The following is a 72089-nucleotide window of genomic DNA, read 5'->3' on the forward strand; positions in this document are numbered from 1 at the left end:
TTCCAGCTCAGTTTTTCTGTCTCCAAAAGACTTTCCCACACTCCCCAACTGGAATGATGTTCTGGTGCCTGAGAACACCTTTTTCATTTCCTTCCTGACTTCCTTCCTGGACTGGCTGAGTGTGAACTAAGTGCTGGGCACTGTCCTAGGCACTGAGGATGCCATGGTCCGCAAGAAAGTCTACAACCCATTTGAGAAGAAAGGCCGTAAACAGATAATCCCATCAGGTCAGGATCGGTATCAATAATCAAAACAAAGGGGCTGGGGCTGTAGCTCAGTGGTAGAGCGCCTGGCCTGCATGCACACGGGAGGCACTGGTTTTGATCCTCAGCACCACATAAAAATAAATAAATAAAGAGATTGTGGCCGACCACAGCTAAAAAAACACATTTAAAAAAAAAAATCCAAGCAAAGTCGTCTAAGAGGGGTAGAGAGGATAAGGGATTGTTGGAGGAGAGCCTTTCTGAAAGGTGGCATCTGAGCTGAGACTTAAGGAGGACTTCAGACCAGTTCAAGAGGAGCACTGTCCCAGGCAGAGGGGAGCCTGTTGGAAAGCCCGGGGACAACAGGAGTGGAATGTGCTCAGGAAGCCCGAGGAAGGGGCTTGGAGTGGGGTAAGAGGTGAGGGCAAAAAGACAGGCAAGACCGCACCAGGGACACCTTGGATGCCAACGCAGGAGTGTTTTAGTTTGAAGTAGAAAGAAGAACATGGAGGCTTCGGAACAGGTGGCACTGTTGAATTCACACTTTAAAATTGCCATGCTGCCTGGCAGGAGGGAATCAGGAAAACCAGCTCAAAGTTATGACCCTGGAATGGAAGAGAATGCAGGGTCCACAGTGGGGCCATGGGAAAGGCCCACGTTGTCAGAGGCTAGATATTCTGGAATTGGGGCTAGAGGGTGGCACTGAATATGGGAAGAAATGGAAAAAACCATCAAGAATAACACTAAGTTTTGACCTGGGCAGCTGGGTGAACAGCAATGCTGTTTGCCAGATGGAGACTACAGGAAGAGAATAATAAGAATTCTGTTTGGACATTAACTTTGGGATTTCTGGGAAACATTTACATAGAGCTATCACATAGGAAGTTGTTTTGTGGCTCTGGAGTTAAGTAGACAATCTCTGATTTACAGTAGCTCAACTTATGGTGTGACTTGTGATTTTTTTTTATTACTTTACAATGGTATGAAAGCCTATGTGCTCCATAGAAATGAAACTTTTAATTTTAAATTTGATCTTTTCTCCAGCTAGCAATATACAATGTGATACTCTTTCATGAGCAACAGGCCAGGACTTCCAATCAGCCACAAGATCACAGGGGTCAACAGCTGACAGTTTCCAGTGTGCTGTCTTGCTGAGCTAGGATGTGCAGCAAGTTAAATGCATTAAATGCATTTGGGGGGCTTATGATATTTTCAACTTACCATAGTTTTTTTTCAGAACAGAACATAACTCCATCAGAATCAAGAAGCATCTGTCCATATAAGTGTGAATGACTTCCATATACAGAAAATGCTGCACAATTATAACCATGCATTTAGGTAGCAGGTGTATATTTTCAATTCATACCCACAAGTATTCAAGAAGTTCACCTTTAAGTTCAACTCGACCTCATCTATACTCTGAGACCTCATTCCAGAGTAATTTAACTGCTAATTCAGCCAAACCTTTTGATTGGTTAAATAAAGTTGACTTAGAGATACAGGTAACTTTGGTTTCCTGTTACCCTGTAATTCTGGAGGTTTGGAGAGCCTGGTGGCATGGCAGGGGGTGGAGGTTGTCTGAGGCAGGAGTTGTGTTCGCCTCCACCTGATCTCCTGCCTTCCCAGGGTGGGCTGACTTTTACTGCCATACCATGCACACCCTTGCCTAAAAATCCCCATTAGGTCTGTGACTGTCTCTACACAGAGGTCACACATGGCTCTTCTTCTACGTCACTATGGGCACAGAAAACTCTGGTGCACACAGTCATCTGAGAGCTATGGTGTCCGGTGAAGTGCAGAATTTCTGCCAGACGTGGTCCTAGGTAAAGAGTAGAGCAAGATCCCTAATATATTCACTCCCCAAACATCTCTGGACTCTTGAGAGACACTACCACCATCTAACTCTTCTGTTCCAGCTCCCACTCTTCTCTTCCATCAACCCAAAGGTGTTTTTTTTAACTCTTCTTGGGCCAGAAGAAATGAGCTCCGCAAATATTCTTCCCAACTTTATTCTCCTCTCATCCATTAAAATGTAGTTTTTGAGATTAAAAACCCAAAATTGACATAACCCATCCTCTGGTTCCCTTCTGATAATTATCCTCTGAAGGTGGGAGGTCCTCCCATCCCTATGGAGAGAGGAAAGGAGGAAGGTCATGAGGTAAAAGGAAATATGGTGGGGGGAAATTTAGGACTTCACCGTGTCATGCAGAACGGGTTGACTCTGAGGATGCTGAACCCACAAACATGGAGGGCTGACTGTTCTTACCATGCTCAGCATTGTCCACCTAGAATCCAACGTGTACAGGTGCTCAGATGTCTACAGAGCATAGGAATGAATGAAGCAGCAGGTGAGCATGTAATGGGGCTGGCAATTCTGTGTTTACTTGTGCACTTGCATGCATGTGCACACACACACACGCACACACACAAACACACACACACACACACACACACACACACACACACACATACACCATGGACAGAGAACCTTCCGCTCTACGGGATCAGAGAGCAAAGTGCCAAATCCTTCTCTGCGAAGCTTCTTGGAAGTCTTACGTTGTAAATATTAAAGTTGATTTTATATTTGACTCCAAGATATGTGTGCATGTGTGCTTCAATATAGAATATCTCCCCACGTCTTCTGTTAAATCACCACCCAGGAAGACACACCTGGCCTGTCTCCTCATGCCTGTAGATCATGTATCCCATCACAATGAGCAAGGTGTTCATTAACAGCTTGCAATTTTTTGTTTAATAAGAATTTGAAAGTTCCATCCTTAAAAGCAAACATCAGGAGTGTTAATGCTTCACTGCCACATTCTCTGAAGAGCCTTGTAAAGCAAACAACAAGCAACTTTACTTGCTCAGAAAACAATTCACAAGCCAACGATTTTGCACATGTACCTCTGCATCTGCCTAGGTGATTTTGTGTGTGTATTCCAGGGTCATCTTTGCATTCATATTTATTTTATAAACCAAAACACTGACTAAGGTTACTGTGACATAATTATTAAATCTAGATATTGACTCTTCCTCATATCATGAAAACGGAACAATTGGTGTGAAATTCAAATTTAAAATGTTCTAATGTGTTTTTTTTCCTTGACTGTTTTCAAAAACATGGGAGGTCCTCCTGTCTACCTAAAATGACACCAGGTACCCTCCGAGCTCCACTGCATATTAACAAGTGAGGCTTCCAAGGCAGCTTCACTGTGACCTAAGTCTGGTTTGTTCTACTGTCTTAGAATGCTCTCAACTCTAGTTCTGAGGATAGGATTTAAGGAAGACTAACAATAACTGCTCACCCTCTTAGCTGGGGACAGATGGAGGTCAAGCTACCCTGTGCACCACTGAGGAAGCCAGGCAACGCTGTGGCCTGGGTGTGAGGACAGAATGGATTGCCATTGCTTCCCTTCCCCCTGCACACCCCCGTCTAGACCTTGAGCGAAGCCATTTGAAGGTCAGTTTAGGGCTAGAGAGAGTCATACCATGATCAGTATTTCTCAGTAGACTGTGGATTCCTTTTCTGTGCAAAAGATTAAAGAGTGGGAAAAGAGGCTGGGATGCTATTCGTAGTTGTCCCTCAACACTGGAAACAGGAGCTCCAGGAAAGACCCATTGTCCTCAGCAGCTGGACTCCAGATGGCACACGGGAATGCTTAGCCTAGGTGGTATGTTTAGGGACCTAGTGTCTGTGGGAGTAACAATAGGTACTCTATTTGCATTTTCTTATTTAAAATTTGTAGTCAGCATAAGAAAGAGATACCTGCACTCCCATGCTTATGCAGTCCTGTTCACAGTAGCCAAGTTATGGAATCAACTGAGGTATCTACTGAAGGATGAATGGATAAAGACAACAACCAGTCACAGTGAACCACTTCTCAGCTGCCAGTCTTTGCTCATATTAAATACAACTTACAAATGTTTAGTTTTTATATCTAATTTCTGATCATTAAAATGTTTATAAATGTATTTTTACCAAAGAGATGCAATTCATTATGATAAAGTACTGCAGAGTAAACTTTTTCTTTTGTAACAAAAAATGTGGTGTATATATATATATATATATATATTTATATAGATAGATAGATAGATACATACATACATACATACATATACACAATGCAATATTCTTGAGCTATAGAAAAGAATGAAATCCTGTCATGTGCTGCAAAATGGTCATTAATAGACATAGAAGACAAATGCCCCATGTTCTCTCTTATATATTGAAGTCGATCTCAGAGCAGAAGAGAGTGAAACAGTGATTACTAGAGAAGGGAGCAGAGAGGGCACAGAGGCCGTTAGATACAGGTACCAACTTAGAGTTAGGAGTAATAAGTTCTACTGCTCTACGGCCCAGGAGAGGGACCATCGTTCACAATAACCTATTATATGTCACATGAAGAGCTAGAGGAGAGTAGCTCCAAAGGCTCCAAACCTAGAGAATTGGTAAAGTGATGGAAATGCTAATTCCCCTGGTTTGATCAGCACAGATTGTAGTGAAAGGTCACATTGTACTTCATAAATATGTATAATATCATGTTAAGTAGGAAGAAAATTTTAAATTAAAAAATGCAGGTTTTTCTGTAACAACTCTATGAGGCTGGGATGTTCTTCATTTGACAGAAGACGAAGCTGAGGGTCAGAGTACAGAAACTTGCCCAGGTTCACATGGATCAGGAGAGCCAGGGTCTGGAGCCTTGTGCCTCATAAGCTCGGTTTTTCTCTGCTTTCAGTAATGGGGCTATAAAGTTATTTTCGTGGCTAATAATGTTATCCCATGAAAGCTTTAACTAAATAATATGTTCACCGTATGTGTCACTTTACTCGATCAGCAGGAGTTGTAACTTAAGGGACTTTGGAAATAGATAAATACAGAATTAATGATTATCAATTAATGCTTTCTTATTTTTATGACTTTTTACAACTTTTCTTACAATTTCACTTTTTCGAGTTTTGTCAAATATCTTAAGTATGCAGTAAAACAGTGAAACTAGTATAATAAAGAAGTTTATATACCTAGATTTAGGGACTATTAATATTTTTTTCATATTTACTTTAGATCCTTTCATTTGTTTTCCTTTTTTAAAATCGATTTGTTCTTTTTAGATGTACATGACAGTAGAGTGTATTTTGACATATTGTACATACACGGAGTACAACCCATTCTAATTAGGATCCCATTTGTGTGGGCATACCTAATGTGGAGTTACACTAGTCATGTGTTCATATATGAACACGGGAAAGATATGTCTGATTTGTTCTACTGTCTTTCCTATTCCCATCCCCCATCCCTTCTCTTCCTTCCTCTTTGTCTAATCCAGTGAACTTCTGTTCTTCCTTCTCCACTCCCTTAATGGTCAGCATCCACATATCAGAGACAATATTTGGCCTTTTTTGGGGGGGGGGATTGGCTTATTTCATTTAGGATGACAGTCTCCAGTTCCATCTATTTACAGGTAAATGCCATAATTTCATTCTTCTTTATGGATGAGTAATATTTCATTGTGCATATGTACCACATTTTCTTTATCTATTCGTTGAAGAGCATTTAGAGAATTGATAAGAGAATCCACCATCTGTTGGTTCCATACCAGTCAGAATGTCAGTTATCAAGAAAACAAGTAATAATGTTGGTGAGGATGTGGGGGAAAAGGTAAACTCATACATTGCTGGTGGAACTGAAAATTGGTGCGACCACTATGGAAAGGAGTATGGAGATTCCTCAGGAAACTTGGAATGGAACCACCATTTGACCCAGTTATTCCCCGGGTTAGTTTAAACCCAAAAGACTTAAAATCAGCATACTATAGTGATGCAGCCCACATTGATGTTTACAGCAGCTCAATTCATCAGAGCTAAGCTATGGAACCAACCCAGATCCTTTCTTTATAAGAAAAGAAATACTTTTGCACCGATGCACGCATCCTGCTTCCCTCCCACCCATCAAAATCTTTTTACTCCTGCCTCAGAGGTAGCTACTAGGTAAGTTTCTACTATGTTCTGAAAGTTTACATAAATGGTCCAAATTTGTGTGTTTGCTTTTTCAGCTTCTATTTTCCCCTCAGGATTATTTCTAAAATTAGCTCGAGGATATGGAGCTGGGACACTTAGCTTTTGTTTTCTTTTTAAACTTATTCAGTTTTATGCATCTCTTTCCACATGAAACTTTTTCCAGCATTAGAAACAGATGCCCCATGTGGGGGTCTTTGAAGTCTCCTGGAAAGATGTCCCTAAGCCCACTTTTCTTCTCTGAGAGGAATTTTTGTAATCAGATCTACAGTATCCTTTTTGTTCATGCCTTTGTGGCTCAAACATTTCAACCTTAATTTCCCCCCAATCTCAATCAGTTCCCCACCCCTAAAGCATCATGTGATATATATCCAGACTTACCTTTGGCTTAAAATTTATTTGTTGAATTATAGCGGCTTGAATTATAATAAGCTGATTAGCACAATAAATCCATTAGAAGACACTTATCAGCCATGCAGTCTAGGACAGGTTGAATTTTTAGGACTGAAATACCAGAGAGATGTCTTTACTTAGATTCCTTTAGTGTTTATTAGCTTGAGTCAGGCGCTAGTGTTTATCTAAACTGGGACATGTCCATTTAGAGTCGTTTAAAAGGAGAGATGCTTAGTGGTAGAACTTCAGTGTCTGCACATGGCACCAAAGCAAACACAGTGAAGTACATGCTTGCGATGCTACTTTTTCTACTTTTACAAAATTGCAGAACCTGGACTGAAAAATGATATCAACTGAGTTCTCACTTCAGGTGGAGCTAATCATGTCCCACTTTTCATTACTTCTTCAATTCATAAAGCAGTGATGATTGAAGCACTGTTATGACTCAACATTTGATGACGAAACTGAGACTCCAAGGGCTTATCCACGCAGCACCCTGTGTGACCACTAGGCTTCCTAGCGCTTTTGCTCCTCTGCCTTTGCTCCTCCTGATGGTTATTGTCATCAGTCTCTGCAACACCAAAGCCCCACGGCCCTGACTCCCTGCTGGAGTGGAGCAGCACTCCTTCACCATCCCATGCCCACCCAGGGCCAGCCCACAGTGAAGCCCTATCTGGGCTAGGATCCTCCATGGCTTCTTTAAATGGTGGCCTCTGCTAGCACAGAAGCCCCCTTGTCAGAGCCACCAATACTTTGACCCCAAAGCCCACTTGTCTTTTAAGAATCCAAGCTGACCTTTCAAGACTCAAGGGCAGGTCTGCACCTTTCCATCTTCTTGACAATTCCATATGAGGGCCAAAGCGAATATATCACTCCAGCCATGAGTCTGGGCATAACATTGGTATGAAGTGTAAATATTTGAATGCTAATTATCGAAAAACAAACAGGACGCCATGTCCAAAGCAGATGAATGCTGTCGCAGGAAGCCAGCAGACCCTGGCTGGTAGGCAGCTTGTGTTGTCTTTGCACAACCAATGATAGACGTCTGGAATCGTTTCCACCTCCCCTTCCCCCTTCGGAATGCCGCCCAGAGTGACTCACATGTGTGAGTCTTTGCCTTTTAAACCGTTTCCCATCTGCCTGCCTCTTGAGCAAAACCCCCATTCCGTGAAAATTGTTTGAACCCAGAAAGACCATGCCATCATCCTATAAGAGCAGCCCACCCTTGTCCAACCTGAGCCTACTACATCCGTGCCTGTGTATATACTCTCAACCCAGGAACATTGCCCAGGTGTTGCACTGGCTTGAAATAACCAATCCCTCTTCCATAGTGATGCATCCATATCCGACTCTAGACTTCCTCTTCATCAAAGCCCTTCTGCACTGCTTATTTCTCCTGCATACATTCAGTAGTCCTGAAACTCAATAACAATGCAGTGAATCGCGTTGCCTTCCTTCCTGGCTGGCACAGTGCAGTGATCATAGGCTTTGAAGCCTGCAGCCTCTCTGGAACTGTGTGTGGATTGGCAACCCATTGTGATCAGGCAAAGGCCACTTGGGGGGTGTCCCAAGACTTAAGGTATCTCCAGTGGATGCCAGAACATGGAGCCTGGAGCTGGAGCCTCACTGGGAAAACCAATCACTTGTTACTTATTCAAATAAGAACAGGGATGTCCAGGGTGGATGTGAGGGGATGAACTGGTCTGGGTGACTTAGGGAACTCGCCTGAAGTTAGACATAGTAGTTCATGGCAGAAAGGAAAATAACTCATTGAAATTGTAAAGTTGAGCCACGCAATGTGGTAATGCCTATAATCCCAGCAATTCAGAGACTAAGGCAGGAAGATCACAATGTATCGGCCAGCCTCAGCAATTTACCAAGGCCCTAGACAACTGAGTGAGACGCTGTCTCAAAATAAAAACTAAAAAAGATGTGGCTCAGTGATCAAGCACTCCTGAGTTAAAGTTAAATCCCCAGTATTTTACACACACACACACACACACACACACACACACACACAAAGTTGATGGTTGCTGTACCTAGCAATGACAATGAGAAAAAAGTAGCTTTGGACAAAATAACCAGGAAAGAAAGAACTTTTGGAGCTTCAGTTTTTCTGTATGCTAGATGGCAACGGTGATGCTTACTAAAGAGCTTATTGTAAACGTGACAATGCTTGTGAGGTGCTTGGTATAAACCTGGCACACACTGGGCATTTGGTAAATGGCAGCCTCTGGTCACTGCGGCTAGTTCACCCCACAGCCCCCTGACAAGTGCTGTGGCTGCTGTTGAGAATACAGACCTAGCCATCCAGCAAGCCTGCCATCCCACTTCCCATGACCTCACTGTACCTAGAGATACCCAAACCCTCCTGCCAGGCTGAGAAGCACAGCAGACTAGACGCAGCCTCCCTCCCAACCCAAACAGGAGCCCACATGCAGGCAATCCCAGGGCCATACACTCCCCAGTTGATTGCATTACTTTCTATCATTTATTTCACTTATTTCAGAAATACTGACTGGAACTTTTCTACAGCCCAACTTGCTTTGGTGGCTCCAGGAGCCTCCAGGAGCCTGCAGGCATCTCCACTGCAGCAAGCTCACGTGTCTGAAGCCCTGGTCCCAGTGTTTTAAACCTACGCCTTTGCCAAGCAAGGTCCTTCGAGTCTGTCAGTCCTAGTAGAACTCTTCCTAGCCCACAGATCATGGAAGCCACATGCATTTGGAGTCACACAGCCCTGGGTGACAAAGAGGAGGCCCCAGTTGCCATGGGACTGCCTTTCCTGGGACAAAGGCCTGACAAATCCTGCTCCCTAGAGAAGGAGTCTGGGGTCCCACCACCACAGTGCCCTGCTGACCCGGTTGACCTGTTCTTTCTCCTCTGCTGGACATTAGCTTAAGAATGGAATGGGACTCAGCAGAATGAATGAGGGAGTGGACTCGACTTAGCGTTCTGCCTTTAGCAGCATGAAAATGTTCTTCTATTATGAAAAATGGGAAAAGGAAAGAGTCCATTGTAAAAGGGGACCTCGAGGTGGTGATGAGACAGAATTCCAGCGGGGGAGGATCTTCCTCTCACACAGACGGAGCGTCTTCTCAGATATGTGACAAGAGCTAATTTTAGAAAAATGATTCTCGAAAGAAAATGACTCCCGAAGGCTATTAAGCTACAAGAATGTCTCACTATAGCTCACACACTAAATCTTTATTATTTCAACATTAAAATAAAAACTTAGCTTTAAGATTAGTGCAGACATCTCTCTCTCTCTCTCTCTCTCTCTCTCTCTCTCTCTCTCTCTCTTACACACACACACACACACACACACACACACATTGGTGTTTCTCAGACCCACAGAAAAACCTGGCAAGCTGGCGTTTATAGCAGACACATCAAAGTGTGTTTTTTTTTTTTTTTTTAAAAAAAGGAATCCATTCAAGAAAACTGGCAATAAAACTTGTCAACCGCAGGGCTTGAGAGGGACATCATTAAAGCAGAAAGGCCTAGAATTAACCTCTCTCTGCCCTTGAACAAAATAAGAAGTTAGCAGCATTAACCTAAGCTGCATTGTAATGTTTGTCTGTGGCAGTGTTTACATTTCATAATTTCATCTGACAACTTGTGATAAATTGTGCCTTTTGGAAAATGTGATTTCTTTCAGAACAATTGGAAGGAGCATTTAAACACTCTTTTGTACTAGTCCTGAGTATCCATGAGGGAATGCGACTCACTCCTTTGTTTGGGAATTAGTATGGAAGATAGGGGCACCCACCAACCTTCCTAGGCAAGCAGAACAGTTAAAATAATTTGCAGCAGTGGGGGCACTTTTTGATTTGGCCTGCAAAAATAGAAGTTTCCTAGAGGGTTGGTGAGAAAGAGAACAGAAGTAGGAGAAAGAGTGGGAATGGGAAAAAGTAGTGCCAACCGGCTGAGAACATCCACTGGGAATCCAAACCTTCCCACTGCCAGGTAATCACGTCGGAATTGCTGTGGGAAGGAAGAGAAAGCCACACCGCGTCTGGTTTGTGTATAATCTTGCCAGAGCTCTTCCCAGGGGAAAACTGGCAACAAGTCCGCAGCCTTAGTCACTTAAACCACCATCGACAAAGCACACGTGAAGGTCTGATTAGGGAGCACTTTTCCATCGGCGTCTGGGGACAGATGATTTGCCTGATGGGCCTCTAACACGTCCCTGATGCCATTTATTTCACACCAGCTAATGATGGCACATAGCAGTGAGTCTAACAGACGACTTTGTTTGAGCTATGTCATTACGATATTTCAGATGCACTGTATTAGGGGGAAAATGTGCTTTCTATTGCTTAGCCAAACCTCCTTTTCTTTCTATTAGGCTGTGTTTTTCTTTCAAGGAAAAGCACGATGCAGAGTTTTCACATTGATGACGTCTCCTACCTCTCTACCCTGGATTTGTTACCAATAATGCTGATGGCGGAGACCCACGATACTTAGAGTGATTTCTGTAGCATTTTGCTAGCAGAGTACTTGAGATTTAATCATTTTGGAGAATGTTCTCTTAATTAGCAACAGAAGGTTTGAAGCTACAGAAGTGCAGCAAAGGCTTTTAGATTATTAAAAGTTGAAGTCTAATCACGAATGAGAGCAGCAAACCCACTCCTTTCTATAATTACATGTGTCTTACCTGGGGAAGCAGCAGCCTTTTGCATTGGGATCCTCACGCTGTTGTGGAGCTCCAAGGGCTGCTTGGATCCCACCTCTTCCCACTTCCAAGCAGAGAGAACAAACTGTCATGGAGTCCTGTCCTTCCCTTTTTGTATGTCCCAGATCCTCCTGTTCTCCCTCACCATCATGTCTGCTATCATCCCCCTTGACAAGCAAGGCTTCCCATGTCTGCAGCTCGGAGCTAGGTGTTTTCACATAATGAACTCAGTATCTGATCATCTGAAACTTTTTGTGGAATTTAGCAGGTTCACCGCAGCTTCCTGACACCCCTAAAGGCGACATTAATTCATCTTTGGGGGAGGGAGGCCCTGGCCCTCCAGCCAGAAGTGTCCCTTTCCCAATAGCTGAAGGCTTCCTTTTCCTTCCTGCACACCCCTCCACTCAGCACACACCTCACCTTTCTCTGTGTATTTTTAAAATATTCTCTCAAGCTAATGCTGAAATAAGGAACTTCTGTTTCCCACTCTGAAATTGCCCACTGAGCACTGTTCCTCGGTGCAGGGAAATTAGGAAATGATAATTCCCAACCAGAAGCAGAAGGACAGCCATTTAAAGGAAGGACTGAAGAATTGGTGACAAAGAATTTGGCTTTTTCCCTGGGCTCCTGTCCTGGAGCTTCTGAAACTTGGATCTTCGTAAGCAATAGGAGGTAATTCACACAGCATCCCTATGGGGACGGATCACCCGAAACGTCATTACAAAGCTGGGAATCTGGGAATCTCAAGAAGAAGAGGGGTGCCGGAGATTGAGTTCAGTCACATGGCCAACAGTTCAATCCGTTATGCTCATGTAATAAAACCTCAATTAAAAGCTCTGGAACCAAGGCTTAGTGGAGCTTTCCGGTTGGTGAACATTTCCATGTGCCAGGAAGGAAACACGCAGATTCCACAGGAGAGGGTGTGGAAACTTTGAATTCCCTCCAGATATCACCCTATATGTATCAGTATGATAAAACTATAACCATAAGTACAGCACCTGCCTGACTTCAGTTAGTCTTTCTAATAGAGTACCAGATTTGATGGGTAACTCCAGATTGGTAGCTGAAACACAAGAAGTGTGGGTAACACAGCTGGCATCCAAAGTGAGGACAGTCTTGTGTATGACTGAACTCTGGGGACTTCAGAATGCTAGTGTCAGTTTATTGCAATGCACACAACTGCAATGTGAGCAGAGCAATTGTTATTAAAGGTAATTTTCCCAATTCTATTAGATATCTTGAAATACTGGAAACAACTTCTAGATCTTCACACTGCGCATTACAGCTTAAATCACTGTCTCCTGAGTTAGGCAAGTAATGTAGAAGTTGCCACTCTAAGAGTGACCCCAGACTGCACATTAGCAAGCTGCTCATTACCAGTTGCCAAAGTGATGTATACAGAACTGGTGAGTAAGCACTTAGAAATTTGGACAGATATTAGACTTTGCCATGACATTCAGGCATGGAAAGAAATATAAATATACCAGACAGTGACAATTTGGGGGAAAAATGATCCTTTACCACAGATAGTTTGAGGAGCCTAATTTAGAAAATATAACTTCAGTTGATATGAGCAGATGGAGTCAGAATTTGGTGTTAAAAGTGTGAACCTTACATCAACCAGATGGGTATGTAATATCTGCTGTGGGCTATCTCTGTGGTTTTGAGAGTTGCTTAGCCTTGCTGAGCCTTAGCTTCGTCATTTAGTACATGGATATAGCAATATTTCCTAACTTACTAGGTACTAAAAAGACCAAATGAGATCATCCAGGACAGATGCTAAGTACAGAGCCCAGCACAAATCAAGCTAACTGCTGGTATTTCTTCAATGCTCACTGCTTGGCATTGGTGATTCTGACTTGCTGTCGAAGTAGGAGGGTGTTATCTGGGGGCACTGTTGAAATCAATATACTCTGGCGTGACATTCATCCCGAGCCACCAGGGTCACTGAGGCATTTCCTTATTTAGTGCCATACATGGTACGTTCCAGGCAGCCTTCTAGGTCCAGGAGACTGTGAGGAATCAAATATAGTTGTCACCCCTTGGAAATGCTCAGCATACCTGCTGTACAATATATGTGCTTGAGCCTTTAGCAGACTGACAGGCAGATAAGAACAGGGAAACGACACTTCACTCTTCTGCATAGCTCCACAAAATTGGGATTCTATCAACTCAGATGCAGGGGCGTTTTGCTGGAGTATCCGACTGTGGTGAGGAGCCAAATGCATCCCTGAGACACCTGGGATGGCCCACGGTTCTGGACTGAGGTGGTGAGGCCAGTCAGGGATAGACAGAACCCCTGGATTTAGTGAAGCTCCCAAATGATTCTGATTTCTGATGCCCCGTCAGTCCCCCTCCCTGTCAACAACAATGCCCAGGTTAGTTTGTCACCAGCCCCACACGGACTAACTGTGGCTCCTGGCTGTGTTTCAGGCTCTTCCCACGTCCCAGTGCTTCTGAACACCGAGGTGCTGACCCCAGAGATCTGCCATGAAACCACACTTGAAGCAATGGCGACAACGAATGCTCTTTGGAATATTTGCGTGGGGGCTACTCTTTTTGGTGATTTTCATCTACTTCACTGACAGCAACCCTGCTGAGCCAGTGCCCAGTACCTTCCCCTTCCTGGAGACCCGAGGGCTGCTGCCCATCCAGGGCAAGCAGCGGGTCATCATGGGCGCCATGCACGAGCCCTCGTCGCCCAGGAGTTTGGATGCAGACAAGGTGCTGCCAGGCGGCCCCCCTGCTGGCCCCTTTCACACAGGTCCAATGGACCCGCAGCAATGGGCTCAGGCCCAAGATGGGTTTGAAAATGAAGAGTTCTTTCCATCGCAGGTGGGGAGGAAATCCCAAAGTGCTTTCTATCCGGAGGACGACGACTACTTTTTTGCTGCGGGTCAGCCAGGGTGGCACAGCCACACTCAGGGGACATGGGGATTCCCCTCCCCCGGGGAGTCGTCGCAGCAGGAGGCAGCTTTGTCGGCTGGAGCGGTCCAGAGGAGACCTCCGAAGAAGAGGCACCGGCGGCAGGGGAAAAGCCCCGCGTGGGAGGAGCGCGAGGACGGCGACAGGCTGTACGCCTCCATGTCCAGGGCCTTCCTGTACCGGCTCTGGAAGGGGACTGTCTCCTCCAAAATGCTGAACCCGCGCCTGCAGAAGGCCATGCGGGATTACCTGAGCGCCAACAAGCACGGCGTGCGCTTCCGCGGGCGGCGGGCGGCGCGGCGGAGCAGGGCCGAGCTGCTGTGCGCGCTGCGCCGCGTGCGCGTGCGGACCCTGGACGGCACCGAGGCGCCCTTCTCGGCCTTGGGCTGGCGGCAGCTGGTGCCCGCGGTGCCTCTGGGCCAGCTGCACCCCCGCGGCCTGCACAGCTGTGCCGTGGTCATGTCGGCGGGCGCCATCCTCAACTCCTCCTTGGGGGAGGAAATAGGTGGGTCTCACCCGGGGGAGGCCCGCCACCCCATCTCGAGCCGGTGGGGAACGGGGGTCTGGTTCTTTCTGGGCGCACCTCCGGGCTCTTACTGGTGGGAAAGGCTGGGGGTGTGCACTGGATGTTTCCAACGTTAGCTGAAGAGCCGACAAAGGGTGTCCCTGGTTGGGACCAAGAGAGACGGGTCCAGCGGAGCTCTTCTAGAGCAGGACCTAGGGATTCTTGGGGGGCTGGAAGGATGTTCCTCCTATAGCTAGTGCCAGTGGGGATGGAAGGCAACCCTCCGGGTGCCCTGTGTCCCTTCTCACTGCTTGAAATTTGAGGTCTACAGGGCATGCCAACTGGTGGGACGCTGAGACAGGGTTTCCGTGTTGTATTCTCGAGGCAGAAGTCATTCCTCAGGAATTCTTTGGTCTCCACTTTTGTTCTTAACGCCTTCAACTGATTATATAAGGCCCATCTACTGTGTGGAGAGTGATCTGCTTTCCTCAAACTATACTGATTTAAAAGTTAATCACATCTGGAAAGTACCTTCATAGTGATATGTACACTGCTGTTTCACCAAACCAGCAGCATGGTCGCCTAGCCAAGCTGACGCATATCAGTCAGCATCCTCCCTCCCTATCAGTCTTCACATAAAATATTGGTGCTTGTATATCTCTTGGTTGCAGAAAGTAGGGTAGGGCTGAAGTACCTCTCCTCCCACAGAGTCTAGGCTCTACACTGCGTAGGCTGGGACTGGATCGCCACAGAATTCTCCATTTGCTCTGGGCTGCATTCATTTCCCCATCTTCCCCAGTCTCTCCCAACCCTTCTTGCCAGAGATCTGTTTTTTGTTTTTTTTTTTTTTTTTTCTGATACTGGTACCCCGTCTCCCTCAGCAATTCTGGATCCCTTTGCTCCCCAGACTTCTCTCTCTGGTCAGGCTAATTCTATTGCCGCACCAGTAAGCAAGCAGCTTGGCCCTTTAGGTGATTTTATTCATTTAATAGACGTATGTTTTGCCCCTCCTGAATGTGTGGCTCTGCACTAGGTACAGGAGGCCAGTGTGGCTCACCCTCAAGTCCAGATGTGAAACGACCACATCTATTGCATTCTCACTGTAGTCGGTCTTGGATCATAACTTGTCTGGAAGTGACATTCAGAGGGCATTGCTCCCTCATTACAAAGAAATAATAGTGGTTTCCTGGCTTCATTTGAAGCAGGTCCCTCAGTCGTTCTGTGTCCTTGAAGAGTGACTGGTATTGCAGAGCTATCTTAGATAAGCGATGCCACTGTAGGAAGGCTTAGAAAGCCAGACCTCAGCTCAGAAGTCCTTGGGAGTGAGGCTCAGTGGGAATTTTTTTTTGTTGTTTTTTAAGTTAAAAAATACACCCAAGACAACAAATATGGGCTTGTGGTCTTGGGTCCCTGGTCTATTCCAGCAGGCTCATAACAATACTGTCCATGTGTCACATAAGCTTGTAGCCAAAGCCAGAGCAGAGCAGCCTGCAATTTATTAAGAAAGAGCACTGGTTTAGAGGCCCCTGGGGTGGAATAACACCACAGTTCTTTCTCATTTCCGAGGACCAATATTAATAATGCAGAGGAGGAATTTAAGTATTATGCTTTGAAGCAGGCAGCAACTTGCTTCTGGTTTTGCTTTATTTTAAACACCTCTGCATCGTAAATACTTAGTATTTGGATTGCTTTCGCATGCCAGAGAGAATTCCCTTGCTCTTTATTTCTGCATAAATATTCCTGACCAGGGCCTCTTAAACTCTATCCAGAATTTGAAAGAGAAGATGAAAGACGTTGGGAAGTCCGTGTTTCTGAAAAACATGAGATGCCGGAGTTACATATTTGTTAGTTTCCAGCATTCAAATTTTAATTTATGTTGTGCGCTCTTAGAGGCAGCTTTATGATTAGAAATTGTAAAATCACAAATGAAGAACATGCCCGGAAATTTTTTTTTAATTGTCTTTCTTGTTTTATCTAGGTTCCTTTGACTCAGATTTTGTACCTATACATTTTAGGACAAGAAATCAGAGTGCCACTCTATTTTGGAAAAACAAAGTCTTTCATCCTTATGAGCTGGCATCTCAGCCAGCGTATGAGCTGTGTCTGCCAGGTGGTGACCTCTCTCCTACCTGCTCACCTGAAGGTCTCACTGAAAAATGCATATACTCATAAATAGCTCTCATGGTGAGCCAAATTCACATAGCACATTCCTTCTGCCACCTGGGAATAATTGGGGCATGCTGTTGCTAAACTCAGGTTGTCCCCTCAGTAATTGTTTGTGAATTGGCTAAGTGGAAATCAAAAGACTCACTAAAGTCTTCTGCATGATCTGATGAAAAATTGAAAGCAGAGCTGGAGAGTGGCCAGAGCAGTCTGTGTTAAGTAGCCCCAGGGCCCCTCCAGGCTGAGGACCCCAGTACTCAACAGCTCCTTCCATCCTTCCAGTTACACCTGGGGTCTGCTGACTGGCTGCCCTTGGGCTCCCCCTGGTGTTCGTTCCATGGCCAGTACAGTCCTGTCCTCCACAGGCTCAGACCCTAGTGACTGTTTTTGCTCAGAGGGAGATGTAGCCATTGTGAACAGGTCCACTTTGAACATCCTAGAGAAAAGAAACATCCGCTGTTTTGGAAACATGGAACATTCTTTCCTAGAGTCCTGAGATGGTCTTTGGTCACTCCTACATATCAGCAGTAATAATAGGCTAGTGACGTCACCACTAGGACTGTTGTGGGACACACCACAGAGGACAGGTCTATTCTGGATGAACAGAAATGGCCTTGGTGTGGCAGACCAGGGTCTGCATATTTGAATGTTGAATGCTAATGGCAGATGGGTGGGAAATGGGAGGGAAGAGATGGGGGTGTGTGGAGGGTAGAGTCTGGAATGTGGTATGTCGTGTTAACTTCAGGAAGACATTTCACGTAGTCATTCAGCAAGCATTAGTCATTGATTGACCACCAAATCTCCACCAGGTCCTCTGCTAGACACAGATGAAAGGCACAGACTCAGCCCTCGAATTCTCTATGGGAGAAGTCTCGACTGTACACAGACAATTCCAACATCCTGGGAATAGAAGGACAGGGAGATGAGTAGATCAGGAGGCTAGAAATGACAGTGGAGTCCTAACCCACCCTGAGGCCGGAGGGCTGGGTGGGCAGAGAGACCATGGTAAGAAGAAATGCCCCAGAGAGGCAGATCTGGGCTGAAGGTTCAATAATAGGTTCCACTTGAGATTGTTCACCAGGAACAAGGACCCATTCTAATGCTTTTTCTCTGTTGACCCTTAGAATCCTTACAGCTCGAAGTAAGAGGTAGATGCAGTTAATCCCGCCTGACTGATAAGGAAATGGGGGTACCTCGATCACGTGGGCAGAGCCTGGAGTCAAACCTCCATGTGGATTACAGGAGCTTCAGCTCTCAGCCTGCACCCCAGGGGCAGAGGCCGTGGGGTCATCCCAACAGGGAAGCAGAGGGTAGATTCTCACTGTATTAGAGCATGTCAGAGTTCTGTCCCTGTGACAAATACCTGGGATCAACACTTAGAAGCAGTAAAGTTTTATTTGGGCTGATGGTTTCAAGGGTTTCAATCCATGGTCAGTTGGCCTGTTGCTTTGGGGTCTTTTATGAAGCAGCATGTCATGGGGGGGGGGAGTGCTGGAGGGTGCTCACCTCAGGGCAGCCAGAGAGCAGAGGGAGATGGGAGAGGCCAGCCGCTCAGTCTCCTCTCCAAGGGCACACTCCCAGTGGCCTACCTCCCTTTTACTAAGCCCAAACTTTCCTGCACCTCCCCAGAGCCTGGTGTTTTGGTCAACGTTTGCGTTGCTGAGACCAAAAGACCTGACAAGAGCAATTAGAAGAGGAAAAGTTTATCTGGGCTCATGGTCTCAGAGGTTCAGTCCTTGGTTGGCCAACCTCGTATCTCTGGGCCAAGGTGCGGCAGAACGTCATGGCAGAAGGAGGTGGCAGAGGAAAGCAGCTCTGGACATGACAGCCGGAAAGGAGAGAGAGCTCTCCTCACCAGGGACAATATTTAGACCCCAATGGCGCAGCCCAGTGACTACCTCCTCCAGCCATCTCTCCTGCCCATAGTACCACCCAGGCAATCCACATTGGTGGATTAATCCACTATTAAGTCACAACTCTCATAATCTAGTCACTTCACCTCTGAATGTTCTTGCGTTGTCTCACATACGATCTTTTGGAAGATACCCCATATCCAGGCCATCACAGCAGGGGACAACGCCTTTAGCAAATGGGCCTTTAGGAGACAGTTATCCCAACCCTAACAAGAAAAATCAACCTACACCCTGGATTTGGTGGCACCAGGAAAGTAAGAGATGAGGGGATCCTGCCAGTGGAGAGACCAGGGCAGTGCGAATCAGGAGATGAATCAGGCCTTAGCCCCAGTCCCTGGCAGGCCATTTCCCAGGGACTGAAGACTTGTTCTCTCTCATTATGTCCAGTTTTTGCTTTCTGGTGGGTGGGTCAGGAGGAAGAGGGGAGGATGCAGAGCACGGGCCAGGGAAAGGGAGTGACTTGGTGCTGGTGGTCTCCTGGCCTGGCAACCAGGAGTGATGCCCTTTCAGCGTGTGCACGTGGCCAGTCCCTGTTCTTAACATCAGCACAGCCCTGCTGGGGCCTGGAAATGCCTTCTCTAGAAATGAGGCTTTCCTCTATTGCCCTTGTGCCTGCCGTCTGGTCCATTTCTTCTTTTTAAAATCTGAATGGACAGCTTAGGTTCTTAGGCGCTTCACCGACATCACCGAGGCAGTGTACGGCCAGGCCGATGTGAGGAGACCCTCCTGGCTCTTCCTCCAGCATGCCCATCTAGTCCTGCTCACTGACAGCTTCCACCAGCTTCAGCACCAGCTCCGTCAGCTCCGCCTCTGCCATGTGAAGCTGTTGGAAGGCTCGGAACACAGCTCCACACAGGACCATCGGTGGACAGTGACATGCTGGGAGGTTTTCAAGGCTGTCGTGACTCATGTGGAATTACTACTCGATTCATTTGAAAAGCTCCCACCCCTTGGGACCCTGGGGTTGCTCATCTGACCTTGAGATGGAGGCTGTGTAGGGAGGCGGGCAGCCTGGATTCCTGGGAGAGCTGTGGTCTGAGTAGGTCACACTCCCTCACTGGCCTGTCCCCACCAGGCTCCTCACTGTCTGGCGTCCCCTCGTATTTTCTACCTTCTCAGGGAAGTACCATAGATCATCACTTCTAACAATTCCATCTTGGAATTCGATTTTAATTGGAAATGTTCAGCTATTTTGGCATCCTTTATGCAAAGCATAGATTCCCTCAGTTATAGATTGATAGACATTTTTTTTAAGACTCACATTGGGCCCCCCGGGGTCCTTTTAATGGTCCAGAAGTTAAAAATATTATATAACTTTGATATTTGCATGGACCAAGCAAAGGTAATGATGGATAAAACTACTGGCTTTTTAGTACAAATTGAGGTAGTAGCACCCAACAATAGTCATCATCAGACTTTTTTTTTTTTAACCACTAAGTATCATTGTCAAGTGCAGGTTTCACTTATGGTTGGCCTCAATGAAGAAATCAAAATAGTTAATTTTGTGAAATCTCAACTTTTGAGTGCCTTCATTTTTCAGATCCTGTGTAACCAAGTGGGAAGCAAAAGAAAACACTTCTGCATATCAGTGACATGCAAAGGCACTGTGGTATCGTGTTGAGCTGAACTAGCCACATGAAATACAGTGTGTAGTTAAAAAAAATCACTGGCAGACATACTTTAATTATTCATACTTGGATATTTGACAGATGTTTTCTCAAAAAGAAATTAAGGGAGACTGTCACCTTTAGGAAAAATAATGGACAATATTTGTTGCAGATGATAGAATTTAAGCTTTCAACTCACGTTTCGACAATACTTGAAAACAAATGAGATCCATAGTGGTTAATCAATGTGATTTTTTGATACTTTATAATAAAATGCATCAATATTTGGAAGATCTGTCTGACTTTTTTAGCAGAGAGTTTTCAGATGATCATTACATGATATAACAAAGTCATGTGTGTATAAAGGACCCCTCAAGAATAAATAGACTGATGGATTATAGTGTGTCAGAATTTATTGGGCTCTTGGATTTGCACCTATTTGAATTCTTTAAAAGTAGATTTTTGGAAGCCTATCTTAAAAACACACTTGTTCTGAGAGGCTTCCTGTGAAGACTGCCGGGTTGGAGGAGGCAGACATAACTAATTCTGGAGTCATGAATTTATTAGGAAAAAAAAACAACTCATTGATGTGTTTCAGTCTCCACACTGTAACCAACCATTAACCAATCAGCACTTGAAAAGTTCTGATGAAGTTTTAAAGAAGAATATCTGAAGTTCTCTGGAAGGATTCTTAAAATAGCCTTCCCTTCTTCAACAATGTATCTAAGTCTTCATATACTGTGGCTAAAACAACATATTGAAAGAGATTGTCTCTTCTAAAAGCCAGACAATGAAGGTTTTAAAACATTCAAAATCTTGTCAGTCTTCTCACTACTTTTGTTCTAAAAATAGAGTTATTTTGTTTACAAAATATTATTTTAATATAAACTAATAGACACTTAAAATTTTCTGCTCTACTTTCTTATGCAGAAAATAGGTTACAAATAATTTTCTTTAAGAGGTACTGATACTAAAATGTGAGTTCGACTGCTGTGAGTCCATTCATTTTTTCTATCATTTGTTTTCTATGCCAATACATCATTTAGTAAAAATAAGAAAGCAATTCAGAACAGAAAAATATCAACAAGTGCTTAAAATTGTAAGGAAAAAATTAAATTTTAATTGGAAGTGTTCTGATTTTTTGACATCATTTATACAAAACACAGATTCCCTCAGTTCCAGAGATGAATAAGCTTTATTTTTTTCCCTAAGGAGTCAGATAGTAAACATTTCAGGCATTGTGGGCCACATGGCCACTTTACAGCTTACTAACAGAATTGTCCTGCAGGTCATACACGTTGACTCTTGCAAATTCTCCCCTAAAAGAATACTGGAGGATTTTTAAAATGGCATAACCAGGTGTGCTTTATGCATTCCCTGTGATAATCTTGGTACTCAAAACTGGAATCCCAATTCTTTTGCATTCAGGACTTGCTAATAAAGGCACCTACTATAGCCTTGTTTTAATGGGAGCATCTCTGGTAGTTTCTGCTCTTCAAGGAAGAGGAACATGTCCAAGAAGAGCAGAGCATAATCCAAGCAAAGGAGGCCAGCTGCCTCCGTTTCTGGGTGGGGTGTCGTCACAGTAAATGCCATGCCCTCATGTCCACAAGGCACTTGAACATACAGAAATACATGACCCCACCTCTCACCCTCACAAACAGGCGATGTCATTGCTGCAAGCTAAACTTGGAAATTGCATGGGAGGGTTGAAGCTACAGCAGCCCTCAGAAATTCCATTATTGCTCACATGCTCTGGTTTGGGGGAATTTTTAGAGATGCATGTGTCCATAGCCTGCCTTAAGTGAGGGGCATTCCCCATTTCCACCCTTAGTTAGATGAGCCCCTCTGTCCTCCCCTCTTCCTCTGTGCCTCCCTCTCAGCCTCCATGATTTGGGAGCCTTATTTTCATCCAGCAACCCTTTGCCCAAGATTCAGAGAACTTAACAGAGAGTCTGGCTGCCAGGTTGAATGAAGGGAGATGGAGACTGATGTTTAAGGACAAGCATGGTGGTCCACAGTGTCCCGTTTCAGAGAATAAGGAGGCTGGCGGTGGTGACATTGGTCTTTCCAGGGCTGCACGGTCAGTCAAGCCATGGCTTTGAGAACACAGAAGACGCAGGTTGCTCTCACATGGGTCTCTTGACTTCAGCAGCCTTCCAGTATGAAGGCTGCATGGAAATCAGAAACCTTTACCAAAAGGTAGCAAGGTGGAATTGGATGCTGTGGCTTTCACCCTGGGAGAGGTGCACTTGATCTTTGTGAAGGCAGTAGCGTTAGATGCAGTTCTTTATCACCATAACCAACTTCAGGGTTCCACAGGTAGTAAGAAGCCCAGACCAGCAGACCCTGAGCAGCCCAAGCCTTCGAAGCTAACATCTTTACCTGCTCCTGTAGATCCACCTTCCAAATGGCTTGGAACCTTTGGGGGAATGGCTGCATAAAATGCATCATTTGTAAAGAATGTGAAAAGAAAATAAGCATTAAATATAACAGGATCACCTGTAATTGAGGTATACACACACACACACACACACATGTCACTTAACGTGTCACATGTTGCTTAACGGGGATACACTCAGAAAAAAAATGCTTCATTAGGCAATTTCAACATTGTGCGAACATCATAGAATATACTTACATATGCAGTTCGTGACGGCATGTATATTTCCATGTTGATCTCCCTAGCCAAGATCACATCATAAATCAGCCGTCAATTATCTGAAAAATATGTGTATGGATATGTTAATTTTACTAGTGGTGTCTGATTAGTTTCAGGTATTGAAAGATTTATTTAAATATTTTCCCTAGATAATGTATTTTTTTAAGATAATGTATTCTATAGAAAGAAAAAGTAAGCTTGTTATTTATGTACCCTTAGATTCTCATGATGCAGTTTTGAGATTTAATTCTGCTCCTACACGTGGTTATGAGAGAGATGTTGGAAATAAAACCACTGTGCGCATCATTAACTCCCAGGTAAGATGGATGGAGTTCTTCACAGGGGCACCTTCTGTAGGTAAATAATTTAACTGGATGAGTGAACAGAAATGATCTGGTTGTCCATAACCATGATACTTGCTTATTTTTGTGGGTCTTGTAATTATAAAAATTAATGATGAAAAATGCAGAGAAACAAGAATTTAGATGTGAATTATGACTAGGAAGAAATAAGTAAGATCAAAGGACAAATCAGAATAGATATAGAAATAGAATTTTTTATAATCATAGACTTACCATGTTCCATTTTGTGAGCTGAGAAAAGGCAACTCAGCTTAAAAGAAACCATGGCAATGAAGGCCAGGGAGAAAAACAAAGGCACAAAATCTGAGGGTCTCTATTATATCTTTGAAACTTGAGTTTGTTATTTGAAAATTTAAAAGCTGAAAATGAGTTGTTTAATGGAAAATGAAAATACCTCTTTTCTTCATGTTCTTAATAAGAATGTCTTCCAAATTTATGGCAAAATTACTCTCAGAACAAACTACAAGAATTTCTAGAGTTTCAAAAAACATGTAGAAAAAATATGAGGTGATAAGTGATTTATGGAAAATTGCTTGCAGAACAAACGGTTAGCTCTTTGTACAGTTCGCTGCACCAGGCAGCCTGCAGCGAGGTAAGAAACAATCACCGTATTTCCTTAATTCAGAGATATCATTGGCTGTAAGATCCACAACTCGTTTAATAACAAGTCCTCAGAGAAGAAGAGATAAATCCGACCGAATTAAAATACATGCTGCCTGTAAGATAATCCTAACCTCAGACACATTAAAATATAAAAAAGTGCATTTTAATAATGGTAAAAAAATATTGCCTCTTAAAATGGAGGGAGAAAAAAAAACAGAATTTTCCCCCAAAATGATAGTTTTTATAAAAAGATGATTGGCAGCTGAAATCGACAAGTTCAACCGGAACCAGATAGGGCCACAGAGGGAGGACTGTGGCTGGCACTCTGGAGGCTGCTTTGTAACTCAGCTCATTCACACCCACACCGTGTCTGAATTACATGTGGAGGCTATTAGAGAGAGGGTCGGGGGACTGAATTAGCCGGGCAGTTCTGTGTTCCAGGGGCTAGAGCTCAGGCCACTAGCTATGGTGCAGAGTTGAAAAAATGTAAACTGATATTTGAAAAAAAAAAACTCTCATTTCCCTAAACATTCTTTAAGTGCCTGAGTGTGCAATGGAAGCCTCTCTCCCTCTCCCAAAGGCAAATAGAAAGCCGTTTTATCCTTGCTCTGGATCCCTCTTTTAAATTTTGAGCTCTTTTTAAAAAATATGCTTTTGAAGTAGTAAACACTGGCTGCATTTGAACTTTTTTTTTCCCTGTGTGCTTGCAGATTCTGACCAACCCCAGTCATAACTTCATTGACAGTTCTTTGTATAAAGACGTCATTTTGGTGGCCTGGGACCCAGCTCCTTATTCCGCAAATCTTAACCTGGTAAGTGTTTCCCTGAGGCCCTGACCCCGTGGTCAGACAGGGCCTCGGACTGATAAATCATGGGGGCGGGTCAAGAATTGCAGTCAACAGAATGAAATTGATCATGGGTCCTAACTGAGCACATAGGTGTGCACACATGTTGATGCCCAGGTATGGTAGTACTCTTGAACATTATCCATCAAATGCTAAATTGCTTTTGTTCTAGAGGAATGGAAGAAAGATGTACATATCTAAAGGCTCAGAAATTCCTAGCGATACTAGAGGTTGGGCTGATTAAACTTACACTGGTTCTCATGTGACCGGAAGACATCCCCCTCAGAGTGGTTGCAAGACCTTTGGAAATAAATTAAAAGTGGTTGGCAAGAAAATCTAAATTTTGTGCATCCACAGCTCATTGTTATTCAAATGGAGCCTGTTCCAGGTTTTCCTTGAGTGTTCCTCTTTGCCTTCTGCTTCTGAACCTGTTAAATTTTATGCAATAGAGCTGAAACAAGTTTATTACTAGTCATCAAAACATAAGCAGGCTGCATTTGGGACCTTCTGGCAAATCATCATCTACCTAAGCAAACAGCCAGCAACTTTTAATGGAGCTTTGAATGAAAAGCCAGTGAGCTTCGTTTTTAGTGAGGGTTGGAAAAGGTGGACAATGTTTAGCCTATCAAGGTATGTTATCAACTATGCAAATGCCTTTAACTTGTTTTTGCCATGACCAGAGAGCCTGCAACTTCCTTAACCCATTGTGTTATCATTTAGATGTGCAACACCTGTAAAAACTTAACTGTAGCATATAATATATAATTATATAATAAATAATGTGATTGAATAATAAAAACACTAATGGGAAGAATATAACTATATTATAGTATAATAATGTTAGTTAATATTAATTAATGTAAGTATCATCTTCTGATTTCCAACCTATTTTAATGTACCCATATAATTTCATTGAAATATTCACAAAATTGAAAACTTGGGACTTAATTCATTAAGATGAATGTGGAGGCCAGGTATTGAGGGCTCTAACAGGTAACAGTCTAAGAAAGCTATACAACACAGAATGGCTCCCTCCTGAAGGAGTGTGGGTCACCATCCATCTGGAGACTGAGGCTGGACATGGATTGCCACCACATCTTAATAATAGGTGCAAATCAGAATCACCTGCACAAAATTTTTCAAAGTCTGTCCATCAGACCCCCAATTTAAAACCACAGAAATGTTTCAGCTTTGGACAATGACTTGGGATCTTCCTATACCCCCATGGTATACCCATGGCATCTACTTGAAAGTGAGCACAGTGCTCTCAGGGCCGTTAGAGCCAAGCCTTTTCCCACACATCTTCTCCAAGCTGCATTTTATGGTGGCACCTGACACACTTCTGAAGATCCTTTTTAATCCAACCTTACTGTTTTTTTTCATACAGTATACCTACAATAAGTGCAAATGCACATTCTCATGAATATTAACAAATGTATGCACTCATGTATCCACCACCATAATCAAGAAAGGGAACAGTTCCATCACCCCAAGAGTTCCCATGTCACTCCATCCCAGTCAGTCTTCGCATCCCTGCTCCTGGGCCCTGGGGGCCGTGATCCACTTTGTCACTATAGATAAAATTGGGAAAATTTATTTTTTGAAACACACTATTCATGACAAAGATCAGCAAACTATGGCTGGCCAAATCTGGCAACCACCTGTCTTAATCAATGCTAAAGTTAGCACTTAGTAATAGCCACAGAGACCACTCACAGAGTTTCAGGTGTTTATCATCTGACCCTTTGCAAAAGCCTGATAATCTCTGATTTATTTTTTTTCCTCTCATTTTGTTAAAAAGCAAAGCATCATCTCTGCCAGAACTAGAACCCTGGTCTTGCTTGATACTTGTTCCTGAGGAAGTATCTATAACCATGATAAGTCACGGTCCTCCATGCTCCCTCTATCTCCAACCTGGACCCTCAGCATCTACATCCACTTGCTTGCATGCTGTTCTGTCTCCTTTTTACACTGTAGTTCCCTGTACTTGATTGCGTGTGTGTGTGTGTTTTTCCTTAGTGGTACAAGAAGCCAGATTACAACCTATTCACGCCATATATTCAACACCGTCAGAGAAATCCAACGCAACCATTTTACATACTTCATCCTAAATTTATATGGCAGCTTTGGGACATTATCCAGGAGAATACCAAGGAGAAGATTCAGCCAAACCCTCCATCTTCTGGTTTCATTGGTATGTGTATATTAAAAATTGTAATAATTGGGCAGGACCTCATATTTAATAAACATAGTCAGGTTATATAGTAGAGCAATTAACAGGTGTATTTAGAGATTAGGCCAAGGAAATGAGAGATAGTCTTTTCCAGTTATCTATTACCATATAAACAAACACCTCCAACATTTCAAGGTATAATGCAATAAATACTTTATTTTCTCCCATGATTTTGTGGATCAGCATGGGCCAGCCTGGATGATTTTCTGTTCCATACAGTGTTGATGGAGTCACCTGGTACTCAGTGCTTCATGGAATGGTTGCACTTGCAGGTCTAGCCCCTTGGCAGGGAGAGCTAAAACCAGACCCCAGCTGGGACTGTTGAGCATGAGCCTGCATTCTCTTTCATGGTGGTCCCAAGGTAATTAGAGTTCTTAAAACGGCAGCCCAAGATCCTAGGGAGAGTGTTCTAAAAGACAGGAAGCAGAGGTTGTCATGTTCTTAAAGGCAATGCCTGGAGACTTGCACCATGTCAAGCGTGCTATTCAGTTGATCAGAGCCATCTCAGAGTTTACCAAGTTCATGGGGAAGCAACATAGACCCTACCCCTTGATGAGAAGCAAGAGACAGATGTCCAGGAATTTATGAGTCTCTTTAATTCACTACTCACCCCCATTCAGTTGCTTATGGGATGCCAGACCGAGGAGCTGAATCTGTGACCCTAAGACAGTACGGTGTATTTTAAGGTAGGTAAGAACTTTGATGAGACTAGTTTTAGTATCACATAGAGTTCTCTTAACTGGAGAGTCCACTAGCTCTAATCCAAGAATGGATTTTATATATATCAAGATAATCACACTTAGCCTATATATTTTCAGCCAGGTGTTAGACCTCAAAATTTGTGGTTTTGCTCCACTTCTTTATGTTTCAGCTTATCACCAATTATTTATTTGATTTTATCCAAGTTGTCAATATTGAGGCATATCTTAGATCCCCAAAATGATAGGAAGACTACAGGAAAACCAAAGGATATTGGTTTTGTTGCTTTCCAAATTTCAATGAATTTACCTCGATGATCCACCCTTGGGCTACGCAAAGGTCCCTATGAATAGAAGAGAGATTTAGGGAGATAATGCTTGTTTGGTTATGAATGCAGGATACACATATATCTGGAAGCAAGGCTTTCAGGCTTGCACATTCTGGATTGGGTTTATACTATTGTAATAATGTGAAATATTTTACGTAGAGCTCCAGAAGAAAAATTTACAATAGGACTGCATATTATTTTCCTTAAGTCTTATTTCTCCCCCTTCTTTAAAGCCATGTTTGAAACTCTTTGTTTCCAAATCACCCATGAAATTCCAAATTCTTTATCTTTTGTGTAGTTTAATAGGATCCTTTTGATTTAGGAGAGAAAGTATTATCTGGTTTGTCAGCAAAGGGTAAACAGGAGAGAGTAATGCTTGGACAGCATAATAGAATGTGGCACAAGTTTTATAAAGACTTCTTTTCATATTGTCACCTTGAATTCATGTGAATAATGTTTGATTAGGACAAAGGGGGGGACTGTCAGATATAATTATTATTGACATGTAGTTTTAAAAATTCAAAAGTTATGTTGTTATTGGCAAGAAAAGTTCTTGCCCACACATTTTGTTGAAGGAAATCATGCCACATAGGACCAGCTTCCTTTGATTGCTATTTACCTAGAGTCTGGAGCTTGCAAAGGCTCATGATTACCTTTAAGGCTTCCTTTGCATGAAAAGGAAATTGCAATTCAATGTCATTGCAAGACTGTAGGTCAGGGATACCTAAGTGTGAGTTTCAATCCTTCTATGCCACTTGCTAGCTTTCGACTTTGGTCAAGTTGCTTCAGTCTTTGTTCTTTGATATCCTCAGGCAAGGAATGGGAATAATAATAATAAAATCGTTAGACAGATAAGGTATCTTGACAATTTACAATCATTATTATTTTCTAGCACTGCCTCATCCAATACAGCAGCTATTAGCCACGTGTGACTATTTAAATCTCAATTAATTCAAATTAGACAAGAGGATAAATTGTTTCTGAGCCCCAGTAGCTCCATTTCCAGTTCTCAACCACGTGTTCTTGGTGGCTTGCAGATCAGACGGTGCGCACAGAGAACTCTGCCATTGTCACAGAAAGTTGTGCAGGGCAGCACTGTTAAGATTTACCAATGAAAGAAAAACAGCAAGTTGATAACTTCCCACTCAGCAGGCTGTGCTGTATGGGCGGGATTGAAGAGACAATAGAAGCCATAGTCTGACTTTGTTAAATTCCCCTTCTCCTCTTGAGCCTCACCATGGTTGTATGAGAGCTCTCACTAAGGATGGGCAGTAGAGGCAGCCTGGATGAGCTTTAACAGCACCCCCTGAGTATGTTCCCTGATGCGGTTGTAGTCTTTGTTCTCCTCTTTGGTCTTGATCAGAAACAGGCTGAGAGCCACAGTCTGTTTTATCATTTATCTGACATTTTCAATAGCAGTTGAATGATGTCACCCACATCTCAATCTGTCTGCCATAACAACTTTTAAAAAGATCAATGAGTTTTGTTTTTTTTTAATCAAAAAGTATTTTCCACATGCCTCTTCACGTTTGAAGGTCATGTTGAAAAGTATTGACCTGTTGTCTCAGTAGTCATCATATCCAAGCACTCTCACCTCTAACATCCGCTTCTAAACAAAAGAACCCATGGTAGAGCTATTAGGAGGGATCAGAATGTTTGCACAGTCCAACATTGTGCCCTTGGTACACAGGTCGCCTGGCCAGGGTGGGTCCTTGCTCACAGAACAGCTTGGCAGCATCCCTCACCTCCTGCTGGACCCACCCCATAGGTCTTTGCTCCAGATGAAGCTGTGAGAATTACTTTCTTCACTGACATGTTCATTCAGGTGTGAAAAATTGTCTCTGATTTGGTGACTTATATTTCCAAACCTATCGCCTGCATTTTCTTATATGCTTTTAGGGATCTATGTATGTGAAATAAAGGAACTCTAAAAGTTGGCTGTTTTGAACATGAAAGACATTTCTTTTTACGGAAATGGATTCAATAGGGAAGTTAGGTTCCCAGAGAGATGCCCCTTAAATGTAGTGTGATTGGTACTGTTCAAGAGACTCAATTCATCGAGAAAGGAGTCATCCACCACGTGGAGACTAATTGAGCACCTCCTGTGTACCAAGCAAAGGTCCTGCCCACTTGGAACATGCAGTGAAGTGGAGGAGGTGGGGACTATGATGCACAGGTATGTGTGCATTAATGAAAGGTAATTACAAACTGTGACAAATTCACTGAAAGGAGCAGGGTGCAAAAAGGGCTGGGCAGTATCTACTCTGGCCATCACTGTGTTTTTATTCTCAGTGTGGCAAATAGTTGAAAAACAAAACAAAGTAAGTACAGTTGGCCCTCCTCATCTGTGGGTTCCACACCTGTGGATTTAACCATCCATGAATGCATGTTCTAGCTCCGTGGTAATCAAAGGTTATCATGCATCACAGTTGCCCATGATGTGTATGCTTTTCACTGCAAAGCAAAACTTAGCTACTAAAAACAACAAGCATGTGTCACCTTTACAGAGTTTCTGTGGGTCAGGAATCCAGGAGCTGAGTGACTGGATGACTCTGGCTTGTAAAGTCTCATGAGGTTACAATTGAGCCCTCTGGACCAGGCTGGATGGTCTGTGCTCCAAAATGGTTTGTTGGAAGGGCTGTTGACTGGAGGCCTCAGTTCCTTACCCCACCAGGCTGCTTGGGCACCCTTATAACATGGTGCTGGCTTCCCAAGAGCAGGGAATCTGAGAGAAAGAGCAAAGAGGAAGGAACAGTGTTTTTATGATGCCATGAACCATCAGATTGGTTATATGCTATTCATTAAATAAGTCAACTACATGGAGGCATGATTAGAGGGCAGAAACCATTCAGAGCCAATTTTGAGGGTGTCTATGACAGCTTTTTAAACCAGATTACTCAGTGATTCCGAGTAGGTGGAGGTGGTGATAATTTTCATTTCCAACAAGTTTTCAACTGGTGATGATGCTAGTCCTAAGTCCACACTTTGGAAACGACGTTTTTAGCTTTTTAAAAATCTCAGAACACTAGAAATCTAGTTGATAGGTAGACATATTGGTATATGTCCCAACAAAGTGATATGCACCGGCCTCAGTGAGAGGACTCAGGATTCCTGCTCATCACTTACTCATACTGATCACGTCTTTGTTAAATGTTGAAACACAAGTGGAATGATTATTTTTATTTGTGTTTAGTTAAAACAATGTTATTAAAAATTATATTATTATCTATTTATTATTATATTATTAACAATGTTATTATTAAGACAGTATTATTAAAAATATAACATTGATCTTTGTCTTTGAAATTGTGTAGCATTAAACCCTACATTCCAGATTTTTAACTACAAATGCAATTTTGCATTTCATTTCTTTTGAAGACATAGCTATAAAATTTACTGCCATTACTAATAAACAGATTTTATGTTCTTAAAAATTATTGTGAAATGGCATACATAATAGCTGCTTGTAAATGTCATTTTTTAAAGTGAACTTCTGTTTGTTTCTATATCTCATTTCATTGGGAATACTGATTAATGGGTTATAAGTTAGGAAACCTACTCCCATTGATTTCAGAAAACCATCCTCTCCATAACATTTGGTGAGATGATTTGGTGCAATGAACTACATGTTTACATCCTCTCTAAATTCATATGGCAAAATCCTCACCTTCTATATGAGTCAGTTTTCATCACTTTCCAAATACCAGACAAGAACAATCAAGAATAAGAAAAGTTTCTTTCAGGCTCACAGTTTGAGGCTCGGTCCATGGTTGGCCCCCTCCATTGCTCTGTGCCTGAGTGAGGCAGAACATAATGGCAGAAGGGGACAATGGAAAAAACACCGCAGCTATGGCAGAGGAAAGAGTGAAGAGCCAGGGACAAAATATTCCCAAGGGCATGCCCCAGTGAGCTCCTTACTCCAGCCATGCCCCACCTGCCTACAGTTACCAAGTTTGTCCATTCCAATTATTAATCCATCAATTGGACTAATCCACTGATATTAGTGGATGAGATCACAGCTTTCACAATCTGATCATTTCACCTCTGAACATTGCTACATTGGATATCATGTTTCCAACACATGAGTTTTCCAGGGAACCCTTCATACTCAAGCCATAACAACCCCCCAAAGTGATGGTGGTACCAGGTTGGGTCTTTGGGAGTGATTAGGTTAGGAAGGTTTAGCCATCATGGTTGGAATCATTGCCCTCAATACAAGAGGCTCCCAAAGGTTCATTAACCTCTGCCACCATGTGCAGATGCACCAAAAAGAGCCATCCTTGAACCAGGAAGCAAAGCCCTCATTAGACACTGAATCTACTAATACTTTGATCTTGGTCTCCTCAGCCTCTGTCACTCAATTTTAGAGTAGCCTGAATTGACTACTAAGACATTTCATCCAATACCTTCTATTCTAGAAGGCTAACATTGTTTTTACACCTTCCTTAGCAAACCCTAGCCCACTACCAACTGTCTCCTTGATGGCTCACAAATCATGTGGTTATGCCTTGTTGGATTAGGGTGTGTGCGTGTGTGTGTGTGCGTGTGTGTGTGTGTGTGTGTGTGTGTGTGTGTGTGTGTGTGTTTCTGCTGGGAAAAGAGGAAGCAATAAATGTTGAAGACAAAAAGAGTTTAGATGGAATTTCTGCTGGGTTTATCAGTCTGCGTGTTTCTTCATTAGTGGGAGTGGAGATGTTTGGGCATCAGAATTGATCTCAGTACCCTAGGGCAGGGTTAAGTCTTTCCTCTGCTGCAGAACATGTATAGTATCATTCCCAATGAGGAATAAAATCAGATTTCCTAGTGAAATCAAATTTGGACAGAAATACTTAGTTTGCAACTAAATAAATTCTTATGTTATCTGAAAATTATTATAAGTTTCCTTTTCTGCTTCAAGAGAAACAACAAAAGTTGTAGGATTTGAAAAACACATTAATCATGTGACGGAAGCAAAATCTAAATACTTTTTCATCAAAATTTATTGTTGGGAAAACATCTCATTTCAGAAGTTTGTAATTCACATACATAGGAATTTATCAAATCTTATATGTAATTTAGTATGCTTTTAAAATAATAACTGAATTAGAGAATGTGTGTGAACCATTAAATTTTTGCATAATACAAACCTATATTTATTTTAAATGAATTCTCCCTTTATACATTCACTTTAATATTAATAAGATACTCATTAAAATTTTAATATCTATAATGTACACTTAAGTTAGTCCTTTCAAATTTCTAAAATGATATTTTAAAATCATGTTTTCTACTTTTTTAAACATTGAGACCCTATTATTGCTAAGAAATCTGCAAAATATTTTGAAAAATCACTATTAAGAAATGAATATTCATTGAACTTAAACATGGAAACCTAACTCAAAATGTTGCACATTGATTACTGATCATTATTTTTCAAGACATTTTTAAATAACTTTTCATATGCATTTTGACCTTCAGTAATAAGGTAAGTGAAATATGACTTGACTTTTTAAGAAATCCCATAATATTAATATGTAAGTTTGGGGAGGTTTACAGATTTTTTTTTAATCCATACAAAGATTTTGGTCCAAGGCCTAACCAAACCCTAGAGAAGAGAATGACTATCTTGGCTCAATAGTTTTTCTTTGGAACTTATTTTTTTATTTTATTTATTTATTTATTTTGGAGGTGCTGGGGATTGAACCCATGGCCTTATGCATGCTAGGCAAGCACTCAACTGACTGAGCTAGATCCCCAGCCCTCTTTGCAACTTTTTTGAAGAATCCCCTAGAACTTTGTAGTCTTTCTAAAAAGCAAGGCAATAAGTTTATTAACTAAATGTTTAAACATTTTTAAATATGAAATAACCCACACACACTTCCTGGAACTGCCATCTTGGTTTTCTTTTATTATGTCTTCCAAGTCTTGACCACATTGACGTGTTAACACTGGTGTGATGACCTCACCCTGTCTCAGCAAGTGACACCACAGAACAAACACACAGTAAACATTTGCTGAGCAAATGAGTGAAGCAGAGAGTGTGAGGTTGAGATCTTTCTCTTGAATTCTTCACTTCCATGCATAGGATGGCTCCCTCCTCAATCTATCACTTGGCATGTGCATTGTGATTAACACCGTGAACTCTGAAGAATAAAATCTTGGCCCAAATAGCAGTTTGAGCTTGAGAAATCTACTTACCATCTCTAAACCCCAGTTAATTGGCTTATAACTCAAACATACTAACAGTCCTTTTAACCTTGGGTTTTTATGTGACTGATCACAATAACTAATATTTACTGTTTACTATGGTTGTGATGTGTCTTATCTAAAACTTTATGCTGGGTCAAATAAGACTGTATTTCCAAGCAGCATATTCATTAAAGGCTTATAATCAAGGTGAATATAGAGTCTGGTTTCCTTTGCTATTACAGAGGATATATATAATTATATCAGATAGGTATATCATAATTTATGCCTCTCTTTAGTTGTTGAATATTTTGGTTGACATATCATCAAACAATTATGTTGATGAGTCATTACTATATTCATCTACTAACACATACTTTGTAAGTTTATTTTATATATATATATGACAACTAAAATTTTCTTTCCTTCAATCTGATTCCTTAAAATAAATTTCTAGAAGTACTAATATTAGAGTAAAGGTTATAGCATTTTGATGATTGTGGCGAAGTGCTGACTAATAATCACTTTCCTAATGACTAACTAGTTGAATTTCTATGTCAGAGTCCGTATCTGTCCTCACAATTCACAGAAAGAAATAACTAGTAGATGGCACTGGAGATGTATTCTACATACTATTCCCTTCTCTAAATGGATTCATACACCTACTGGGCTGCACAAGTATTTTGAAAATTAAAAGGATGTAGCAAGGTAATTTAGATGAGGACTGGTTTCTTTGAAGCATAGTAATTTTTTCAATTTAATTCCTTACCCTCGGACAGTTAGCAGCTACTTGTTCACATATGAGGAGCATTTCTCTATTTCATCCCTAGTTGCCTACTAGAGATTTTTACCATGTTATTTGGTGCAGTGAAGTCATTTTGATTCTGCTTCAGCCTAACTAAGTAAAGAATGATTTACCTGGAATCCCACAGCTTCTCTTTTGCCATCATAATATTAGATAATTTTATAGAAGATGAGTGAGCTCACCTTGGGTCAGAAAGCCTGGCTAACATTTGCTACCTACATACAGAAGGTATCCAGGCAAACCAGGGGGGACCACGAGACAGACAGCCCGGCCTCCCGTGCAACATGCACATAGACATGGAGCTTATTTAGAATGTACAGTTGCCAATTTTTTTATTATAGAAAACATGAACACCCTCACTCTCTTTTGCAAAGGCAGCCTCTACTGATTATATTGTAAGTAATATTTCTGAAATTCACAGAGGCAAACACTATAATTTTGGGCTATTTAATATATACACAAGAATAATATGCTTAACAACAAGTCATAACTTCCTTTCTTTTCAATTTTATATTGCATTTTGGGATCTAATTTTCCAATATATCATCCAAACTCAGAGTGTTAACACAGAATAATAAGCCACTTAATGTCCTTTTTTGTGTGTGATTGTGTAAAATGTGCCACAAATTTGTTTGATTAGGAACAACAATGCATTTTTCTGTAAATAATGAGTCAAATAATACAATATAAACAAGCTAAAAACTGGCCTTCCAGTATTATTCTTGCATTTTTATTTCCTTTAATGAGCTGGATGCTTTTTAAATTTTTATTTTACTACATCAAGTTCAAATTCTCAAACCATCTTTTATTTACAAATATTTTCTAGAAATGTCACTTATAAAGTCACTTATTTTATTGAAAGAATATTAAGTGTGGCTCTCATAGTTTCTAACTTTATGATCAAATCTATGGAGAAATCACAAAACATCTGCTAGATTTCCAATCACCTGGCACATTTAATATACTTAGCCTCTCACCTTTACCACTCACTCAGAAAACTGTTTTGCAATGAGCCATCAGTCTTTCTCAGAAATGCCCAGTTTACTTAACATATGAATTTTGTTCAACTGCTTAGTAGAATTGATTTAAGATGATATTATCTCCTGTTACTTGAAATGTGTTCTTTTTATATACATAGCTCATTTTGCTATTTGATGAAATAATATTTTCATCAAGGAGAAAATTCCATTATTCTTAATGACTTGGGATGTTATTTTAAATATGCAGCAAAGTAAAAATCAACATAATTTTTCTGTAATTACAAGTAAGCTCGATGATTGTACTAGATTCTGGTAAAATACAAAATATGTCTCTATTTGCAAATAGAGATTTGCAGAGAACCTTATTCATTCAGAATTTGTGATAATCTGACCATGGGTTCAAGAGTGCTTTTTAATCCAGGTTTTAGAGCAAAGAAATGAGTGTCCATTTGCTTATTGTGCTGAAATCATACAACATGACATTTTATTAAGAACAGTTGAAAAGCATTTTAATTGGTTTGATAATTATGTTGCATGATACAATATTTAAAAGCACAGTTTGGCAAATGAATGCCTCTTGAGCCATGATTGCCTAGAAAATACAATATTTTTTTCTTCAAATTAATCCCTTGTATGGATTCATCTGTAAAAATTGGCCATATAAAAACTTAATATTAGTTGAATTCTGCTTAAAGATCTTAAATAGGTGGCTGAGTGCCCATTTGACTGGCTTGAAAAAAATATACTAACAAGTATTTAAGTGTTCATTTGCCTTTCAAAAAGTCCAATTCCATGTTGAAAGCAGTAAAACTTTTGTTAGTGATAAAAGCAGTTAATTTTTGGTAGTTGTTAAACAACATTATTTAACATAAAATCTCTTAAGTGATTTTTAAGTTATTTTTTACTGAATTGCATGATATGTGGTGATTTGTATTCTCCTTGCATTTTAGATAATCCTGAGCCAATATTAAAGAGGAAATGAAAAAAGAAGTCAATAACATTTTTAGCCTAACCAGATGTGAATTCCCCATGTCAGTCTAGCATGGGGAAGTGATTATGAAGTAAGGTGATATTTTGAATTTAGGCATATATGGCATCAGTGCAGGAAAAAAAAATTAACCTGGAAGACTTTGCTGCTTATCCTTAGGAAGACCTGCTTATAAGTTTAACCCTTGGCTGGCATCTAGGAACTAGGCATTCAGAAAAGTTCCCTACCCCTCTAACTGGTGAGAGTAGTTCTCCATGCCTGTTACATGCAAGAAAATGGGTTATGCTGGACATTTACTTTCCTTCTAAGAGACTAAAATCTTGTTTATGTGCCAGGCTGAGATTGCTTGTATGACAAGCTCCCAGTAGAAACTCTGTATACCAAATCTCTGACAAGCTTCCCTGGTTGGCCGTATTTCATGTATTGTTGTTGGAGTCATTTGGGGTGCTGTAATAGAAATAATATAGACGGTGTGTCGTAAATGATAGAAATTTCTCTTCTCATGGTTCTGGAGACCAGGAAGTCCAAGATCAAGGTATGAACCAATTTGGCTGCTGGTGTGGGCAACCTTGTTTGGTTAGTTGATGTGGGTAACCTCTTCTTGCTGTGTCCTCATGTGGCATCATAGGAAGAGATCCTCTCTGATGTGTCTTCTCATAAGGACATTAACTCCATTCAGGAGGACCCCACTTTCATGATCTAATCGCCCCCAGAGGCCCTACCTCCTAATTCACATAAAGGATTAGGATTTGCACAGATGAACTCAAGAGGGATGAGGAGTAGACGTCGCAGCTCACTGTTGGAGGAATTGAGTCCATCCTGTGTGATTTCCCTGGGAAGAGGGTTCCGGAAGCTTGCACCTAGTTTCCCCTTGGCTTCCTGCCATGCACCTTTACCTTTGCTGACTTTGTGTTGTATTCTTCGTCCTCATAAAACATAGTCACAAGTATGGCTGTGTGCCGAATGCTGTGGGTCTTCCTGGCAGATCATCAAACTTAGGGGTGTTTGGGGGACTCCCCACACAGTACGTTTTCAGTGGTAATTTAAAGAACATTTGAAAGCCGTGTGCTATTGGTATTTATGTCATTTGTGGATGATGAGGCTCAGCATTCTAGCACTTCCCAAGAGATGCTGATGGTAGTAATCAAACATTTTTCTCAGCATGACAAGTAGAATACTTTCTCCAGATATTCTAAGACTGGTTATAGGCTGGCCCCTGTCTTTAATTTAAAGATGAGTTCTTTAGTTTAATATTTTAAAAGAAAGTTTCTCTAAATTCCCAATGATTTGCACTGTGCCTAGCTTGATAAATGTTGAAGTTAATTGAAGATGATTCCAATAACTCTTGAAGGCTCCACTCTTCCCCAATTCAGTCCTGTCTGCCTGCAGTATCCCCTCCCCACCTGCTCCTTAGCACTCATACTCTGAACCATGTAAGCACCATTACACACTTCCAGACATTTACATCTAGTAAGTTTCTTCAGTAGAAACTTAATAAAGTTTCAAGAAATTTATTCTTCAGGTTTTTATGTATTGCTATGTATAATTAATAGCTCTTAGGAAAACTGATGTATAGATTTAACCACATCTAATAATTATTTTCAGTATTTATTAAATGACAGAATCTGAATCTAAATGAAAATTTATATATTAATAGCATCCTTAAGAAAAATAAAAAGCCAAGTATGCATATACCAAATGAACTAACCATGATGATGGAAAATTTTTAAATGTTAAAGAGTACCTTCCCCTTTGGAACCATAATTCTCTTTGTCCACCTTTCATCTGTATCCAATGAGTTGCAAAATGGTTTTTTAACTTCCTTTTGAAGGTGCTTTCATACCAATTCCAGTATCCAGTATACTACTGTTGACTGCCATTTAAAGACTTTGGGAAGATTCTACGATTAATGAAATTTTAGAATGCTCTCAGCTGAGGTTCAGAATAACACAAAGCCACAAGTTCATATGGAAATACAAAGTGAAATGGGAAAGCAGTGTTGCAAAGTCACCACCAGAGAGGTAAAACTCAGGAAGAATTATGCAGATAACTCAGGACACTTTCTTAACCTCTGTTGACTTTCAGTTTGGACAGATTGTGAACAAACTGAAAAATTCTTCCATTTCTGAAGCTCCTGAAGTTATTTTAAGGTATGAAGTATTTATAAAAGAAAATCACGTGTGTACTTATTATATTGAAAACATAACTTTTATTCTAGTCTTATGGGATATGTGATTTGAAATGTAGCAATTAGCTAGCAACAAGAATAATAATTTTCTCTAGAAAACTTTTTAGAATAAAATTCAAGTATCCAGTAACTTTGAGACCAAGACAAGAACAAGGCCATCTTGAGAAACTACCAAAGATTCTTCTTACTGGGATTTGGGTAGCAGTTCACTTCTAAATTAGCTGTCCACATGCAGGATGTCTGACTACCTGTGATAGCTCAGAGATCCCATTTTTCAAAGATTATGTTTGTTGTACCTGCCTGGTCCTCAAAGCTTGGTTGGAAGACAAGCACGGTCCAGAAATGTGTGTTATTGGACTACAACTAGATTAATGTGGAAATTGAAAGTCTTTAGAAACTTATAGCAACTCAACCTAGTCATGGCATCCAGATAAATGATCATTTTTCTAGGTAATTTGTCAATATTATAATTTACAAATGTATTCATCTGTGATGGATTATCACTACATATAATTTAGGATTTTTTTAAATCAATTCCTATACCCCAACACAAACAATGGAACCCACAGTTTGGGGATGAGGATAAATCCCAGCAACTGCATTTTAACAAGCTGCCCAAGTCATTCTTTTTCATTCTCAAATTTGAACACTACTACTTTAGGAGGAGGGCCAACTGCATGATTAATGTATTTTTCTAAGTATGACATTGTCTTTGGAGCCAGCCCGTTTAAGAACCAGAGATGCAAAGGTCACAACTGACACAGAATTGACCCTAGTCCCCACAGATGCAGTTATGTTAGTGGCTCATAGAAACATCCAGCTAACAGACACCTGTGGTTCCTGGGTATGATTCTATTGCCAGTTTATAAGATGCCTTTGTGCAAAAGATGTCCTTGAAGCCACTTCATGACATTGTGCAGGGAAAATGTAATAAATGCAGTCATCTCTAAGTGTCTGTGGGGAATTGGTTCCAGGATCTCCCTTACACCACAGTTGATGGATGCTTAAATACCTAAACACAATGACACAGCATTTGCATATGATCTAGGCACATGCTCCTGTATTCTTTTAGTCATCTCTAGAATACTTAAAATACCTAATGAAATGTAAGTGCCAAATAAGTAGTTGTTATACTGTATTGTTTAGGGAATAATGGTGAGATAAAAGGCTGGTGCATGTTCAATACAGATGCATGTTTTTCTAGAATATTTTTGGTTGGGTTTGCCAATGTGGAGCTCTGAAACACTGAAGGGCTGCATGTATATCAATCAATGATGCTTGTGATAGGAAGAGCACTCCCTTAGTGGTTCCCTGGATGCAGCCAGCACAGTGTATGCATGCCCAGGTGAAGGAGAACAGCCAGTCTTGTGGTAAAATATAGTCCCAATTAGAAAGCATCAAAGCTATCCAGCTCCATAAACATGGACCTGGGAAAATTCCACTTCCAGAGAATATGTACATCAGACTAGGGATAAAGGGAGAATTCAATTCCCTGGGCAGATGAGCTTCCTCACTCACCTTGTCAGCTCTTCATAGATGATTTTACACAAGGGAGAAAAAAAATCATAGATTATCACTGCCAAGTAGGAGGGAGAGTTTTGTATGTGTTGGTGCCCATATATCAGGTGTCCAGCAAGCACCAATTCCTTGCTCTCAATTGACCCTACCTCAATCATATAGCTTGGGGCTGGCCCAACAGAAAACTTGCAGCTGAAAAATAGGTTTTCTGTGAAATAAGAAAGGAAACTGGGAGTCCTGGGAGGAAACAAAGAGGAAATGATCAGTAACTTGGAAGGTTTTTAAAATTTCTGTTTGTTCTGTGGAACTCAGAGTCTCATGCATGGTACCCAAGTGCTTTACCACTGAGCTACATCCCTAGCCCTTTTTTTAGTTTTTATTTTGATACAGGGTCTCCTAGGCTGACTCCAAACTTGCAATCTTCCTGCCTCGGCTTCCTGAGTATCTGGGATTACAGGTGGGCGCCAACTTCAGGGTTCCATCTTCCTATGCCTCAGCACACCATGGGCTACATGTATTCCATTTAGTGGAAGTTGTAGCATTGCAGGTGTAAAGAGAGCAAGTGCAGAGCAGATGTTTCTCGCCAGTCAGCCACATCCGTCATTACCACTCCCCGCAAAATGGTCTCTTTTACTTAGTTCTTCACCGAGTTCTAATTTTCTTTCCACATCAGGAATCCTCATCATGATGTCCATGTGCAGAGAAGTACACGTGTACGAATATATCCCATCTGTCCGGCAGACGGAGCTTTGCCACTACCATGAGCTGTACTACGACGCAGCCTGCACCCTGGGAGCCTACCACCCACTGCTGTACGAGAAACTCCTGGTGCAGCGCCTGAACATGGGCACCCAGGCGGATTTGCATCGCAAGGGCAAGGTGGTCCTGCCAGGTTTCCAGACTGTGCACTGCCCTGCACCCAAACCCATCAATGCACACTCTTAAAAGTGACTCTTGAGAATCAATGTGCAATAAGGTACTACTGTTGTCCTCGAAGTCACAAAAGAATACTTGAAACTAGATTTTAGACAATGTAGTATTGAGTCTTTAAACTGTAATTTAGTGGTGACCCTGAGAATTCTTCTCTTTCTAAAGCCATTGAGTATTTATTACTGCTTTGAATATAGAGATGGAATTTTAAAAAAATACTCGAGAAAGATGCAAAAAAAAAAGAATATATAAAAGAAAACAGATGTATAACCATGGGTATGATACCTCCAAAAAGGCTGGCCTTTCTTATGCCAGTGGTACCCTTTGTCAGGGTGGGTAATGAAATGGTTTCTATCTAGAAATATCCAAATTGAGGTCTAGTACCTAGCGTGTCACTTATCTATGTATTCATCCTTAAGTTTCCTGGGTTTTATGATGAATGCCTGAAATATGACTCAGATGTTTTATCTTGGCAGCAAAAAATCCCCCGTATATCTGATCAGGTGCACAAGTTTCCACCCTTTGTGTCCCCCATCTCCTCTTTGCACTGTCCACTGAATGCTTTGCACTCTGCATATCAGGACAATTTCTAAAACCATAAATCATCCGTCCTGAGCAGTCCAAGGAAATGCCCAACCCCTGAGAGCACCCAGACAGGCCTTTTGTCTCCCTGCAAGGCTTGGTTTCCCTCAGACAACATCACTGGCAAGTCCACACAGAGTCACGAGGCTGCGGAGGCACGGGGAGGACTCAGCTTCAGCTTCTCAACCTTGTGCCTCCAGGCCTGCAGGTCCACCCCACAGCTCTTGGGTAGCAGGTGACTCATGTGACAATTGGTACAACCTGGCAGGAGAAGCCAGGGGACAGACTTGTTCCTTCCAAACTGGACAGGACTGTGGCGCCACCAGCCCGGGCTGTGGGGGACGCATGCCTATCTCTTATACAGATTTCTTGCAGGTTTATATCAGCTGTTGGAAACTTGACAGTGATGTACTCTAAATTTTCACTGATTCTTTGTACTGACAGACATTTAAAAATCCGATCCTTGTTTTCACCAGTATGTTTGATGTCAACAGCATGACAAAGCCATATTATTAAATAAAATTGTGTGAAAGCATGGCTTTTTAACAGCAAGGAAAGAAAATTTTCAGATGGAAATTCAATTAGGGGAAAATTTTCACCCCAATGTGGTAGCTATATTCAGGTTTTTAAATCTCAACTTGTGTCACTGATACATGATTATTATTATTATTATTATTATTTTGGTATGAAGATAGTGCAAAAGAAACATTTTGGAATACCTTAATTAAACATGCTATTATTTCAATATTAAAACGAAAACTATCTCTGTGGTACAGTTAAAACTCGTTGGCAATGACAGAAGCTTAATTAAATACTTTTCCCTTGCAGAGTCCGTGAATGTCAGGAGAGTTAGTGGAAAAGGGGTTTTTGTTTCAGGATTGGTTTGTTCCAGAATGCTCTCGGGACTGCTTTCTTGAGCAAGAGTGGCTTACAGACACTGACAGCTTCTATTTAGTTATTCTACTCAGCAGAAAGCAAGTTGGATAACAGACATCCCCTGTGGCTTATTACAGTATCCAAGTGGGAGTAATTGAAAACTTTGAGTCCTGACAATATCTCATAAAAGTCCATCTTGAGAGCCCTGTTACTAGTCTATGAGAAGGGATAGATGGTTCTTCTCTGTGCTGACTTACATCTCAGTAGACATGGTCCTGCTGTGTTTCGAATTTCCCAGAAGGTCTCAGCTCATCCCCGTTTACGTGTGTAACAGCTTCTGTAACTCTAGAATGCAAGGAGAAAGTTATAATGTGGGACAAGTGTTTCCTCCTGGAATCCTTGGATTTTCTAAGCCTTCCAAGTTTTTCCATGTTAAATGCCCACATCTATTAAAGTTCTTTTCACTGAGCTCTAATGGATTCACTGATGGGCATCCATGTTATCCAGGACACCCTATCTTGGGTGACATGAGATGATAGCTAGAGAATCATGTATTGGGATCAACATAAATATTCGTGTCCAAAAGCCCCCAGAAAACACTTTAAAGATTTTTAAATGGCATTCTGTTATGGCATGTGTACTTTTAAAAGGGCACTTTCATGAAGGTTACAAGAAAGACTGGAGAGCATAAAGGAAACTTAATTAAAATCTTTGAATTTATTATGGCCCTAAAGACTCATGGGGATCAGAGTCTGTTAAACATTCAGAAAGTGTGATACACATATTAATATAGTGTTGGCTGGGCATTCCTCTATTTAAAAGTTTATATTGTTTAAATTCCCCAAAATATTACACAGCGATAGTTAATGAAGGCTGCTTTTAGTAGTAGCTCAATGGGCCCTAAGTGGCAGTATTTTGCCAGATATTTATTAAATTTACATACCATACTTAGGAACTCCCATAAACAGAGTCGCGGCCTTTCTGTGGAGTAGTTACATTAAACGGCACTCCACCTCTGTCAGAAATCTGTCCTCTTTTAGGAAGGAAAGCTGGTTAAATCTTCATGGTGCAATCTGAAGCCATCAGGGGGTTCTTTGTCTACGCTCAGGACTAAGATGTCACATTTCTTTGCATTTCAAGACAGTGTCCCTCTATCTCTTGTTGTCACTATTGTAAAGAAACAAATGTTGACCAAGAATGACAATTCAAACACATCTAGGTTCCCCATAATTTTTTCCTCCAGTTGATCATGTGAGGCAGGAGGATAGTGTGTAACAAGTGTGTCATTCTCAATCCTGATTGTTCCCATGGTATACCAATGATGGGCCTCGTCCCCGACTTCCCCCTCTACCTTCTTACAGAAGTAAGACCTTCCCCCTCTACCTTCTTCTTCTGTGGAGAACCTTGTGCTCAGGACCAAGAGATGATCAATTAAAAGCTCCATGTCGGCCTCAGGGCTGTGCTTCACCAGGCAATGCAGAGGTTTGACACATCTTTGCATCACTGTGTCTTTCCTGGTCTTCCTGGACACAGAGCTCAAAAAATAGCACTTCCATGTGTCTCATCTGCTTGGTCCCTCAGCCACTTGATCAATCCTGGACTCTCCGGTGGTCTTCTGTCATTATAGCCATAACATGTGGGCAAAAGCAACACTAAGATAATCCTTCACTTTTTCAAAATCGGGAAATCCAAGGAACTGGATAACTCTAAGATGAGTTTATGAGCCAGTTCATTCTGCCGGAACAGGTTATACCTTATGTTCTTGATGGACCCTTCTGGGAGTAAGGAACACTGTGTCTACTGAATTAATTAGGTGCTGTTTGGGTGCATAAGGTGGGATCAATCTCAGATGAGTAACATTTCATATGCACCAATGACACAAGCAAATTTCTCCAAGTTTTCTTATAAGTCAACACACACTGCATATGGTCAGGTTACTTGATCTCCCCTGCTTGGCTGTGGGAAAGACAGAGAAAGGGCATGGAGTGGGGCTTGGGGAATTATCAACAGGTGCATGATTGAAAATATAGGACACTAGTCTCAGATTGTGTTCTGTCATGTTGTCTGTTTGGATTTCTGACTTTTTGATGATTTAGGTCTCTAACCCTGTGGTTACACACCCAATCAAGGCAGCTCCATTTAGAAATCAATTGCTTAGTTAAAATGTGCCTGAGTTTAAACTTGTTTTTTTATACTCTGGATATTTCCATTGTGAAATTATTCTGCATGTTTCTGTCGGGCATTATTTAAACACTTGGTAAATGAATGGTCTTTTTCTGACATAACATGGAAGTTCTGATTCTTGTTTTATTAAATGAATAAAGGATTTTAGTGATAAAAAATAATCTGACATATTCTCTACAAGTTTAGGCTAATGAAATTTGAAGAATTAAAGACATTGATATAGTTCTTAGTATAAAAGTGTGCATGTAGATATAGTTATATAATTGTATATATACATATCTACACACATGGTTGGTTTTATAGTCTTTTTCATTAATCTTTATGATGAAACCTTTACAGTAAATCTTATTTTAATTATGAAAACACCAATTTTTTAAGAGAAGGAAGCAAATGTTTTATGTCCTTCTCTTAAAAAAAAATTACTCCTCTACCTACCCACCCAGACATACACACTCACATTCTGCACATTTTGACAATATTAAAAGAATAACAGAAATATTTCAAAGGCATAATGATGGTAGAAGCACTACCTTAATACAGAATTCTAGTCACAAGCCTGATTTAATTCTGAACTTTGAAGAGTTTACCTGTAATAGCTCATGGCTTTTACAAGATTAGGGAAGAAACATTTATTGGTTCCAAGGAAAATAGTCTTCTATAGCTAAGTTTCAAACAAATAAAATGCATTGGTAATGTTAAAATCTAACATTCATAACACACATCCCATTTTGTTCTAGATAAAATGCTTATAAAATCCTTCCAGTGGAAACCAGTGAACTTTTTTAACAGGTTTGGGAATTTTTTTGTATGATGATTTTTAAAAACTAAATGTGTACTCTTCAAACTAATTAAGGCCTGAGGTTTTCCAGGAGTTGCATTTTAAAAAAAAAGTGTTTGTACACATTTTAACACTTTGATATTTTCTATTTTGGTTTTGTATATTTTTATGTATACACAGTGTACAGACTTTTTCTTGTAAATAAAACACACTTTTCATTTGTCTAGAAGTTTCTCTGTTTTTATTTGTAGAAGTCACACGTGGAAATGACTAAGCAGCAAAATAATGAGCCATTGCTAGAGGAGCAAAAAAAAGTCACCCAAAGCTGAAATCTAATTAGAAGACTGGATGGCCAAAGAAGTAAGAGCACATGCCTTCAAACTAGAAATATTAGCACAGCCTGACCCGGAGCCAGAGGTGGTAGAGGGTTCCTCCAAGGTTTAATTGTCACATGCAGGAAAATGAAGTGACAAAATCAAGTGGAAAAGATAGATTTTCAGCAAACCCATCCTGATGTTACCTTAGTCACCTAGCTTTTTGTTGAACTTATCGCATTTATTAATTTATTACTCTTCCCCAGTGTGTCAGTGATTTAAGTCGAAGAAAACATAAACAAGTTATTAGAGAAATGATTAAAGACAGTTGAGACACCTTCAACCCACCAAGATGTCAAGTTAGCCTGGGTATTTTCATACTTGCCTCAGATAGGGAAAATTGGTTAATTGGATTTCTGGAAGGAGATCCTCAGTCATTTGTACTTTTTTTAGTTAGAATGTGTAGGAATCCTCATCTGGGAAGGCTTCAGGTTCAGATGTGAACAGCTGGGGTTTGGAAGACATTGGTGGTCAGGGATGGTTGTACTGAATCCCCGAGGACTCCCCCCACCCCACAGGATGACAGCTTCCTTCTAGGTAAACGTGGGGCGGGCTGGCCATGCTGGGAAGAGTCAAAGGACGCTGGCCTATGCCCAGTGGGCACGCAGGGTGAGCAGACCTGGGCACACGGAGGGGCACACACGGAAGACTGTCCCTGGAGATCTGAATTCTGAATTCTGGGAGGATTAAGGGTAAAGAAGAGAAATCCTGTTAGATAGGTCGTGCTCACAGCAGTAAAGGAGGAAGCAGAGATTCCCTCCACTTAGACAGTGTATTTTAACTCTGTGTGCTGAAGCTATCCACATTCCCCCAAAAGCAAAATTCAAATTTTGAATTTGGAAGTCTTCCAGGGCTAGCACTCTGCATTCACATCCTCTTTCTCTGGACGATGGGCAATAGCAGTGAGCAGCATCTCCCCGTTAGTACCCCCCACCCCACCCCGATGGGAAACTGCCCTACAGTGCGTTGTGTGCTAAAGTAGGATGTGCGCACGTTAGATGGATTCCGTGCTTCTGCACCTTAGGAAGAGAATTAGTGGGGGTGAAGACCTGGGCAGGGAAAGGAAGTTCACAGAGAGAAGCAATGAAAATAAATGCCATCGGGTGTCTGATGTTATTTACATGTTAAAGTCATTAATTCAGAAATAAAAACACTCCAGCACCCAGTGACCAATGCCTGTAATCCCAGCAGCTCCGGACACTGAAACAGGAGGATCAAGAGTTCAAAGCCAGCAGGCTGGGGTTGTGGCTCAGTGGTAGAGCGCTTACCTAGCATGTGTGAGGCACTGGGTTTGATCCTCAGTGCTACATAAAAATAAATACAGGTTTTGTTGTTGTTGTTGTTGTTTTTAAGAGTTCAAGCCAGAGTCAGCAAAAGTGAGATACTAAGCAGCTCAGTGAGACTCTGTCTCTAAATAAAATACAAAATAGGGATGGGGATGTGGCTCAGTGGTCAAGTGTCCCTGAGTTCAATCCCTGGTACCAAAAAAATAAATAAAATAACTACTCCAGCAACTAAAGTCACACCCAGTTTATCCAGCCAAATGGCGCCAGTGCGATGTCAAGTCAATCCAGGTGCACAGGATGTGATGGGAGTGAGCAGGGATTGGCAAACCCCCGCCCAGGGACTAACTTTGTGAATAAAGTTTTATTGGAACACAGACCTGCTCATTCACCTCCACTGCTGAGACTGCTTCCGTGGTGTAAAGGCAGAGTTGAACCGTCAGGACTGGGATCATGTCATCTCCCAAGCCTAAAATATTGATTAGCTGACCCTTCACACAAAATGTTCGTTGACCCCTGTCATGAATCCAGTGTGTGGAGAACCGTGTGGACTAGCCCGTGGCAGATGGTGTGCATGTGCTTCTCAGAAAATCACTTTAGAAGGTAGACGTTCTATTAGCTCCCAGAAAGTTGGGGTCAGAGAGGTTAAGTCATCAGCCTGTCTTCACACAGGCAGGAAATGGCAGAGTCAGGCTTGCAGCCCTTGTCTGACTTCAAAACCCACGTTCAGAGCCATGGTGTTAGTTTTTTAAAGCAGCCCCTCTCTGAGCTTCTGCCCTAATACTCAAAAATCCCACACCCCAACAAACTCCAAGCACCCAGATTTTGGAGGCTGATTATATAGTTATATACTGCACCGTGACATTTTAATCAACTAGGTGCGCAATAGGCTGTACTACCTAGGTTTGCTCAAGCATACTCTATGATCACACAAAGAAGAAATCCGGCCTGGGCTTGTGGCTCAGCTGTAGAGGGCTCACCCAGCAGGTGCGAAGCACTGGGTTTGAGCCTCAGCACCACATAAAAATAAATAAATAAAATAAAGGTATTGTGTCCAATATGACATAGATATAGATATAGATATAGATGAAGAAATAATACAACAATGCATTTCTCGATCCATATCTTTGTCATTAAGCCACACGTAACTGGTGTTTTGACTATTATGAGAAATCATGCTTTGAAATTTGTTGAACAGCTGACTTTTCCAAAGGCTTTTTCCAGTGCTCAAATCCCCAGAGCACTGAAATATATCTAGCACTCCTTGTGCCAGTCATGTACGGTGTTTATTTTGTTCTAAGAAGCCAGCCTCTCTGACTGTAGGCCCAGTGACCGAGCACCTCTGAGGTGGCCAACAGAAAGCACCCTGAGGGCCGGCATCCCATGGACTCCACTCCAGGCACTGTCCTCACTAACTTGGATCATGCTGGAGAAGCAAGTGGTACTTAACCTGAAGAAAGAGGTACAAGCTGAGAAACTGACCAAAACATTCAAGGTGAAGGAAAAATCGATGCCTTTGGGAAATACTATGTGTTCCTTGGTCACTGCTGACTTGCCTAGCATCCCAAGGGTAGAGGAAAAGAGAGAAATAAAACAGCAACATGCCCTTTGGTTGTTCTAAAAACAGTGCTGATGGGAGGAGATTAGAGAGGTTGATTAGAGAGGAATGGCTTTTATTCCCATCTGCAAAACCTATTTGAAAGGGCCCTGGAAAACCTACAGGAAAACATCCAGCCAATACTGTGATCTAGCAGGTAAAGTGCCAACGTCCATAGTGATTCACAAGCTTCTTCAGGAATATTGTACAAGTCGTGGAATTCTGTGTGAGAAATACAGCAATCATAAGATGCTTTTCTGTTCAACAAATCTCAAGAAAAATGGTGATTATTTTTGTCAGAGATCATTATTTCCTCACACTGTTCCTGTTGATGATCAGTTTGCTTATATGCAGTTCCTGACATAGTATACAGTGGACAGGCCAGAGCAGTGAACTGCCCAGAGAAGGAAAGCAAGAGCCTGATAAGGCGAAGCATGGAGTCAGGCATGCTAGGGGGAGAGAGAGTGCTCGGCTTCAATTTGATCATTATATACTATATGCATGTACGGAATTATCATACACTGCTCCATAAAAAATACAACTATTATGTGTTAATTAAAAAATCAAGAGAGAAACTTAAAAAAAAAACAGGACTGGAGATGTACTTCAGTGGTAGATTGCTTGCCTAGCATTTTTAACACCCTGGGTTTGATCCCCAATAATAAATAAATAAATAGCCATGTTCATCTTATTCCATCCAGTCTAAGACATCATTAAGTATAAAATGCACCACTCATTGGCATCCCACCACAAAGAAAAGTGCTATGATTAAACCACATGATTTGTTTCCATCCCAGATGTGCACAGTGAAACACAATTGCTTTAACGTTTGAAATATGCCTATCCCTGAATTGAGGTGTGAAGAGTGAAATACACACTGGAGTTCGAAATTTTGGAAAGGTGAATGTGATCTATCTCAATAGTTTTTTTTTTTTTTCAAATTAATTACCTTTCAAACTGATATTTACATATATTTGTTTAAATAAAAATGTTAACTTAAATTTCAACATTTCCTTTTGCCTGTTTTAACATGCTCACTAGAAGACTTGAAATTGCATCAATGGAACAAAATAGAGAAACTGGAAGTTAACTCATGTATCTACAGTCACCTGATCTTCAACAAAGGTGCTAAGAACATACACGGGGGAAAGGACAGTTTCCTAAGTAAATGGTGATGGGAAAATTGGATATCCACATGCAGAAGAATGAAACTAGAACCCTGATTTTCATTATAAATGAAAGTCAACTGAAAATAGATTAAAGACTTAAATGTATAAGCAATGTGATCCTGCAATCTGTACATGTGGAAAAATAAGAATTCACACCCCATTTGAATCAAATGTATGATATGTCAAGATCATTGTAATGTTTTGAGCAACTAACAAAAAAAGAAAAAAAGAAAAAAGAAAAGGTAAAAAAACCTTAAATGTAAGAAGTGAAACTACTAGAAGAAAACAGAGGAAATGCTTCAGAACACTGGAATGATTGCAATGATTTTTTTTAAAATATCCCAAAATCACAGGAAATAAAAGCAAAAATAGACAGGGTTACATTAAACTAAAAATCTTCTGTACAACAAAAGAAGCAACAGAGTGAAAAAACAACCTATGATATGGGAGAAAATGTCTATAAAGTATACATCTGTCAAGGGTTAGATATTCAGAATATATAAGTCACTCAAAGGATTCAATACCAAAATAAATGAATAATCTGACTTTTAAAATGGGCAATAGACCTAAAAAAGACATTTCTCAAAAGAAGCTATACAAATGGACAAAATGTATATGAAAAAATGTTCAGTGTCACCAACCATCAGAGAAACACAAATCAAAATCACAATAAGTGTAACCTTACTCTAGTAAGAATGGCTATTATCAAAAGGACAAAGAGGGCCTGGGGTTGTGGCTCAGCGGTAGAGTGCTCACCTAGCACAGGCAAGGTGCTGGGTTCCATCCTCAGCACCAAATGAAAATAAATAAATAAAATAAAGGTATTATGTCCAACTACAACTAGGAAAAAATATTTTTTTTAAAAAAAGGACAAAGATAACAAGTGCTGATAAGAATGTGGGTGGTGGGGGAAACACCTTACACACTGTTGACCGTAATGCAAATTAATGCAGCCATTATGGGAAACAGTTCTGGAGGTTCCTCAAAGAATTAAAAATAGGCCTACCATGTATAGGATCCAGCAACTCCATTACGTATAATTGATTATATGCCCAAAGGAATTCAAACAGGTGTGTTGAAGAAACACCTGCATTCACATGTTTATTGTAGCACTGTTCACAATAGACAGAAAATGGAAACAACATAAATGCCTATCAACAAATTAACAGATAAGGAAAATGTGGTACCTATATACAATAGAAAACTATTCAGCCATACAAAGGGCAAAATCCTATCATTTGCAACAACTTGGCTGGAACTAGAAGACTTTATGTTAAGTAAAATAAGTCAGGCACAGAAAGTCAAATACCACATGATCTCACTCATATGTGGAATCTAAAAAAGTTAGTTTCATGAAAATTGAGTGATATGGTGATTGTCAGAAGCCAGGGAGAGCAGCAACAGAGAGCAATGGGGAAGGTTGGTCAATGGGTACTAAGCTGTAGTTGGAGAAATGAGTTCTTCTGCACAGAAGTCATGATAAAATACCATTATCTTAAAAAAAAAGTCCAGGAGAAAGTATTGGTGAATATCCTCATCACAAAGACAAAATTAGTGCTTAATAAGGTAGATATGTGTACCTTGATTTTAATAGATTTTTCATTACATATCACCCTGGGATTTACAGAAAAGCACATTATAGGGGAAACTCATCATTTAGGTATTCTCAAAACATTCGTATACAGATTCTTTCTCTTCTGAATTGCTTTTAGAAGGAGTCATTAACTTCTATGATTTTCCACCCCCAAATTGTCTCCTGCACCATCAGAAACAATAGCAATGCACACTTTTGAAGCGTGCTTACTGTTGTCTCCAGGATTTTCTTCCAGGCTACTAATATGTTCTGCAATTCTAATGTCCACAAGTAGGCAATACAAATTCTAATGCTGATGAGAAAAGAGTGACTGTAAGATGCATTTCAATTTCAGAAATGTTTACATGTTAGGGGGAAAAAAAATGAAGCTTGGTGTTGATGAAAAACAGTATTTCTGATCCAGTGTGAAGTTGTTCCCATTTTTTCCCCCAGAGTTGTTTTTATATTATGGGCTGCAGAAGCACTTCTGGTATGGCAGAACAAGGCCTTCTAAAAATACACACACACACACACACACACACACACACACATCAAAACAGAAAAAAATGCCAACAAGAATGTTTGAAACTAAGAATTTCAGACCCTTGGAGATTTAACTAAGGGCTTTAAATATTCCAATTAAAAAAAGTGGTTCTCCGTTAAAATAGGCCACTCTGTTCAATTTTAATTTGCCCTATTCTCATGCCTTTCTCCCCAACTCCCTGAGAATCTTATATGTCAAAAGCTTCACCACTCTGATAGCCATGAAAACAGAAGGCTGGCCCTGGAGGGGTCAGAACAGCTTTGAAGTCTCCTGAAATCCTTGGAGAACTGTTTTGCAGCTCACTAAAAGGTTCTATTCTGTTATTAGAGTTATTTTATCTGACTCAGCTTATTTGAAGCCAACAGCTTTATACCCACGGTGTTTGTTGAAAACAATCAGTAGCAATTATTTATCATCAGCTGTTTAACATAATGATACTCCTTGGTATCAAGGAGGCTGACCAAAAGAAATTGTAAGAAAAACAATTTAGTCTTAGTAGGCTTTGAAAAGTTCTGATATATTCCTGTGAATCTAAAGGCCATGAGTGTGCACATGTCCAGGGAAGTGTGATTTCACATCTGATTGACTTGATATCAGACACATTCCTACACACAGATACCCACTCCTCATCAGTTATACCCCGATCCATGGAAGAAAAAGAATGAATCAAAAGAAAGCCCAGATTTTTGACCCTCCAAAGAGAATTGCATCTTAATCCCTAACTCCATACACAAAAATTAAATCAAAACAGATTATAGAACCAAATGTAACCATTAAAGCAATAAAATCCTTGGAATAAAACAAAAACAAATCTTCATGATTTTGGATTGGGCAATGTTTTTTAGATATGACACCTCAGCCCAAGTGACAAGAAAAAAATAGACAAACTGAACATCATCAAAATTAAAAACTTCTGTGCTGCAAAGGACGCCACCAAAGAAGTGAAAAGATAAGCCACAGATCCGGAGGGAACACTGGCAAATCACATATCTGATACAGATAAAAAAAACTCCTAAAACTCAACAATAAATAGTCAAGAATCCCAAATAGATGTTTCTACAAAGAAGATATAAAAATGGACATAATGTGCATGAAAAGAATCTCAACATCATTATGCATTATGGAAATGTCAATCAACATCACAATGAGATGCCACCTTACACCCTCCGACATGGCAGAATCAGAAAACAGACGTAAGAAGTGTTGATGTGGAGAAACTGGAACCCTCATATGTTGCTTGTGGGTATTTTTAAGTGTATCTGCTTAGGAAAATAGTTTTGCTATTCCTCTAAAATTTAGAGATCCAGTTACCATATGACTCAACCATTCCATCCTAGGTATATATGCTTGTGGTAGGCAGAATGATGGCCCTCCAAAGATAACTTCATCTTAGTCCCCAAGAACTTTGAATGTGCTATGTTAGATGGCAAAGGGAAATTAAGACTGTGGATTGAATCAGCAGACCACGAAGTAGTGATATTATCCTGGGTTGTGTGGGCGGGCTGCACAACAGAACCACAGCCATCCTTAAAGGGAGGGGCAAGTAGCAGAACCAGAGGAGGGCAGAAGACAAATGTCTCTTCCCAATGTTGCTGGCTTTGAGGATAGAAAAAGAGAAAAGGCAACAGCTTCTAGAAACTGGACAGGGCAATGTCAACAAAGTCTTCCCTAGTGTCTCCAGGAAAGAATGAAGCTGTGTTGGCACCTTGATCAGTGAGATCCCTGCCAGACTTTCAAAAAGCAGAACTTAAGAAAAGTTGTGCTGTTTTAAGCCAATTACTATTGTTTATAGTAATCTGTGACGGCATCCTTAGAAAACTAATACAACATCCAAGATCATTATAAACATATATCTACAAAAAATGGAATCCAGACGTCCATAGCAGACTTACTCATAGTAGCCCCAAAAAGTAAATAACTCAAATGTTCTTATCGATAAATGAATAAATAAAATGTGGGTGATCCATATCATGGAAACTTTTCCATTAAGAGGAATGAAATACTGATAAATGCTACAACATGAATGAAGCTTGAGAACTTTATGAGAAGAAAAAAATTAGCCATAGCACAAATATTATTTTCCCATTTACATGAAATGTCTAGAATAGGAAAACCCACAGACAGAACATAGTCATTTGCAAGGACTGGGAAGAGGACAGGGTGACACGTGACTGTTAAAATGCATGAGGCTTATTTTTGGAGTATTTTAATGGTGATGATTGCACAAACCTGTCAATCTCCTGGAAACCCCTGAGTCGTGCACTTTATAGAGGCAGATTCTGTAGGAAGAGGATTGCCGCCTCCTTCCTCAGCCTCAGGGGCTCTGAACGCTGGCTCTGTCTCACTCTGTTTTGTTTCCCTTTGGGGCTCTTAGTTCACAGCCACACCTGCCTGCAGCATTCACAGAGTGTGCTACCCAGGAGGCCAACACTGCTGCTTTGCTTGCTGCCTTCTCTGCTTCCCCAGGACAAGCAAGTCCTATGCTACCTGCTTGGGAATCTTCCAAACCACCTTGGGATCCTTTCACTGCCTGGACCTTGGCTTCTGAGTGTGGTGGGGAGGAGCAGGATCATGATCTTTTCTCTGGGCCCCCAGCATCTACCTCTCTGGATTCCTCTCCTGTTTGGTTTTCACCCCCATCCTGGAGAATTTTTAGTCAAGCTGGGCGCGGATTAAAAACCGGCTCTTCCTGATGGTAATTTTTTTTTTCAAATCTTCTGTTTTAAAATGGAATTGTGCCAGGTGCAGTGGCACACGCCTGTAATCCCAGTGGCTCAGGAGGCTGAAGCCAGAGGATTGCAGGTCCAAAGCCAGTTTCTGCAATTTAGTGAGAACCTCTCTCAGAATAAAAAATAAAAAGGGCTGGGGATGTGGGTCAGTGGTTCAGCACCTCTGAGTTTAATACCCAAGTACAAAAAAAAATGTGGCTAAGAAAATGAAGAAACCAGATCAAGGGAACCACACACCAACAAGACATACAATTATAAATATATATGCCCCAAACAATGGGGCATCTATGTTCATCAAACAAATTCTTCTCAAGAGTCAAATTGACCACAACACAATAATCTTTGGTGACTTTAACACATCTCTTTCACCACTGGATTGATCTTCCAAACAAAAGTTGAATAAAGAAACTATAGATCTCAATAATACAATCAATAACTTTGACTTAACTGACATACATAGAATATTTCATCCTTCAACAAGCAAATACATTTCTTCTCAGCAGCACATGGATCCTTCTCTAAAATAGATCATATAATATGCCACAAAGCAACTCTTAGAAAATACAAAAAAGTAGAGATACTACCCTGAATTTTATCAGACCATAATGGAATGAAATTAGAAATCAGTGACAAAATAAAAAATAAAAATCACTCTAACACCTGAAGACTAAACAATATGCTACTGAACAAACAATGGGTTGCAAAAGACATCAAGGAGGAGATTAAAAAATTCTTTGAGGTAAATGAGAACATGAACACAACATATCAAAATCCCTGGGACACTACAAAAGCAGTTCTAAGAGTAAAAGTTCATTGCATGGATTTCATTCCTTAAAAGAAGAAAAAGTCAACAAATAAATAATCTAACATTACATCTCAAAATCCCAGAAAAAGAGTAACAAATCAACACCAGAAGCAGTAGAAGACAGGAAATAATTAAAATTAGAGCTGAAATCAATGCAATAGAAATACAAGAAACAATTGAAAAAAAAAGTTGATGAAACAACAAGTTGGTTCTTTGAAAAAATAAATAAACCCTTAGCTACACAAACAAAGAGAAGGAGAGAGAAAAATTACTAACATAGATGATGAAAAAGGTAATATCACAACAGACACTGCAGAAATTCAGAGGATAATAGAAATTATTTTTGAAAACGTGTACTCCAATAAAACAGAAAATATTGAAGGCATCAACAAATTTCTTAAGTCTTATGATTTGCCCAATTGAATCAGATGATACACACAATTTAAACAGACCAATAGCACGTGATAAAATAGAAGGTGCCATCAGAAGCCTACCAACAGAGAAAAGCACAGGATTGGATGGTTACACGGGCAAGTTCTACAAGACGCTTAAAGAAGATTTAATACCAATATTCTTCATTTTATTTCAGGAAATAGAAAAAGAGGGAACACTTCCAAACATTCTATGAAGCCAATATCACTCTGATTCAAAAACCAGACAGACACCTCAAAGAAAGATAACTTCAGACCAATATCTCTAATGAACAAAGATGCAAAAATTCTCAATAAAATTCTGACAAATCAAATACAAAAATATATCAAAAAAATAATGCACCACGATTAAGTGGGATTCATCCCAGGGATGCAAGTTTGGTTCAACATATGGAAACCAAAAATGTAATTCATCACATCAGTAGCCTCAAAGATAAGAATCATATGATCATCTCAATAGATGCAGAAAAAGCATTTGACAAAATACAGCACCCATTAATGTTCAAAACACTAGAAAAACTAGGGATCACAGGAACATCTCAATATCGTAAAGGCTATCTATGCTAAGCCCCAGGCCAACATCATTCCAAATGGAGAAAAATTAAAGGGATTCCCTCTAAACATTGGAACAAGACAGGGATGCTCTCTTTCACCACTTCTATTCAACATAGTTCTTGAAACACTGGCCAGAGCAATTAGACAGATGAGAGAAATCAAAGGGATATGTAGAGGAAAGGAAGAACTTAAATTAGCACTATTTGCTGATGATTTGATTCTATATCTTGAAGACACAAAAAGTTCCACCAGAAAACTTCTAGAACTAGTAAATGAATTCATCAAAGTAGCAGGATATAAAATCAACACCCACAAATCAAAGGCATTTCTGTGTATCAGTGACAAATCCTCCAAAAGGGAAATGAGGAAAACTACCCCATTTACAATATCCTCAAAAAAAAAAAAGGATAAAATATTTGGGAATAAAATTAATGAAAGAGGTTCAAGATCTATACAATGAAAACTACAGAAGCCTAAAGAAAAAAATCAAAAAAGACCTTAGCAGATGGAAAGATATGCCTTGTTCTTGGATAGGCAGAATTAACATTATCAAAATGACCATATTTTAAGGTCTGGTATAGAGATGCCACCTGCTTCACTCTTCCTGCTAAGGATTGCTTTAGCTATTCTGGGCCTCTTATTTTTCCAGATGAATTTCATGATTGCTTTTTCTGTTTCTGTGAGGAATGTCATTGGAATTTTGATTTTAATTTTGCATTAAATCTGTATAGTGCTTTTGGTAGTATGATCATTTTGATAATATTAATTCTGCCTATCCAAGAGCAAGGTAGATCTTTCCATCTTCTAAGGTCTTCTTTTATTTCTTTCTCTAGGGTTCTGTAGTTTTCATTGTATAGATCTTTCACCTCTTTCATTAAGTTGATTCCCAATTATCTTTTTTTTGAGGTTATTATAAATGGGGTAGTTTTCCTCATTTCCTTTTCAGAGAATTTGTCACTGATACACAGAAATGCCTTTGATTTATGGGTGTTGATTTTATATCCTGCTATTTTGATGAATTCATTTACTAGTTCTAGAAATTTTCTGGTGGAGCTTTTTGTGTCTTCAAGATATAGAATCAAATCATCAGCAAATAGTGCTAATTTAAGTTCTTCCTTTCCTCTACATATCCCTTTGATTTCTCTCATCTGTCTAATTGCTCTGGCTCTGTTTCAAGAACTATGTTGAATAGAAGTGGTGAAAGAGAGCATCCCTGTCTTGTTCCAATGTTTAGAGGGAATCCCTTTAATTTTTCTCCATTTAGAATGATGTTGGCCTGGGGCTTAGCATAGATAGCCTTTACGATATTGAGATATGTTCCTGTGATCCCTAGTTTTTCTAGTGTTTTGAACATTAATGGGTGCTGTATTTTGTCAAATGCTTTTTCTACATCTATTGAGATGATCATATGATTCTTATCTTTGAGTCTATTGATGTGATGAATTACATTTATTGATTTCATATGTTGAACCAACCTTTTGTCCCTAGGATAAATCCCACTTGATCATGGTTCACAATCTTTTTGATATGTTTTTGTATTCTATTTGCCAGAATTTTATTGAGAATTTTTGCATCTATGTTCATTAGAGATATTGGTCTGAAATTTTCTTTCTTTGATGTGTCTTTGCCTGATTTGGGAATCAGGGTGATACTGGACTCACAGAATGAGTTTGGAAGTGCTGCCTCTTTTTCTATTTCCTGAAATAAATTGTAGAGTATTGGTATTAGTTCTTCTTTAAAGGTCTTGTAGCAAAAGACTTAAAACAGCATACTATAGGGACACAGCTACATCAATGTTTATAGCAGCACAATTCACAATAGCTAAACTGTGGAGCCAACCTAGTTGCCCTTCAGTGGATGAATGAATAAAAATAAATGTGGCATATATACACAATGGAATTTTACTCAACAATGAAATCATGGTATTTGCAGGTAAATGGATGGCATTGGAGAAGATAATGCTAAATGAAGTCAGCCAATCCCAAAAAGACAAATGCCAAATGTTTTCTCTGATATAAGGAGACTGATTCATAGTGGGGTGGGGAGGCGGGGCATGGGAGGAATAGACAAACTCTGGATAGGGCATGGGGGTGGGAGGAGAAGGGAGGGAGCATGAGGTTAAAAATGATGGTGGAATGTGATGGCCATCATTATCCAAAGTACATGTATGAAGACACAAATTGGTGTGAATATACTTTATATACAACCAGAGATATGAAAAATTGTGCCCTATATGTATAATATGAATTGTAATGCATTCTGCTATCTTATATAAAAAATTAATAAAAGTTTTTTTAAGAAAATGAAGAAACCAAAAATCTGATTCTTAAATCCTTTGCCTTGGGCTGGGATTGTGGCTCACTTGCCTTGCACATGTGAGGCACTGGGTTTGATACTCAGCACCACATAAAAATAAACAAACAAAATAAAGATATTGTGTCCATGTATAACTAAAAATATATATTTTTTTTTTAAAAAAATACCTTTCCTGAGAAATAGTGGTAATGTGCCATAAAACCCGGGCCACAGAAGAAACATGGGTGTTGGGAATTATGGGCAAGAATCCTGAAATGGCTATTTCATGGTATCATAACCCACTCAATGCACAAGATGTCCAAGCAAGAAGGTGAAAATCAGAGATTTTCATGGTTGGAGAACCTGCTTCTTATCCATATGTGGTTCCCTAAGACTCATCAACACCTGAAAGTTTTGGAGACACTTTAAAGTAATGACATGTTGAATTTATCTCACATGCTAGAAAAGTTTTCTTTCTAGCAATCAGCCTTTCCTATGTGTCCAAATAAGAATTGTAACTACAGGGGTCCCTGAAGACCAACAGAGCAAATTTCTGAGCTAAGAATGATAATTTATTCCTCAGGTTCACCATTTCTTTTCGTATACAATTTGCTTTTTAATTTATCTTTTTTTTTGTGGGGCGGGAATCATTAGTAGACAAGCATTATGAGGATCCAAAGGTTTAGGAGAAAACTGTGGACAGTACATTTTACATTGAGGAATATCTATCAATTATCAAGTTTTTCTTACTGGAAATTAGGGAGTGACTGCCACATTAGTAAAGTAGACTGTTGCTGTAACAACTCCCAGTTTTGGGTTTTGCTTACATGATAGCTCTTGGGGTATTTAGCCAACATCCTTCTGTGTGGTTAATAGAGAAACCTGCTGCTCCTTTGAGGATTTTGGAGCCCTCCACTGCAGCCTCTGCATGGGCCACAGATTGAGGAGAGACAGCTTGCAGCTTCTCCAGCCTGAAGATGGTGTGGTGTGTATGAGTGTGGCCCACAGTCCCCTATCCTGAAATTCAACAAAAGCCCCTACCTAATTGTGAAGATGAAGGCTTTTAATGATAAGAGCTAACATTTATTAAGCACTTCATTCTGCCCCATGTCCTGCCTTAACACACCCCATTTATTCATTAATTCATTTTATAGAGGAAGCACCATGAAGTTTTGCATTTGGCAGATGAGAAAACTGAGACCAAGAAAACTAACTCAATTAAGGTCAGAGAGCAGCAACTGGCAGAGCCAGGACCCAAACCCACAGCTGGACCCACAGCTCTTATTCTCTTGGTTATGCTGCTGCTGTGTTACGATTATTAAAAGGAGCCACTCCAGCAGGCATGGTGGCCCTGCCACATGGGAAGCTAAGGCAGGGGGATCACAAGTTTGAGGCTAGGCTCAGCAACTTAGCAAGGCCCGAAGCGACTTTGTGAGACCCTGTCTGTAAACAAAAAATAAAAAGGGCTGGGGATGTGGCTCAGTGGTGAAGCACCTCTGGGTTCAATCCCTAATATTAAAAAAAAAAAAAGAACCACTACAAAGCCATATTAGCTGCCAGGCATATTTTTTAGTGACCTTACAATACCAAAATTTCATACTTAAAAACTAGTCATTCTCACCCTTCCCCAAAGTAAAGATGCCTAGAGACAGAAATTAACATAGCAACATGTTAGTACATGTGATCTCAGCAACTCGGGAGGCTGAGACAAAAATACTGAAAGTTCAAGGCCAGCCTGGGCAACTTAGCAAGACCTGTTTCAAAATAAGTACCCCACACACACACACACACAGAAAACTATAAAAGGGTAGGGATATAGCTCAGTAGGTAAGTGCCACTATGTTCAATCCCCAGGTTCCACAAACAACCAGAAACTTAGCATCAATGTCAAGGCTGGACACCCACTAGGTAGCAGATAAATCACCAACATTCCGCATTAATTCTCACAACATCCTTGGAGTTAGATGTTAACCGCCCATTTGATATGCAAGTAAACTGAGTCTCTAGGAGGCTCTGACTTGACTAAGATCACTGTGAATGAAACAGGATTGGGCCAAGTCTTTGTGCCCAGAGTTTGTCATTTTTTCATCCTACTTTCTGTCTATAGAACAAAGTTAAAGGCAAGTATAAACTCTGGGACTTGCCTACTTCAAAACCATGGCAGCTTCTGTGGTCAATTATAAGATTTCCAAGGAACTAGTATCTAGCTCCTGAGTGTCCTAACTTTAATGAAAGCGCAAAGCCTGAAGGGAACCCCAGGCAGCCCCAGAAGCCATGATTACCTAATGTTAAGGAAAACAAGTAGGACAGAAAATTGTATCTATGCTATAATTTCTCTTTCCCATCTATACACACACACACACACACACACACACACACACACACACACACACACTACTTGTAAGTTTATGCATATGCAGTCTGTCCTCCATAACTGGGGGGTTCCTGGTTAATGCATTCAATCAATCACATATAAAAAGTGTTTTTAAAATAATGTGTCTGTACCAAACATATACAGACAGACATTTTTTAAAATAATTATTCCCTAAACAACCCATTATAACAACGATTTACATGACATATGATAAATACATGGGATATGCATAGGTTGTATACAAATATTAGGCCTTTTTATATGAGGGACTTGAACATTCCTGAATTTTGGTATCCAGAGGAATTCTGGAACTTATTGCCTGTGGATGCCAAATGATAACTGAATATATGTATATGGGGCATGAATATATATGACTTAAAATCTTTAAAAATGACTAGATAATTACAACAATAGTGATTAGCTCTGGGTGGTGGGAAAACAGATGTTTTCTATCTTTTCCTAATACTTCATATCACACGTTATTAAAGGATCAATAAGTGTGATTTTAAAAAGCAAATTTAAAAATTATTTGGGAGGCCTTGTGGTCTAGGGGAAAGAACATGGGCTTTGATGAATGGTGTGGGTGATCAGAGAAGAAAACCCATGTTGTAGTTAGCTTTTCCATTGCTGTGACCAAAAGACCTGACAAGAACAACATAGAGAATAAGGTTATTTTGGCGGATGGTTTCAGAGGTCTGGTCCATAGTTGTCTGACTCCGTAGCTCTGGGCCCAGGATGAGGCAGAATATCGTGGTTGAGGGCACGGAGGAGGAAAGCATCTCAGGATGTGATAGCCAGGGAACAGAGCTCTGCTCACCAGGGTCAAAAACATAAACCCGAAGGCAGAGCCTCAGTGACACACTTTCTCCAGCCGCACCTTACCTGCCTACAGTTATCACTCCATATCAGTGGGTTAATCCACTGATAGATTACTCTTCTTATAATCTGATCATTTCACCTCTAAAAAACGCACGTTTTTTACACATGAGCTTTGGAGGGACATCTCAGATCTGAACCATAACCACCCATATCTCTTTTTGTTCATTCATTTTTAAATTCAAAAAATGTGATAGGGAGCTGCTTTAGATTGAATATTGAATCTTGCCTCAGGACCATGTATTAGAGGCTTGATCACAAACCTGTGGCACTATTAAGAGGTGGCGGAATCTCTAGGAGGTGGGATTTAATTGGAGGAAGTTCGGTCACTGGGGCACGTCCTCAAAAGAGATATTGTACTCTATCACCTTCCTCTCTCTCTCTCTCTCTCTCTCTCTCTCTCTCTCTCTCTCTCTCTCTCTCTCCTTGTTGACTGCCATGAGGTGAACAGGCGCTCTTCCACCACATCCTCTCACCACAATGTACTATATTGCCATAGGCCCAAAGTGGCAGGACCAAGTGCCCATGAGTTGATCTCTGAATGTTCCAAAATAAACCTTTCCTCCTTAAAAGTTAATGTATTTCAGGTATTTGTTACAGTGACAGGAAGTTAACTAACACAGACAGGACCAGAGTTCCAGATATCTATGGCTGTGCAGGTTGACATAGCACTCAGTGCCCAGCAACATCAATGAACAAATAACCAACCCCTTACTATAGTATAAGCACCTGGAAGCACATTATGGAGCAGAAAGCCCCAGTTTCGTCCCTGTCTTCCAAAGTAGCTATGCGGCCTTGTGTACATTACTGATTCTCTCTGAGGCTGCTTCCTCATGTGTATAATAGAGATAATAACAGTACCTACTCATTGAAATATTGCCATTATTAATTTAGACAGTGCATGTAAATTATTTAACACAGCCTGACACCTAGTGAATATGAATTGTTGGTGATATTATTATTATTATATTTTGGTCTCCCTGGTCTAATATATCTAAATAATTAATATAAGAGAACACTGATGGATGATAAATATTGCAGATGGTTGCTTCTTCTAAAAAGTTTTACCTGTTTAACTTTTAAAGGTAAAATAAAATAAGCTTTTGTGAAGATTTGTTTTCCAAGGTCCCTAAACAAAACTCTGCAACAATCCTCTTTCATAACATAACAAAACACAGGTATCTTCAAGCACTGTTTTCTCTTATTCCTGCCCCTATTTCCATAGGAAGATTCTGCACCTGCAGTTAGGAGGTATATGATATATTACCCCAAAGAAGGGGTTAGATACATCTCAGTGAATCTTTCCAGAATCTTCACAAACACTCCTAGACAAAACAAAGAGAGAGGAGGAAGCATGTTGTAAACAGCACAATTGCTATTTGTTTTCTTCACAGCTTTTCGCCCTAGATGAGCCCTATTCGATACTGTTCTGTTATCAATTGCTGCCTAGCAAACTGTCATGGCTGGAAACAGGAGCCGTGAATTATTATTGCTCACATTTCCAGGGGTTGGTTGGGCAGTTTCTTCATCCATTTCTCTTGGGCACATTGCTGGGCTACATTCAGCTGGAGAGTTGCTTGGCTGGGTGGTTGGAGGTGGTCTCACTCACACACCTGATGGGTGGCACTGGCTGTCAGCTGGCCCACCTCATTTCTCCTCCAGAGCGTTGCCTGGGCAGCAATGAGCTGAAGCCGTTTCCTTGCAGGTGACCTTTAGGCAGATGGCTAAAAGGACAAAGGGGCAAGTGGAGCTCTTGAGGCTTAGGCTGAGAGCTCGCACGTATTCTATGTGTTGAAGCAAGGAGCAGGGCAGATGGCTACCGCAGAGACAGGAGGAGAGCAGAGTGGCACTTGCAAAAGGACCCGCAGCTGGAAAGAGGAGAGCTGTTGCTGTTGAATAACTTAGCACACCGAGCGTGAGCTCTCCCTGTCCAAGCCGTCACTCTTGCCTGATTCATTGACTCTTCCCATAAATTGATCCAATTTAGAAACCAAGGCTATCCTCTGTTTTCTGAGGCTCCTACAGAATACCACAATCCTGATGATCTATGAAGAAAAACATTATTTTTCAGAGTTTGGGAGACTGGGAATTTTAAAATCAAGGAGCTGGCACCTGGGAGGGCCTTCTGATGCATCACAACAGGTGGAGAGGGAATCGCGTGGTGAGAAAGCACCTATGAGAGGGGGCACAGCGGGAGAGAATTCCCTTTTATAATGAGGTCACTGTCACCATAGCTGACCCATTCCGTAAGGATGGCATGAGTCTGTCCGTGAGGGTTGAATCCTCTGGACCTAATCACCTCTTATAGATCCTACTTCCCAATACCATCACAAGGACAATTACGTTTCAACATGAGTTTTGGAGGAGACACTTCAACAGTACTACCCTCCCACAGGTAAAGTTAATCGATGTTCTTGCACAGCACAGTCTTGCTATCACTAAGGCCGCACCCATGGTCTCTTTTACATGACGGAAAAGCCATGCATCTCATTTACCCAGAAATCTCAGCCTCTGATAGCTCTGGATAAGAGTCTGCCAAACAGAGGTACTAGGGAGACTTGGAAGGAGAAACAGAATAAAGAGCCATCCATCTCTGGAGGTGGCGCAGGGCAGCTCTGTGAGCAGATGTGTGATTCTCAGCCGCTTCCCAGGCAGCTCTCCAGACCCACCTGCTTCGTTGCCTCCCTGAAGAGAGGTGGTGAGGACTTGCCAGACACTGGAGAATTACGGTGGCATCCTGGGGAGTGTTTATGAATCACACTCTGGTGTGCCAGCCTGAGATCCCTGGTGGCAGGGGGGAGGTACATGGTTTTAGAGTTTCAGTCTATAGTTAGCTGACTCCGTTGCTCTGGGCTTGAGAACATTACGACAGAAGGACATGGCAGAGGAATGCTCACCTCATGGGAGCCTGGGAGCAGAGAGCAAGAGGTGCAAAGAACAAAACATAAAACCCAGAGACTGGCTCCCATTGACCTACTTCTTCCAGTCACACTCTACCTGCCTACAATTATTACCCAGTACAGTAGTCCTTTCAAATTATTAATCCATCAAATAAATTAAATCACTGATTAGGTTTCAGCTCTCATAACCTAATCATCATAAGTTCTTAGGGATACCTCCTAATCAAACCATAGCAGAGACCACTCTGGATCTGCAGTAAGACGCAGCCCCTGTCCAGAACATCTGTCTAGGAGGCTGGATATGCTGCCGAGCCTTCTCTAACGATGGAGCCTCTCAAATGTGGAACCTGGTGGGTAGCTTGGGAAAGAGATTGGAACAGTGCAGTCAAATAATTTGCTCCCTGTTATGGTTTAGATCTGAGATGTCCCCCCAAAGCTCATGTGTGAGACAATGCAAGAAAGTTTAGAGGCGAAATGATTGGGTTATGGGATTTACCATAATTCATGCATTAATCCCCTGATAGGGATTAACTGGCTGGTGACTATAGTTAGATAGGCTGGAGGGGGCGGGTCCCTGGGACATGACTTTGATGTAGATATTTTGACCATGATGAGGGAAGCCGTCTCTCACTTTGCTTCCTGATGGCATGTTCCCAGTTACTTTTTTGCTCTATACTCATCTTTTAAATGTTTTTGGTACCGGGGAGTGAACTCAGGGGCACTCGACCACTGAGCCCCATCCCCAGCCCTATTTTGTATTTTATTTAGACAGGATCTCACTGAGTTGCTAAAAGCCTCACTTCTACTGAAGCTAGATTTAAACTCATGATTCTCCTGCCTCAGCCCTACAAGATGCCAGGATGACAGGCATGTGCCACTGAATCTGGCCACCACACCTTTCTTCCATAGTATTTTGCGTCACCTTGGGCCCTGAGGAACAGAACTGGCCATTTATGGTCTGAGAACTCTGAAACCCTAAGCCCCCAAATCAACTTTTCCTCCTCTAAAATTGTTCTCTTCTGGTCTTTTGGCTATAGCAGTGCAAAAGTTGACTAAAACACCCCTCAAGTCTATAATCCTGTTTAGGTTATACTCAAAATAACCTAGTAACATTTTATAAGAATTTTTGACCTATATTGAACCTTCTTTTAGAATAGATTGTGTATGTATCTCTGCTGTGGTCCACAGGGAATCCACAGCTGTTCTTGGACTCCAAGCACAGACAGGAAAACACTGAGAGGTAGTAGGAGAGGTCTGGAGTAGAATCAGCACCACCTCCCTGCAACGACTCATCCTCAGGTGTGGTCATCACAGGGTCTTTAAGGAAGAGGAGGTGAGCTCACCTCCTCCACCTGGGGAGGATGGCTCTTCTGGAAAGGGAGCTTGTTAGGAGAGTCAAAAAATGATGGGATCCAAGTCTTCAGAATCATAGGAATCTTTCCTAATAATTCAACTTCAGTTTGGGGGAATAGTCTTTCCCTTATCAAATTCCTGATATGATATAAGGGACCTGGTTAGGCTGTCGTTTCAATTTATGTCATAATTTAGTCAGGATTCAACATTGAGTTAGTTCTCCTAAATCTTGACAGTTTAACCGTGAGAAATAAGGTCTTTCTTTTAAAAAGCCAAAGAAGCTCCCTCTTCCTCACACATTCCTTGAGATGAAAACAGAAAGCTTTGAGCTTATCACTTCCTTTCTTCCAAATTTCCAGCACAGTGGGAAAGAGCCATTGAACCCCACTTTCCTTGAACTCCTCCTTTCAGTCAGAACATTCCATGGAGCAGCCACTCAATCTTCCCAGCCTTGACCTTCTAGTATTTGCTTCCAGGCATCCACAGTTGAGAACTTAGAGCTTTGCCACTGATGGGGAGCATCCCATTTTCCCTGGCAGTAAGGTCATGACTACTTTCTAATCTAGTTAGGTCTGAGGAATAATCTGGTATCCAAAATTGTCTCCATTAGCATTTATATGGAAAAACAAAAGCCATGCCATGTGCCAAGGAAAGGTTTAGAGTTCTTACTGTAAGGAAATAATGGCTTGTACAACCACAGGCTGACCTATGCAAATGAAGGTCAGGGACGCTGCCTTTCTCTCACCCCACACTGTGTTCCAGGGGACCAGGTGACCAAGTATAAAAACACATAGACCTGATTTTCAGATGACTCTGCATGTTATGCCGCCACATTCAAAAGTGAACAGCTGCAACTCTGCAGCCCCACGAGGGAGTGACCTCAAGGGTAGGAGGAAGGGAGAGCCTCCCATGATTGTTCACTGTGCCTGCCAGGAGAGGTGACAGCTGTACCCAAATGCACTGACTGAGAAACTATGGCTCATGGTTTTGCAGGATGTTCAGGGACTTGGGAGGAATCTGAATGAAAAAAATCAATCGGTTTCTCTGGGAAAACAGTACTCGAGTGGACCTTTCTAAAGTCACAGAGTGTGAGGATGTTGGTCCCTTGGGAATTTCCCCCAACAGTAATTAGAGTGACTTTCATCCAGCATCAGGATAGGATTGCCCCATCTGTAAATGTCCGTTGTCCTCTCAGTCACCTCCCCAAAAGCTTGCTCAGTCGATTTATGAGCAAAGGGATCATACTACCAGGTGTGATGGTGTGGCAAGGCATCCCTGGCAGCATGAGCTGGGATCCTGGCACAGCAGAGGGCAGCAGGAAGCCTTGTACTTCAGCGACATTCTTCATGGTAGACAACTGGACATCCAATAGGGTACATTGGACCCCTCCCATCATGGGAAGTGGGATGGGGAAGGGATGCATCTTCGCTGAATTACCACTCTGAAGATGAATTTAAATTTCCTGCCTGCAATAGAATAGTTCCCTCTTCTATGAGGGGGTGTGTTCTTAGACCCCTCCCCCAGTGGGTGCCTGAAAACCAGATAGCTCTGAATTCTCAGTGTGCAACATTTATTTCTATACATACATACATTCACTTAATGCCTTTTGCATCTTAACTAAGCACTTACCATGCACTGTGACTGTAAAATTTGCAGTTTGAGGTATAAAATTAGCATGGATTTCTTTCTCCTTCACAATTTCACAGATAGCAGACTTATTCTTACTGTAGATCTTAGCAACCTCAGTATAAGTTTTTTTTTTCTTGCCTTATTAAGAACTTTCACCTTTTCACTTAAAGCAAGCATTTTACAGCTTTTCTTTGGCAGAACCAAATTGCTGGTAACACTATTCTTCTGCTTCTGGACCATTATTAAGTACAATAAGTGTTACTGAACAAAATCATGATGATACTGTGAGGGTATATCTGATAACAGAGACATGAAGAATGGGTGGGTGACATACACAGTGAGAACATTATGGACAAAGGGGAGACCCACATTCTGGGCAGGATAGAGTAGGATGTTGCAAGATTTCATTTCACTACTAAGAATGGAGTGCAACTTAAAATTTATGAATTATTTCTGAAATTTTCCATTTAATATTTTTGAAACATGGTTGACTGCAAGTAACTGAAACCATAAATAAAAGGAGATAGCTATACTTCTGTCAGTTCCTCTATCCATGGACTTTTAGAAGACCTCATCCACTGCCATACCATTCCACAGGACAGAAAGTGTGGTAATGAGCCTACACCCATAGATTCCACTGATTTTATAACATTCCCTTTCACTACAAATTACAGCATGAAAAGGCTCACAGTAATGTGGTATAAATCCTGACCAGTAACCAGTGTAAGTTGTCATTTTTCCCATAGCTAGAATACATGGGTCAAGAAACTTTACAAAGACCACTAGCAAAATCTTGGCTCCATCTTTCTGCCTCACTAATCTCTCATGTGGTCATGTAACTCACTTATGCCAAAGGAACACAATGCATGTGTGTGTGTGTGTGTGTGTGTGTGTGTGTATCTCCAAGATATGCATTTTTTTCAAACACCTTTCTTTGCTTATTAGAGCCATTCTGCCTTTGAAGGACAGGGCAGAATTTTATTATCTTTCCTGAAAAGTTATTCTTATAATCAAAGAAAACCTAGACAATTAACCCATGTCTGAATTTGAATTTGAAATTCCTTTTTGACAGTGGATTCTAGGACATCTCTGTGAAGTGGTTGCCGATCTCTTGGGTGGGTAACCACAACTCATCTCTCGTCCATATTCCTTCTCTTCCCATTTACCTTACAGGAGCCCCCAAGTGTACAATCTGCCACAATTCAGTGGTGAAACATTTATTGTGTTCAATTAAATTCTTATTGAGAATGATGGAAGTGCTAATGGGATATGCATGCAAGATCAAGCCTTGACATTTTGATTTATTTCTTGCTGGCTTGGGGCAGTGGAAAAGAACACAGGACTGCTAAAGAGTTAAGTGTGCTGCTGCCACAGTGCCCAGGGAAGTTAACAGGACAGCGACAATGCCCACTGACCCTGGAGTTTCTAACAGGAAGAAATGGGATTAAAAACCTCCTGCACCCAAATGTCACATTTGTAATTCTTTTCCCAAAGGAGTGGGTTGGTAGATTATTAAGTTCCCCACGTCTTGGTTGTAGGCAATGCTGCAGAAGGGTAGAGGAATAGCTGGGTATGAGTGAGATGCTTTGGTGAAGATAAACCTCCTCTTCCCAGTCCTTGCCTCACAAAGAAAAACAACAGAAACAAAATGCCAAAGCTCTAGAGAGGAAAAAAAAATCATTAGAAATCTTTAATCCTATCCCAGGGTGCTAAAAACAAGCCTCTCTTTCCTTATTATGGTAGATATTATTAGATGCTCTCCAAAATCTAGGTTTTTCTGTTCTCTGGAAATTAAAAATCACTTAACTTCACATGTCTGAGAACAAGAAGTAGGTATCATACATCCTGACTGGGGAATAGCAAAGAGTGGGGAGAATTTTGTGACAGAGAGGGATAGGTTCTAGCAGTGAAACTCAAGCTGTAGTTGGTTGGAAAGTCACCAGGCAGGAATACTTTTCCATCGGCCTTGACTTGAGGAGACATGGTAAGACTTCGTTTCCCAGCCTCTTTTGCGGTTGTCTGTGGTCAATATGAGCAGTGGTGGTATCTACCACATCTAGCCTGTCCCCTGCAAACCTTCCACAAGTACTTCTCCACATTTCCCTCCTCCAGGACCTCCATCGCCTCACTTCGCAGGTAGGAATAGCATCCCTTATGGCAAGTCAAAACACTTTATGAAAGTATTGATTAACTGATTTAGAAAGTAATCCCAGTACATACAGTACCAGGGAATGTTCGGGAATGGGCCAGAATAATGCTGTGTGCTGCTTTCTACTAGTGCATTTAACAATGCATTACAAGAAAGAGATGAATTTAGGTGTATCTGATCAGTTTTTTTTTATTGGTTGTTCAAAACATTACAAAGCTCTTGACATATCATGTTTCATACATTAGATTCAAGTTGGTTATGAACTCCCATTTTTACCCTAAATACAGATTGCAGAATCACATCTGTTACACATCCACATTTTTACATAATGCCCTATTAGTAACTGTTGTATTCTGCTACCTTTCCTATCCTCTACTATCCCCCCTCTCCTCCCCTCCCATCTTCTCTCTCTACCCCATCTACTGTATTTCATTTCTCTCCTTGTTTGGGGGAGTAGATGATGTGCATAAATGTAAGGACTCCTGGGACTAAAATATATAAAGACCTCAAAAGTTTTTTTAAAAAAATAACTGAAAAGTGTTTTGAGCATTGGTGACCCATGCAGGTTTTTTGTTGTTGTTGTTGTTTGTTTGTTTGTTTTTTAGTTAAACAAAAACTGACTCATCCCTGTGGCTAGTATCAGATCAAGGGTCTGTGGAATCTGGAAAGGAAAATGCTAATTACATCTAGGAGAAGTCTTGGGTCCCTCAAAAAGAATAGAGTGGAATCGCATGGATCAGAAGGAAGCCTGCAGAGACTGGAGAGAATCGCCCTGCCAAAGAGGCTAGGCCAACAAGATGACCCATTGTCTGTAATATCAGAGATGCTAGGTGAGAGTTGGCATCGACAAGAACAACCCCAAATCCCCAGAACAAAAACCTTTGATGGTTTGAGCCTTATTAAATCTTTGTACTTCTAAAACTTATATGAGCAGGAAGTGGCTATTAAAGTTCACAATCCCCAAAAAGGGTATCCTAACATCCTAATAAAGTTCCCTTCACCTGTGAACATAGAAAAAAAAAGAATCACAGGAGTCAATGGACTGGGCAGTTCCTTCTAGACCAAAGAGGAATGTCAATCTAGAGAGCAACAGAGAGACATTCCCCAAAGAATAATGATACTTATTTGGCAATGGGAATGTATGCACTATATTAAACTATGGGTGTATTCAAAGAGGATGGGACAAGGAGAAGTTTAAAGTGGGGTGTGGGGAGATTTGCATAAAGTGCTTGGATACATTGGTTTTAGATGTTAGAGTAGGTAGGTAGACAGGAGCAGGGGATGGTGGAGGGAGAACAGGGCTCACTCCATCCAGAGTGTGAAAGAGCACT

The 72089-nt window shown here is 40.9% G+C and overlaps 1 protein-coding gene across 1 annotated transcript; it reads left to right on the forward strand.

Annotated features, from left to right (window-relative positions):
• Positions 1–13773: 13773 nt before the first annotated feature.
• St6gal2 (ST6 beta-galactoside alpha-2,6-sialyltransferase 2) lies at positions 13774–41717 on the forward strand. Its single transcript, XM_077792109.1, has 5 exons — positions 13774–14713; positions 23278–23375; positions 24734–24835; positions 26888–27062; positions 41446–41717. Exons 1-5 carry the CDS (start codon positions 13774–13776, stop codon positions 41715–41717), a joined length of 1587 nt encoding a protein of 528 aa, XP_077648235.1.
• The last annotated feature ends 30372 nt before the right edge of the window (positions 41718–72089 follow it).

The sequence above is a fragment of the Urocitellus parryii genome, chromosome 12 (assembly GCF_045843805.1).
Source record: "Urocitellus parryii isolate mUroPar1 chromosome 12, mUroPar1.hap1, whole genome shotgun sequence".
In the NCBI taxonomy this organism is placed as follows: Eukaryota; Metazoa; Chordata; class Mammalia; order Rodentia; family Sciuridae; genus Urocitellus; species Urocitellus parryii.

Bases quoted from the DNA above. Each gene is read 5' to 3' on its own strand.
- St6gal2 (XM_077792109.1), top strand. From the start codon at position 13,774: ATGAAACCACACTTGAAGCAATGGCGACAACGAATGCTCTTTGGAATA. The intron at 14,714-23,277 runs GTGGGTCTCACC...ATGTACCCTTAG, and splicing joins CTCCTTGGGGGAGGAAATAG to ATTCTCATGATGCAGTTTTG. The intron at 23,376-24,733 runs GTAAGATGGATG...GTGTGCTTGCAG, and splicing joins TGCGCATCATTAACTCCCAG to ATTCTGACCAACCCCAGTCA.